Source organism: Musa acuminata, chromosome BXJ1-11, assembly GCF_036884655.1.
Source record: "Musa acuminata AAA Group cultivar baxijiao chromosome BXJ1-11, Cavendish_Baxijiao_AAA, whole genome shotgun sequence".
NCBI lineage: Eukaryota > Viridiplantae > Streptophyta > Magnoliopsida > Zingiberales > Musaceae > Musa > Musa acuminata.
The window spans coordinates 19988739-20060827 of NC_088337.1; the positions used below are offsets into that span (position 1 = coordinate 19988739).

Genomic DNA, 72089 nt, shown 5'->3' on the forward strand with positions numbered 1-72089 from the left:
GTTCGAGAGTTCGACGGAAGTTCGAAGGTTCGTCGGGAATGCTGCCGGAACTAGCCGAGAATGAATAGGGAGCTTGCCGAAGGGTTTTTCGGAAGCTCGCCGGAAGGTTCGTTGGAAGTTCACGAAGCTCGTCGAGAAAGATCGAAGCTTACCGAAGAAGCTCATTGGAACTCGCCAAGATCGAATCGTTAAGTCTAGGAGCTTGCCGGGAGTCCGTAGAATGGTTTCCGAGAGTTCGTCGGAAGACCGTCGGAAGTTTGCCGGAAGCTCGTCGGAATAAGTCTTGACTTACGGACTTTGTAATAGCTTAGAAAATGTCTTTAAATTCGTAGTTAGCATGTTAATTAGGATTAGGATTAGGTATTAATCCTATAACCCAAGTAGGGGCCAATTGGGCCCGAGTTCGGATTGGTTTGGGCCAAGTTTGGAGCCCAACCAGTGAGCTGAATTGGCCTAGGCGGTGGCACCGCCTGGGCTGGGCGGTAGCACCGCCCAGCACCCGAGAGCTGGGCGGTGACACCTCATGGGCTGGGCGGTTGCACCGCCCAGCACCCGAGCGCTGGGCGGTGGCACCGCCAGCATCGGGAACATAAGAGAATTCAAATTTTTGGAGCCCAAATTTGAATCCTCTTGAGGCCTATAAATATCCCTCAAGTCTCAACTGAGAATACAACCTTTTGAGAAGCTAGAAGTTGAGAAAAGCTTTAGGAAAAGTCTTGTTTTCAATAGCTTGAGTGTTCACCTCCCTTCTTTTCATTGAAATATTTGTAAAAGGGTGAATCATTTGTAAGAGGTCGTAAGAGGGGTGTAAGAAGGAGGTTGATCTTCGCCTACTAAAGAAAGATCATTAGTGGATGCCGGTGGCCTCGACGGAAGAGGAATCGGAGGAGTGGATATAGGTCATGATTGACCGAACCACTACAAACTACCGTCTTCTCTGGTTTGCATTTTATTCTTGCCATTTATATACTGCAAACTACTTTACTTAGTCACTACGCTTCCATACGCTTCTAAGTTATTAAGCTTTTCAAGTTCGATTTTTTATCGTATGAAAGATTTTTCTAAAACCGAAGTTTTAATCCGCTGCACTAATTCACCCCCCCCTCTTAGTGCCGCTCCGATCCTAACAATTGGTATCAGAGCCACGTTTTTCTACCTTGGTTTAACACCCAAATAGAAATGGCTCTTTACGGCTTTCAAGAGGGTCACTCTCTCATTTGTCCTCCCTTTTTCAATGGGACGGACTACACTTATTGGAAAACTCGAATGAGAGTTTTCTTACTTTCTTTGGATTTGAATTTATGGCACATAGTCGAAAATGGATTTGAAATGTCTTCTCTTCCAATGAACCAATGGAATGATTTGGAGAAGAAGATGTTTTCTTTAAACGCAAAGGCTATGAATGTCTTATTTTGCGCTTTGGACAAAAATGAGTTCAATCGGGTTTCTTTATGCGAAACGACTTTCGACATATGGCACACTCTTGAAATCACACACGAAGGCACTTCTAGAGTTAAAGATTCGAAAATCAACATTTTAATGCATGATTTCGAGCTTTTTCAAATGAAGTCGAGCGAAACCATTGTTGACATGTACACCCGTTTCACGGATCTCGTCAATGGTTTACAAGCTCTTGGCAAATGTTTCTCGAATTTTGAACTTGTTAGTAAAGTTTTACGATCACTTTCTAAAGCTTGGGAATCAAAAGTAACGGCAATACAAGAAACAAAATATTTAAATATTTTTCCACTTGAAGAACTTATCGGCTTATTGATGACATATGAAATGGTGCGCAATGCACATGATGAACACAATGAACACTTGAACCACCTTCCAAAAGATAGGAAGGATTTGGAACTCCGGACAAATGAATACCACTTGAGTGATGAGGACAATGATGAACTTGAACTTCGAACACTAACTCTTAATAAGTTCATTAAACAAAAATCTAAAATAAACAATGAACTTGAACGGAGGAAGAGGCCAAAGAAAAGGAAGGCACCCAAGGATGAATCAAGAACTTCCAAAAATGAAACGACGAATTGGGCTTTAACGGGCTTCGACTACAAGGTAAGTAACTCAACTCTCTTGAATTATTTTGAAATTACTTGAAGTGTTTCATGAGTGCTTAATTTAGAATAGGAAATAAAAAATTGTTTTTCAAAAATTATATCATGTTTTTCTTTAGCATCTTTGAAAAATTAAAAAATTTGATCATGAAAAGTATATTGCTAAGGTTTCATGCATGTTATGTTTTTGAAATATTGAATGATGTATGCAACATTATGGATGATAGTTATATGATATGTGATAATGCTTAGGATTAATCCATGCATGTGTATTTTGATGATTTTATGTCATGCATGAGTTTTTGAAGTAAATGTTGATTTGATACTCTCATTTTGGATTAACATGTTTTTGGTTTAATTATGTTTATGACGAATTAAGATGACATTCTCATGACATATTAAGATGACATAGTGCATGTACATATATGTATGAATTTCTTGATAGTCTTTTGATGATAGATGTGATATCATGATGTTTTATTTTTGATGTGTTTGGTCTTGACGGCTTTATGACGATATTTATGTTTTGAAACTTTATGTAAACCAAGAATGTTCATGATTCTCTCTTTGAATATTTAAAGAGGAGAATTTTCTAGATGAATCATGATTTTGATGATTGAATATTTGATGTGTATGAATTGAGATCTTGCTCTCCTATTATTCTTTTTGCTATTCACCAAAAGGAAGACTAATTCTAATAAACCATGATATTCTATATGAATTTTATTGTATTCATGAAGTAATATATCATCACTAATTTTTGTTTATATTCCTTCATGTGATGATATGAATGTATGAAATACTTATGATATAGTTTTTTATACAATTTCATGTATTCGTGAAATATTTATCTTATCACCCAATTAATTCCTCTTGATTCTCCTAATGTGATGAAGTGAAATTATGCATGAAATACAAATGAGAAGTCAATGATCATGCATGATAGGATATAATGAATTTTGACATTTAGATACCATCATTTGAATAGCTATGATCATGTTGCCAAAATAATATATCATGAATGCTTGAATATCATGTTTAATATGCTCATAATGATGATTTGGTATCGTGCATAAAAAAAAAAAAAGAAATATAATGTTAATGAATTTGTGCATTGAAACTATAATGATGCACAAAGAAGAATGATTACTTACCTTTGTCATGATTTAAAAATTGATGTAAAGGGTTTTTCCCTTCTTTTTGACAATGATAAAGGGGGAGATAGATTGCTAGCACAATTCAAAAAAAGCAAAAATTGCACTTCTCAAAAGAGAAGAAATTGCTATCTTGAACATCACCAAGAATTTCTAGCGTGGACATCATGAAAAGAGGCAAACTAACTAGCTTACACAATTCAAGATGAAAGCAAAAAATTGCACTTCTCAAAAGAGAAGATGCAAATGTAACATTTGCCAAATTGTTTGCTTGCCTCATGTAAAACATTATCTCTTGCTAGTTTGGCATTCTTGCTAGCTTGTATGTTGCAAAACTTGATCACTTTTTCAAACATTTTGCTAGCTTACACTTTGCAAAGAAAGCAAAAATGGCACTTCTAGAAGAAAGAGCTTGTTATTTTGAACATCACAAGCTTGCCTATCTTAAAAAACAAAAATTGCAAAAGTGCTATCTTGCCTATCTCAAGAAGCAAAACTTGCAACTTGCACATTGCAATAGGAAGCAAGAATTATGAGCTTACACAAGAAAGCTATCTTGCATTTGCTTTCGAAATTTTTGCTAGCTTGTATATTGTGAAACTTACATATCGTAAAAATTGCTAGCTTGTAGTCTAAAGAGAAGCAAAAAGTTGCTATCTCAAAAGAAGCAAATGTGCTATCTTGCCTATCTTAAGAGGCAAAAATGCTAACTTGCACATCTAGCAAAACTTGACAAATTTGCATATTTCAAGAAGCAAGAGTTGCTTTCTTGAACATCTCAATATTGCTAGCTTGCATGATGTAGAACTTGCTATCTTGAATATTACCAAAAGTGCTATCTTGTATGCTGTAAAACTTGCATATCTAAAACTTGATAGCTTGAATGTCCTAAGCATGATGTAATACTTGCTAAGTTTTCTAGCTTCAAAACTGCATGATGATAAAACTTAATATTACGTTTTTCATGCAATGAGTTGAACCCATATAACAAACACTTGATTGTAGTACTTCTTTTTGTTGATGACAAAGGGGGAGAAGTATGTTGATGACATGACATGTGATGCATAAGTTTATGCATATGTTCATGATGATGTGTTGCAAGTATTCATGATGAATATTGCAATGACTTGAATTCTGTTTGAATTCAAGGTTCTATCAATATGGCATATTGATAGGGGGAGTTTATTTAAACTCCGGGAGTTAAGGTTAACTCCGTCATCAAGTGGTTGTCATCATAAAAAAGGGGGAGATTGTTGAATCTCGTATTTTGATGATGAAACCACTTGATATGTGTTTATAATTTAAACTGCATTTTGAGTTATGCAGGTCTACTCGATCAGGATTAGACAGTTAACGCAAGAGGAATTGACGTTGCGCCGGAGGAGATCACGTTAGGATATTGGATGACAGAAGGCTTCGGACGTCGGGCATCGGGCCAAGAGCGAAATTGCGCCAAGGATATCGGGGTTGCGGAGGTCAACCGTCGATTGGGCAACAAGCCGCAAGAGAGGACGATGCACCGAAGAATCGGACGAAGCGCCAACCAATGACGTGCCGGGCAACAGAATGTCAATTCACGTTGTAATAATTGTCTAGATCGGAGTTGAGTTTTGGTTTGTGTGTGCAGGATTAACTACAATAACGATGAAGACATAAAGCGAAACAAAGTGCCGGAGTCAAGCGCGAAGGATTCGTTGGGAGTTCGAGAGTTCGACGGAAGTTCGAAGGTTCGTTGGGAATGTTGCCGGAACTAGCCGAGAATGAATAGGGAGCTTGCCAAAGGGTTTTTCGGAAGCTCGCCGGAAGGTTCGTTGGAAGTTCGCGAAGCTCGTCGAGAAAGATCGAAGCTTGCCGAAGAAGCTCATTGGAACTCGCCAAGATCGAATCGTTAAGTCTAGGAGCTTGCCGGGAGTCCGTAGAATGGTTTCCGAGAGTTCGTCGGAAGACCGTCGGAAGTTTGCCGGAAGCTCGTCGGAAGAAGTCTTGACTTACGGACTTTGTAATAGCTTAGAAAATATCTTTAAATTCGTAGTTAGCATGTTAATTAGGATTAGGATTAGGTATTAATCCTATAACCCAAGTAGGGGCCAATTGGGCCCGAGTTCGGACTGGTTTGGGCCAAGTTTGGAGCCCAACCAGTGAGCTAAATTGGCCTAGGCGGTGGCACCGCCACCGCCCAGCACCCGAGCGCTGGGCGGTGGCACCGCTAGCATCGGGAACATAAGAGAATTCAAATTTTTGGAGCCCAAATTTGAATCCTCTTGAGGCCTATAAATATCCCTCAAGTCTTAACTGAGAATACAACCTTTTGAGAAGCTAGAAGTTGAGAAAAGCTTTAGGAAAAGTCTTGTTTTCAATAGCTTGAGTGTTCACCTCCCTTCTTTTCATTGAAATCTTTGTAAAATGGTGAATCACTTGTAAGAGGTTGTAAGAGGGGTGTAAGAAGGAGGTTGATCTTCGCCTAGTAAAGGAAGATCATTAGTGGATGCCAGTGGCCTCGACGGAAGAGGAATCAGAGGAGTGGATGTAGGTCACGATTGACCGAACCACTATAAACTACCGTCTTCTCTGGTTTGCATTTTATTCTTGCCATTTACATACTGCAAACTACTTTACTTAGTCACTACGCTTCCAAACGCTTCTAAGTTATTAAGCTTTTCAAGTTCGGTTTTTTATCGTATGAAAGATTTTTCTAAAACCGAAGTTTTAATCCGCTGCACTAATTCACCTTAGTGCCGCTCTGATCCTAACAAAAACTTTCATATGTGATATGCTCAAAAAAATTTTGTGATGCTTTTAAGGAATATAACACATATAAGACATTTTTCATTACATTATACAGTATATAAGCTATTGCAATACGATACATATAAGTCATGCTAATTTCATATTTGCACAAGTTATCAATTTTTTTGTACATTCTTCTCCCCCTTTGTCATCAACATAAAGGAGATGAGTTTTCAAGCATAAAACTCATGATCATTGAAGCCATTCATAAAATCATCTCATAAGAAAAAAAATCTTGAAAAGGAGATGTCAAAATTGACAAAGCTTCAACTTGGCATTAAGATCGATCATTCAAAGAAGACATAACATGAAGGTGCCATCAAAATGTTGATAAAATTTTGGAAAGAAACATCCAACATCATATACTAGGATAATGTCAAACGCATGTCAAGGTAGCATAGAGGTTTACAATAATAAGAAAGGTTTAACACAATGATTATTCCTTAGGAGGAATTCGAGAGTTCCTATACATGACATCTATCTTCTGGTTCATTTGTCGTAGTTCCCTTAAAATTTTAACTTGCTGTAATCGGATTTTCTCTTGCTGTGATTTGAGTTGCTCTTATTGTGATTTGATTTGATTTAATTCTGCCATGATGAGATCTTCAGAAGATAAAGCATGAGCTAGTCCTAAAAGTGCTGCACCAAAGGGACTAGGAGGAGGAGATTCATTTCCCTTAAAATTGGGTGTTTCAGGGTATTCTACTGGTGGGGGAACTGGATCAGTCTTTCTAGGTTGCCTAATTCATATACCATTGCCAAAAGTGCACCTAAGTCTCTTGAGTAGGTTTTTGTTGATAGTGTTAAATCGATCGACCTGAATTATTTCTTCATCGGGTGAGACACAAATATTATAAACATGCATTAATCGAGTGACTAACCCCCTATACGGTAACATTGAGTCTTTAGCTATTATTTCTTGTATATATTGCTGGATTAAGTATCCAAAACAATTATTTTGGCCGGTCATAATCTAATACATAGTACTTAACTCTATTTGACTAATCTCATCATGATGAAATTGTTTAGGAAGTAGGATGCTTATCATGATGTGATGAAGATATTTAGAGTTAAAGGGCAACAAGTGCTTGCAACTTTTGAGAATTATGCGTAGGTTCAGATTTGCAAAAATATTTTCTAAGGCTTCGGAGTAAGTTGCTCCGATTGCATTGATATCCCATTTACTTCTAAAATAACAACTCCTATCCTTTTCGACAATTCCAATTGACTCACATATAGTGCTATCAAAGATTCGAATTTGTGTTCCTAAGAGGTAGGTAGTTAAGCTATCATTGCCCATACTTAAGTTTGTGTAAAATAACCTAACCAACCTAGGGTAAATTGGTTCATCTATTTGTAGGATAGATAAGACATCTAAATTTGTAAACCATCTAATGGCTTCTAGGTTTCCAAGTTCATCAAGATCAACATGTTTGCCCTTATGTATTATTCTTGTTTCGAAATTTGAATACCTAAGGGCTACTTCATTAGATCCAAAGAGGATTTGATCATAGGAATCTCCTTCCACCCTTTTCCCTTTGGTTCTTGATGATCTCTTAGGAGCCATATCTAATCATGATGATAGCTTAAGAGAGAACTTTAAAGAATAGGCCATATCTTACCTTATATAAGTTTCCTTGGGAGGTAGAGATCTTGATCCAAGAAGAACCCCTCTCTTAAGCTTCTAGAGGCTTAGAATGAGGTTGAGGAGGTTTAAAGGGCTTTGTGAGAGTGCTAGGGAGGGTTCTCTCAAGTTGGGGGTGGTTCCACTGTCGACCCTAACCCCCCCCCCCCTCTCTTTATAAGGCGGTTCTCGGTGCCATCGCCAACTGAGTGGTGCCACCGCTTGGGGACCGAGCGCCCAGGCGGTGCTACCGTCGGTTCTAGCGGTGCCACCGCTAGCACGTTAAAAAATAAATTTTTTTTTTCAGAAGTTTTAATGTGTTTGATTTAAGATAGGATAGTGTCTTGGATCACTCTTTAAGATGTCATTCAAAATCGAAAAGAAAGAAGTCAAATCCACGAAAACCGAAAATAGGATGAAAAATTTTCGAAAAATATATACAATCAAGCTCATTCACAAGGACAATTCAACATGCCTAATTCCCTTCTAATAAAGTCAAATTGATCTTCATTTAAGGCTTTTGTAAAAATATCCGCTAATTGATGCTTTGTATCAAGAAATTCTAGAATGACATTATTATTATTGACATGATCTCGTATAAAGTGATGCCTAATGTCAATATGCTTAGTTCTAAAGTGTTGAATTAGATTTTTGGTTAGACAAATAGCACTTGTATTATCACATTTTATGGGAATGTTCTTTAAGTAAATTCTATAGTCTTCCAATGTATTTTTCATCTAAACAACTTGTGCACAACATGTACTTGCAGCTACGTATTCGGCTTCTGCCGTAGATAGTGTAACCAAATTTTGTTTCTTGGAAGTCTAAGAAACAAGTGCATGTCCTAAAAATTGACATGTTCCGGATGTGCTTTTTCTATCTATCCTACATCCGCCAAAATCGACATCTGCATAAGCTATTAAATCAAAATTATCGGATTTTGGATACCATAATCCTAAATTAGGAGTTCCTTTAAGATATCTAAGGATTCTTTTAACACTTTTAAGATGAGACAATTTAGGATTAACTTGAAACCTAGCGCAAAGTCCTACACTAAACATATCCGATCTAGTTGCGGTGAGGTAAAGTAAACTACCAATCATTCTCCTATATGTGTTTTGATCAAAGCTTTCACCACTTTCATCCATGTCTAACTTAGTGGAAGTACTCATAGGAGTGTTTATAACTTTTGAACCATCCATGTTAAATCGTTTTAACAATTCTAATATATATTTAGATTGATTAAGAAATATACCATTACTAAGTTGTTTAATTTGTAATCCTAAAAAGAAGGTTAATTCTCCCATTAGGCTCATTTTAAATTTATGACTCATACACTTGGCAAATGATTCACATAGTGATTTATCCGAAAAATCAAAAAATAATATCATCAATATAAATTTGAATAATAAGAAAATTATTTTTAAAATGTTTGATAAACAATGTAGTATCAACCTTGCCTTTTGTAAAATTATTTAAAATAAGAAAGGAATTAAGCCTTTCATACCAAGCTCTAGGAGCTTGTTTTAAGTCATAGAGAGCCTTAGTCAATTTAAATACATGATTAGGAAGAAGAGAATTTTCAAATCCAGGAGGTTGTTCAACATACACTTCTTCGGAAATAAAACCATTCAAGAAAGCACTTTTGACATCCATTTGAAATAGTTTAAATTCATTACTACTAGCATAGGCAAGGAGCATCCTAATAGCTTCTAATCTTGTCACAGGAGCGAAGGTCTCTTCGTAGTCGATACCTTCTTGGTTGAAACCTTTGGCCACTAGTCTAGCCTTGTTTCTAACCATAATATCGCATTCATCTTGCTTGTTTCTAAAGATCCATTTAGTACCAATGACTAAATGGTCACTAGGTCTAGGAACAAGCTTCCATATCTCATCCCTCTCAAATTGGTTCAATTCCTCTTGCATTGCAATAACCCATGAATCATCTTTCAAGGCTTCGTCAATGCATTTAGGTTTAATTTGAGAAAGAAAGGCAGCGTTAGCACAAAAAATTTTGAAGGAAGAACGAGTTTGAACCCCTTTTGATATATCTCCTATAATTAGCTCATTTGGATGAGCATCTACATACTTCTATTCCTTGGGTAAGGAAATTTCGGAAGAAGATACATCCAAGTTGCTATTTTGAGGAGGGGCTTCATTTAAATTCAAATTATCAAAACCAAGATCATCATCAAAATTATTTTTCTTTAACTCAAAAATTTTATTAAAAACTACATGAATAGACTCTTCTATAACTAAGGTTATTTTGTTAAAAACACGAAAAGCCTTAGAAATAGAAGAGTAACTAAGAAAGATGCCTTCATCGGATTTAGCATCAAATTTTCCTAAGGCATCCTTTTCATTCAAAATAAAGCATTTACAACCAAAAACTTTAAAATAAGAAACATTTAGTTTTTTATTATTCCATAATTCATAAGGAGTTTTTGATAGAGATTATCTTATTAGAACTCTATTCATGACATAGCAAGCTATATTAATGGCTTTGACCTAAAAATACTTAGATAGACTGTGTTCATTTAACATGGTTCTTGTAATTTCTTGTAAATTTCTATTTTTTCTTTTAACTACCCCATTTTGTTGAGGATTTTTCGGAGTGGAGAAGTTATGGTTATATCCATTGGATTCACAAAAACTTTGGAAGTCACAGTTTTGAAATTCGCCACCGTGATCACTCCAAATTGATGAAATCATGAAGCCTTTTTCGTTTTGAGTAAGTTTACAAATTTAGAGAAACATTTGAAACAATCACTTTTGTGAGCCAAGAAATAGGTCCAAGTGTATTTACTATAGTAATCTATAATTACGAAGGCATATTTGCTTTCTCCTAGACTCGTTGTGTCAATTGGTCCAAATAAGTACAAATGGATCAATTGCAATAGTATAGTGGTGCTAATTTGATTTTTTGGTTTGAAACTAGTTTTTATTTGTTTTCTTAGTTGACAAGTATCACACACTTTGTCCTTAATAAACTTCATATTGGGAATCCCTCATGCTAACTCTCTAGATAAAATCTTAGATATTAGTTTAATACTTACATGACCTAATCTCCTATGCCAAAGTCAAGCATCATCATTTAAAGCGGAAAAGCATATTTCATTACTAAGTTCATCAAGGTTGATGGTGTAGACATTATTTTGTTTTAAGGTAATCATTGATATGTTTTTGTTTAGTTTTTCAATAATGTACACATTAGATTCAAATCTAACGATGTAACCTTTATCGCATAATTGACTAATGCTTAAGAGATTATATTTTAATCCATCAACTAGCAACACATCATCAATTGAAAAACTTGATTTATTACCTATGGTTCCCTTGCCAATGATTTTACCTTTGTTGTTGTCTCCGAATGTGACATACCCTTCTTCTTTGCTAGTGAGTATAGACAAATGAGATGGATCTCTGGTCATGTGCCTTGGTCTCTGGTAAATAACTTGTTCGGATTTACAACAAAAGTTATATTTCAAATGAGGTGAAACATGTAATGTGGGTCCTTTAATGAAGGTGGTAGGATTTTGGTGATAACCTCTCACAAAACCAATTCCACTTCTATTTGCGATGTGACCCTTATTTGCAAGGATCCTATCCAAGCCTTTGCTACCGACCTTAAACTTGTTTAAGGTCCCCCTAAGTAGCAAATTATCATTTTTTATTGCTTCTAAGTGTTCACACTTAGAGCATGGAGGAGTTTGAAGACTATCAAGCTTATTTTGTAGTAAGGCATGCTCTTTCTTTAATAGATTGAACTTCTTACTAATAGTTTTACACTCATCAAATAATTTATGAAAAGTGATAGAAAGTTCATCGAAAGATAAATCTTCACTAATTAAATCACATACCTCTCCTCCTAAAGCCATTAGCGCGAAGTTTGCTTCCTCTTTGTTGCTAGCTTCTTCATTCTCGGAATCACTTGAGTCGTCCCAAGTCGCTTTTAAAGCTTTCTTCTTCTTCGATTGCTTCTTCTTGGCTTGGGGGCATTCATTTTTTAAGTGCCCCGACTTCTTGCATTCGTAGCATATTACTTGGTCCTTTTTATATTTAAGTTTGTTTTTGGTGTCATTTTTAAATTTGTTCTTTCTTATAAATTTTTAAAATTTTTGAGTTAAAAGTGTAATGTCATCGTCACTGTCCTCATCACTTGATATTCCTTTCAAGTGGTCTTCTTGTGTTCTAAGTGTCATATCCTTCCTGTTCTTTGGAAGGGGGTTCTCGAGCTCTTCATGAGCATGACACATCATTTCGTAGGTCATTAGAGACCCAATAAGTTCTTCAAGAGAAATTGTTTTAAGGTCCTTGGCCTCTTGAATGACCATAACTTTTGGATCCCAACTCTTTGGAAGGGATCTTAAAATTTTAGTTACTAGTTCAAAGTTAGAAAAACCTTTACCAAGAGCTTTGAGTCCATTGATGACATCCGTGAAATAAGTGTACATGTCTCCGATGGACTCACTTAGTTTCATCCAGAAAAGTTTGTAAGAATGCACAAGAATGTTGATTTTGGACTCTTTCACTCGGCTAGTGCCTTCATGAGTGACCTCACTCCAAATATCAAAGGCCGAATCATAAATTGAAACGCGATTAAATTCATTTTTGTCAAGTGCACAAAATAAGACATTCATAGCCTTTGCGTTTAAAGCAAAAACCTTCTTCTCCGATTTATCCCATTCGCTCATTGGAAGAGAAGATTTTTGAAATCCATTTTTGACAATATTCCAAAGCTCAAAATCCATGGAAATAAGAAAGATCCTCATATAAGTCTTCCAATATGTGTAATCCGACCCATTAAACATAGGCGACATGTAATAGAGTGACCCTCTTGCATGCCGGAGTAAGCAATCTCTCTTGGGTATTAAACCAAATATGAGAGTGAGCCTTGCTCTGATACAAATTGTTAGGATCGGAGCGGCACTGGGGAGGAGGGGGGTTTGAATTAGTGCAACGGATTAAAACTCATAAGTTTGAAATCGATTTCATAAATATGTAAAGATTTTGATTCGACGAAGGATGACTTAGCTAAAATAACTCGAGTAAATGTAGTAGTCAAGAGTAGGGAGATGAAAACCGAATGATTTGTAGCTAAGTAGAGAAATGGTTCAGAAAATTAAACACTCACACATTCAAGGAATACCACGATGTATAGTGGTTCGGTCAAATGACCTATATCCACTTTCGAAGCCTTCTTCGATGAGGCTCCCAACTTCCACTAGCAAATCACTTTGAAGGGGAAGGACTAAATACCCCTCTTATAACCTTCTTACAAGTGGTTCACACTCTTACAGATTTTTTTCAAAGAGAAAGAGGGAGGTGAACACTTAAGCTATTGAAAATAAGACTTTGCTAGAGCTTTTTCTCACTTTCTAACTTCTCAAAAAGGTGTAATCTTTACTAAGAATTAATGGGTATTTATAGGCCCCAAGAGGATTCAAATTTGGGCTCCAAATTTGAATTACTTTTGGGTTTTCCGGTGCTGGCGGTGCCACCGCCTGTCAATGTCTGACACTAATAGTGTACTAGCGATGCCACCGCCAGACCTCTCAGGTTCTGGGAGGTGCCACCGCCCAGTCCGGCGGTGCCACTACTTGGACTGTTCCAACTCACTAGTTGGGCTCCAAACTTGGCCCAAACCAGTCCAAACTCGGGCCCAATTGGCCCCTAACCGGGCTATAGGATTAACCGTTAATCCTAACCCAAATTATATGCAAACTATAAAATTAAGACATAGCCCTAAACAAATGTTTAATCGGCAATGTCAAGTTTCCTTCCGGCCAGCTTTCCGGCAAACTTCCAGCGGACTTCCGATACACCCTTAGATTTCTTCTGGTGGACTCCCAGCAGGCTCCCGGTCTTGTGGCGAGTTCAACGAGTCTTTGGCAAGTATCCGAACCTTCTCGGTGATCTCCGCAAACCTCCAACGATCTTTTCGGCTGTCACAGACAAACTTCTAAGCAGGATGTTTGATGTAATGCTTATGTATGTCCGTGTCTTTTGGTATGTTCATTCTTTGCCTAGCATGTAGAGGAACAACCAAAGGCTTAATAGTCACATTTTAGTTGGGTTTGATGACCGCTTTAGGCTTGTAAATAAAGGTTGTATCATGTAGACATTTATGAGAGATTTTCGATCTGTAATAGATCATTTTGACCCTTTGTTGTGCAACTGTTCAGGGCTTGTAAAGTCTGTTTGTAATTTGCATTGCCTATGAAGTGTTTTCGGAGATTTTTGCTTGTGGATCCCGAGTGAGGCATTTTCTCTATCCCCTTTTCTCTTTTGTAGGTCCTAAGGGACTATGGGAGGCTTCGGGGAGGCTGACCTTTGCGGACGGACACGCAAGGGTGCCGCACGACTTAGGCAAAACTAGCTAAGTCCGTGACAGATGGTATCAGAGTGGGACAAGCACTCATAGAAACACTTGGCATGTAAACATGGGGGACCTAGCAGGGCTGCGTTGAGGGCAGTCGGCACACGACAATCGTTTATGGGAAAAACGAGCATGGAGATGTAGAGAAAAGGAGTCGCTCAGAGGAGCGGACATCTAAGATTGGCATTTAGAGGAATGACCAACCCTTCACGCGAGAGGCACCATAAGAACAAGTAAGCTTGGAAGAATACAGAGCGCACAAAGGTTGGGATGGCTGAGTTTGAGCTACGGCTCAACGTTGACAACTATACTTGATGGTGCTCAAGGCAAGCGAGGCGCTTGGTAAAGAATGAGACCATGCAATGTGGAAGTAGTTGTTCAGCGACCAAAAGAGTTGTGCAAAGCTCACAGAGGTGAGGGGAATTGCTAACTCGAAGAATTCAGTACTCATGCATGGGCTTGGATACGGACGATGAATGTTTACAACCATCCCAAGGCGACCGAAACTCGGTGCCATGGAGCATTGAAACATTCTCTTTGGCATATGAAGGATACGTATGTAGGAGACTGAAGTGTGCAACGAGTTCAGCATGTTGCTAGGCCTTGAGTGGTGCAGCGGGGGCTGTATTGACATGGGATCGCAATCTAGCAAGTACGTTTGTAGGAGGCAGAATAATGCACAATTTGTTCAGCAAATCGGAGTAGTCCAAGGGGATGGTGGTCTCCGAAACAAAGAGAGATATTGTTCCAATGGGACAGTTATCCAGGAGGGATAAGTCCCGGCTCTCCAGAGGGAGAATTATGTGGGACGGACCGTACATGTTGAGGAGGAGTACCTCAACAAACAGCAACTCCACGAAGCTCAATGGACCGAGCAAGTAGCGAGGAGTCGTCGCATGATCTTGCTTGAGAGAATGTATTGGTGGATGCATTGTGAGATCAAGTGGGGGAGCGACCCAAAGCAACACAAATGTAGGCATACTTGGAGTTGATATGGAGATTGTACTTAAGGGAGGGCTGACCCATGGAATGTGGGCACAAGGGCACCATCAACTCAATGCAAAATGAGGAGCGGAGCAACTTAGGTGTAACTTAGCGAAGTACCCAAGCCGCATGAAGGGAGCCAACATAGAAGATGGAACATAGAGCGGAGGCACAGTGCTTTCCTTGGACAAAGGTCAAGGACATGAACTCTTGTAGAGGTAAGAGCAAGATCATGTTGTTCCATGGGTCCTTTATTCTAACGAAGCAGACTCATCTTGCATGGTGCCAAAGACGAAGGGAGCTTCTAGGCACATGTACCTTATCTCGGAGAAGCATTTGATGGAGGAACTAAGGTGACTCAACTTGCGGAGGCGAAGTTGGGTTCAGAAGGCCTTGGCATGGGGCAAGAGGACACGGAGGTGGGTACTCTTGAAGAATATGCCATAGTGTTGCCAGTCAAGTTGTTAGGTAGGAAGTGGTGTGCAGCGGAGATTGTGCTGGTAGGGGCAGAGGCCCAAGATCCAGACAATGGTGCACCATTTTCAGTGAAGTCGGTGGACTTCGAGAGCTACTAGGCGACGGACTATCCTAGAGCGGTGCTTCATCTAGGTGTGACCCAAGAGTGGGTGGATGAAGGTCGATTACCAAAAGAGTGAATTAAATCGAAGGTGGAAGAGACCCTGTGATGTATTGGCAGAGGCCACACATGGAGGGATCACAATTCAAGTTCATCCCATAAGGATCAAAATGTAATAGAGATGTCACTAGGAGGCGGCATGGTGCAGCGGATCGTGGTGGAATAATTTGTGGCAATGTGATACATATGACATAGTCCCTTGAGGGACTAGATCATACAGAGGTATGATCGGGAGCTATTGGAAGCTTCACTTCGGTGAACAACATGACGGCAAGAAGGGCTATGGATTCAAGGAGTGAAGACCATGGTACCGCAGAGGTGGGTCTTCTGTGTGTGTATCGAATTTTGCATCGAATGAAAGCCTTGGTCATCAACATATGGGGGCTGTGTTCCACCAAGGAAAAAGTTTGAATGCATGTACCAGTAAGTCCCATGGGAGGGACTTGATCATGCAAAGGTATGATCGAAGCAACTGGAGAGTTGGACTACTCCATAGCTCATATTTGCTTAAGGGAGCTCGGCAAGTCAGAGGACAAGATTGAGTAAGCGAAGGTTGCTACCAAGGAAGCTAAGGAGAACAGAATCGGTGCAAATCCTACAACGTGATGGCAGAGGCCATGAATGGGAGTTGCAGTCTATCTTTCTATCGACCAAAGGGAGTTGCTTGGAGAATATAGAGGTGTTGAAGCAGGGGGTCGAAAGGGGCGAGGAAGCGACAACGAGTCCAGAGGGATTTAGCTACCCAAAATCAAGCATCAGTTAGAATGGAGGTGGACTCGAAGGAGTGCCATAGAGACATATCTACTGATCATGAAGAAAAGGGATGCAGATGCGAGGCGACGGATAGTAGGGCTATGGGCATGGCAGCGCCATAGACTTAGGTGCACCTTTAGCAATGGTCTTTAGGTTAGGCAACCTAGAAGGACTGATCCAGTTCCCCCACCAGTCGAATACCCCGAAACACTAATTTTTAGGGAAAATGAATCTCCTCCTCCTAGTCCCTTTGGTGCAACACCTTTAGAATCTACTCCTGCTTCATCCTCTGAAGATCTCATTATGACAGAATTGCATCAGATCAAATCACAACAAGAGCAAATTCAATCTCAGCAAGTTGAAATTTTGAGGGAACTACGACAAATGAATCAAAAGATAGATGTCATGTATAAGAACTATGGATTTCCTCCTAAGGATTAATCGATATGCCTTCTTATTCTGTTGCCTTGACATGCGATCCTTGTATACTTACTCTTAATGCCAAGTTAAAGCTTTGCCATCTTTGTTCTTTTTGTATGAAAGCCATATTGATTCTTTTTGAGATGAATTTTGGATGAATGCTGATTTTCTTTCGAATAATATGAATTTTGGATGAATGCTGAACTTGTTATTATAAGATGAATTTTGTATAATCTTATGAATGCTGAATGATCGATCTTTATGCTAAACTCCTTTTCTAATGATTTTATGATCATAAATTGTACGCTTAAAGTCTCATCTCCTTTTTGTTGATAACAAAGGGGGAGAAGAATGAGCAAAAGATTGATGACTTGTGCCAATGCGATAGCATGACTTATATGAATTGTAAAAGCTTGTGTAATGCAAATGTCTTATATGCATCGCAAATGTGATAGCATGACTTGTATGAATTGCAAAAGCTAATATATTGTGTAATGCAAATATCTTATATGCATCGCAAAAATATCTTATATGCATCGTAAAACTTTTTAAGAACATCGCAATATGAAAGTTTTTTAGATTAGCTGTCGTTTCATCTCATGATCATATGAAATCATGCCTTATATTTATATCATGAGATTTATATTGACAGTTCATATCTCTTGTCGAAATCATAATTGTCATTTATCATTCGACTTGAAAATAATTTTCATAGCTTGAAATTATGAGAAATACGAAGTTTCGTATTTGCTCATGCTTATTGAGAATAACAATAAGTTCAACGTGTTGAATCTCAGATTTTGATGATGAAACTAATTGATTGTGTTTAGATGTTTAACTGCATTTTGAGTGATGTAGGTCTACTCGATCAGGATTAGACAGTTGACGCAGGAGGAATTGACGTTGCGCCGGAGGAGATCACGTCAGGGTATTGACGACAGAAGGCTTCGGACGTCGGGCATCGGGCCAAAGAGAGCGGAATTGCGCCAAGGATATCGGGGTTGCAGAGGTAAACTGCCGATTGGGCAACAAGCCGCAAGAGAGGACAATGCGCTGAAGAATCGGACGAAGCGCCAACCAATGACGTGCCGGGCAACAGAATGTTAATTTGCGTTGTAATAATTGTCTAGATTGGAGTAGATTTTTTGCTTGTGTGTGCTGGATTAACTACGATAATGATGCATACATAAAGCAAACCAAAGTGTCGGAGTCAAGCACGAAGGATTCGTTGCGATTTCGAGAGTTTGACGGAAGTCCGAAGGTTCGTCGAGAATGCTGCCGGAACTAGCCAAGAATAAGTAGGGAGCTTGCCGAAGGGTTTTTCGGAAGCTCACCGGAAGGTTCGTTGGAAGTTCGCGGAGCTCGCTGAGAAAGATCGGAGCTGGCCGAAGAAGCTCGTTGGAACTCACCAAGATCAAATCGTGAAGTCTAGGAGCTTGCCGGGAGTCCGCAGAATGGTTTCCGAGAGTTTATCGGAAGACCATCGGAAGTTCGCCGGAAGCTCGCCGGAAGAAGTCTTGACTTACAGACTTTGTAATAGCTTAGAAAATGTCTTTAAATTCGTAGTTAGCATATTAATTAGGGTTAGGATTAAGTGTTAATCCTATAACCCAAGTATGGGCCAATTGGGCCCGAGTTCGGACTGGTTTGGGCCAAGTTTGGAGCCCAACCAGTGAGCTGATTTGGCCTAGGCGGTGGCACCGCCCAGCACCCGAGACCTGGGCGGTGGCACCGCTTGACTAGGCGGTGACACCGCAAGTCCACTGTCAGTGTCAGACACTGACAAGCGGTGGCACCGCCGGCCTCGGAAACCCAAGAGAATTCAAAATTTGGAGCCCAAATTTGAATTCTCTTGGGGCCTATAAATACCCCTCATTTTTCAGCAGAGAATACAACCTTTTGAGAAGATAGAAGTTGAGAAAAGCTTTAGGAAAAGTCTTGTTTTCAATAGCTTGAGTGTTCACCTCATTTCTTTTCATTGAAATCTTTGTAAAAGGGTGAACCACTTGTAAGAGGTTGTAAGAGGGGTGTAAGAAGGAGGTTGATCTTCGCCTAGTAAAGGAAGATCATTAGTGGATGCCGGTGGCCTCGACGGAAGAGGAATCGGAGGAGTGGATGTAGGTCACGATTGACCGAACCACTATAAACTACCGTCTTCTCTGGTTTGCATTTTATTCTTGCCATTTACATACTGCAAACTACTTTACTTAGTCACTACACTTCCATACGCTTCTAAGTTATTACGCTTCCAGAATCGGTTTTCATCGAAAGTGTTTAAATCATCGAAAGTTTATCATACTTTACCGTTGCACTAATTCACCCTCCCCTCTTAGTGCCACTCCAGTCCTAACAATTGGTATTAGAGCCCGATATTTCTCATTTCGGATTTACACCCGAGAGAAATGGCTCTTCATGGCTTTCAAGAGGGCTTTTCAGTTTTTCGTCCACCATTGTTTAACGGATTGGACTACACTTATTGGAAAACTCGAATGAGAGTTTTCTTGATTTCTATGAATTTGGATTTATGGAATATCGTTGAAAACGGTTTTCAACTTCCCTCTAAACCGATGAACGAATGGTCGGATTTGGAGAAGAAGTATTTTTCTTTAAACGCAAAGGCTATGAATGCCTTATTTTGCGCTTTGGACAAAAATGAGTTCAATCGGATTTCAACGTGCGAAACGGCTTGATATTTGGCGAACACTTGAAATCATGCACGAGGGAACTAGTAGAGTCAAAGACTCGAAAGTTAACATTTTATTGCATGATTTTGAGCTTTTTCAAATGCAACCAAGCGAGACTATAGGCGACATGTATACCCGTTTCACAGATGTCGTCAATAATCTAAGAGTTCTTGGTAAATCTTTTTCGAATTTTGATCTCATAAGCAAGATCTTAAGATCCCTTCCAAAAAGGTGGGATCCTAAAATAACCGCAATACAAGAAACAAAAGATTTAAATATTTTTTCACTTGAAGAACTAATTGGTTGGTTGATGACATATGAAATGGTGTACAAAACACATGATGAACATGATGAACAAAATCACCTTCCAAAAAATTGGAAGGATTTGGAACACTGGACAAATGAATACCACTTGAGCGATGACTCAAGTGATGAGGACAATGATGAACTTGAATTTCGAACACTAAATCTTAATAAGTTTATTAAACAAAAATCTAAAATAAACAATGAACTTGAACGGAGGAAGAGGCCAAAGAAGAGGAAGGCAACCAAGGATGAATCAAGAACTTCCAAAGGTGAAACGACGAATTGGGCTTTGATAGGCTTCGACTACAAGGTAAGTAACTCAACTCTCTTGAATTATTTTGAAATTACTTGAAGTTTTTCATGAAGTGCTTAATTTAGATAATAGGAATAGGAAATAAAAAATTATTTTTCAAAAATCATATTATGTTTTTCTTTGTAGCATCTTTGAAAAATTTAAAATTTGATCATAAAAAGTATATTGCAAAAGTTTCATGCATGTTATGTTTTGAAATGTTGAATGATACAATATAGGGATGATAATATGATAATGCTTAGGATTAATCCATACATATGTATGTTGATGATTTTATGTCATGCATGAGTTTTTGAAGTAAATGTTGATTTGAAACTCTCATTTTGGATTAACATGTTTTTGGTTGAATCATTTTTATGACGAATTAAGATGACATTCTTATGACATATTAAGATGACATAGTACATGTACATCTATGTATGAATTTCTTGATAGTCTTTTGATGATAGATGTGATATCATGATGTTTTATTTTTGATGTGTCTGGTCTTGACGGCTTTATGACGAAACTTATGTTTTGATTTTAAATGATGATACATGTTTTCACAAAAAAACTTGAACACCCTCACATGAAATCAATTGTATGAAATTGAAATAAATTTTATATCCTATTGAGATTAATGAATTTATTTTATCATTCTTGTGAATCTCATGAAAATAAACATGATGAATATTTTGAAAATAAATGAGTGTCATGCATATTGATCATGCTTAATAAATTTCGAAATTATGCATGATGAATCTTGTGATTTATGGATTATTGATTTTTACTATAATGAAAGTGCCTTATTAATCTTTGTTGTAATAAATCTTACACTTTCGGTTTTAAACATGATACATGTTTTTATTTGGTATAAGTGAAATAAAATCATATGAATTGAAACAACTAAAAAGAGGAAAATATTTTTTCCTTGAAAAATTATTTTTCTCTATCCTATTGATCTTGATGTTTATTATGATAAATCTATGTATACCATTTTGAATCTCTTGAAAGTAATGTTGAGATTTTGATGAATTTGATGATTTGAATTTAAATGAGATTGTATTCAAATTATGATCTTGATTTCTTGGATTTACTACTTGAGATTTTTTTAATCACAATCTCTTCTTTGTACACCTACAATTTTTGTTATTTATAAAAAGAAGTGATTTGATAAAATGAATCATGTCTTTTGTAATTCAAGAGGTCTTATCTTTCATGACACGATGCCATTGGATTTATGGCTTGTATGCCTTGAAATAATTGAAATATTATGCACTATTTTGTTCTTCCCTTATTCTTTCTTGTTTTCAATGATAAAATGGGAAAAAGTTATGATCATGCATGATAGGATGCAATTTGACAGATTAATACCATGATGATTTGAAATGTTTATGATTTGCAATGATGCATACAATACTTGTGCTTTCTAATTATGATGTGATGTATTACATATGATGTAAATCATGATTTAAAATACTATGAGTTATTGCTAAAATGATGTATTATAAATATTGATTTAATGTTTTATATCATGAATACTCTAAATGATGAATGTTTGGTATCATGATCAAAATGTTGATAAATAGTTAAAAATTTTAGTATCATGTATGATATCCTCATAATGTTGATCGATTTATTCAATATTGTGCATGATGAGTTATAGTGATGATTGAAACAATGATTGAAATGATATGAATGATGATTTGGAATCATGTATATAATGATGAGTTTATATGTTTTGAAAATATATATGATGATTTGGTATTATGCATGCAATAATGATGCACACAATGATGAAATATTCATGATAAAATTATTATTTTGATATTCATGACTTGAATCTTCCTTTCTTTTTGCCAATGACAAAGAGAGAGAAAGAGTTGCTAATGTGCTATCTTGAATTAATGTAAAGTGTAATCTCAAAGATAAATTAGCTACCTTGCACAAGTCAAGAAAATGCAAAAATTTATTTACTTTCTTGCACATCTAAAGAAAAGATACAAATGTAACACTTGCCAAATTGTTTGCTTGCCTCATGTAAAACATGGTCCCTTGCTAGTTTGGTATTTTGCTAAGGAAGCAAAAATGACACTTCTCAAAAAAGAAGAAAGAGCATACTTTCTTGAACATCTTTAATATGCTAGCTAGCATGATGTACAATTTGCTATCTTGAACATTACAAAGAAATACTATCATGCACATTGCAAAGAAAAGAAAATATGCCAACTTGCACATCTTTAAATTTGCTAGCTTGTATGTAGTAAAACTTGCATATCGTAAAAGTTGCTAGCTTATAGAGAAGCAAAGAATTGCTATCTCGAAAGAAGCAAAAAATGTAAAACTTAGAAAACTTGCAATATAATTGCTCTTGCCATGATTTGTATCAAAAATAGGTTGATATCCTTAAAAGCATTGCATTAAATTTTTTAGTATTGCAATGTATCACATGTATTCAAATTGAAAATTTTGAGACTATTATCATATCAAGTTTAACAATTGATGTCTTGCATGACATGATTTCTTTGCATTTTTGTCTTGTATGTATCATGTGATGACTGAAATATTGATTGATGCAAATTCATAATTTATGTAAAAGTCTAAATCATTGGTTCCTCTCCTTCTTTTCGGCAATGACATAGGGGGAGAAAGATTGCTAGCTCAAGGCAAATGTTGGCTAGCTTGTACTCTTCCCTTCTTTTCGACAAAAACAAAGGGGAGAAAGCTTTTGCTAGTGAGAACATGCAAAGAAAAGCAAAGTGCAATCTTGCACAAGAAGCAAGTGTTGAATTGCCATGATTGAACTTAAGAATCTTGCTATGCTTTTGTGCTTATATGTTGTGATGAAAATCTAGCTTTATGTTGCAAAAACTTGCATATCTTTTAAAATAGCTAGAGCTACTTCTCTTTGTTGTTGATGACATAGGGGGAGAAGTATATTGATGATTTCATGCATCGAATTGAATATTTTATATATTTGCATGATGGTTTAAATGTTTTTCATAACATGTGATGAATGTTACTTGGATTTGGGATAATCCAAGTATTCTATCAATGACATATTGATAGGGGGAGTTTGGTTAAACTCCGGGGAGTTAAGGTTAACTCCGTTAGTCATCAATTAGTTGTCATCATCAAAAAGGGGGAGATTGTTGAATCTCAGATTTTGATGATGAAACTAATTGATTGTGTTTAGATGTTTAACTGCATTTTGAGTGATGCAGGTCTACTCGATCAGGATTAGACAGTTGACGCAGGAGGAATTGACGTTGCGCCGGAGGAGATCATGTTAGGGTATTGGATGGCAGAAGGCTTCGGACGTCGGGCATCGGGTCAAAGAGAGCGGAATTGTGCCAAGGATATCGGGGTTGCGGAGGTCAACCGCCGATTGGGCAACAAGCTGCAAGAGAGGACAATGCGCTGAAGAATCAGACGAAGCGCCAACCAATGACGTGTCGGGCAACAGAATGTCAATTTGCGTTGTAATAATTGTCTAGATCGGAGTAGATTTTTTGCTTGTGTGTGTAGGATTAACTACGATAATGACGAAGACATAAAGCAAAACAAAGCGTCGGAGTCAAGCACAAAGGATTCGTTGTGAGTTTGAGAGTTCGACAGAAGTCCGAAGGTTCATCGGGAATGCTGCCGGAACAAGCCAAGAATAAGTAGGGAGCTTGCCGAAGGGTTTTTCGGAAGCTCACCGGAAGGTTCGTTGGAAGTTTGCGGAGCTCGTCGAGAAAGATCGGAGCTAGCCGAAGAAGCTCGTTGGAACTCGCTAAGATCAAATCGTGAAGTCTAGGAGCTTGCCGGGAGTCCGCAGAATGGTTTCCGAGAATTTATCGGAAGATCGTCGGAAGTTCACCGGAAGCTCGCCGGAAGAAGTCTTGACTTACGGACTTTGTAATAGCTTAGAAAATGTCTTTAAATCCGTAGTTAGCATATTAATTAGGGTTAGGATTAAGTGTTAATCCTATAACCCAAGTATGGGCCAATTGGGCCCGAGTTCGGACTGGTTTGGGCCAAGTTTGGAGCCCAACCAGTGAACTGATTTGGCCTAGGCGGTGGCACCGCCCAGCACCCGAGACCTGGGCGGTGGCACCGCTTGACTAGGCGGTGGCACCGCCAGTCCACTGTTAGTGTCAGACACTGACAGGCGGTGGCACCGCCAACCTCGGAAACCCAAGAGAATTCAAAATTTGGAGCCCAAATTTGAATCCTCTTGGGGCTTATAAATACCCCTAATTTCTCAGCAGAGAATACAACCTTTTAAGAAGCTAAAAGTTGAGAAAAGCTTTAGGAAAAGTCTTGTTTTCAATAGCTTGAGTGTTCACCTCCTTTCTTTTCATTGAAATATTGGTAAAAGGGTGAACCGCTTGTAAGAGGTTGTAAGAGGGGTGTAAGAAGGAGGTTGATCTTTGCCTAGTAAAGGAAGATCATTAGTGGATGCTGGTGGCCTCGACGGAAGAGGAATCGAAGGAGTGGATGTAGGTCACGATTGACCGAACCACTATAAACTACCGTCTTCTCTGGTTTGCATTTTATTCTTGCCATTTACATACTGCAAACTACTTTACTTAGTCACTACGCTTCCATATGCTTCTAAGTTATTAAGCTTCCAAAATCGGTTTTCATCGAAAGTGTTTAAATCGTCGAAAGTTTATCATACTTTACCATTGCACTAATTCACCCCCCCCTCTTAGTGCCGCTCCGGTCCTAACACAACGGATAGAACTTATCGATTTAGGCTTGAATTCAAAGAGATTGAATTCAAATATTTTTATATTCTCATTATATGGCATTTAGATAGGGGTAGTTATGTTTAACTTCATCATCAATTGATTGTCATCATCAAAAGGGGGAGATTGTTGAATCTCAGATTTTGATGATGAAATCAATTGATGGGTTAATTGATCTAATCCATATTATTGAGTTAAGTGTGCAGGATTAACTACGATAGCTTGAAGACATAAAGTAAGTCTACCGGAGTCAAGTTTGATGGGTGTTCAAGAGTCCGCCGAGAGTCCGAAGATTCGTCGGAAGTGCTGCCGGAACCAACAGAGAAGAAATCGGGGACTTGCCGAAGTTTTCAGAAGTCCACCAGAGAGATCGTCGGAGATTCGCAGAGATCACCGAGAAGGTTCAGCTATTTGCCAAAGACTTGCTAAACTCGCCACAAGACCGGGAGCCTGCTGGGAGTTTGTTGGAAGAAATCCGAGGGTGTATCGGAAATCCGTCGGAAATTCGTCGAAAAGCTCACCGGAAGGAAACTCGACGTTGCCGGTTAAAAACTTGCTTAGGACTATGTCTTAATTTTATAATTTTCATATACTTAGGGTTAGAATTAAGGGTTAATCCTATAACCCGGTTAGGGGCCAATTGGGCCCAAGTTCGGACTGGTTTGGGCCAAGTTTGGAGCCCAACCAGTGAGCTGAAATAGTTTAGGCGGTGGCACCGCCCAGAACCCGAGAGTTCCGACGATGGCACCGCCAGCAAACTGCTGGACTAGGCGGTGGCACCATCCAGAACCCGAGAGGTCTGGTGGTGGCACCGCTAGTATACTGTCAGTGTCAGACACTAACAGGCGATGTCACCACCAACACCGGGAAACCCAAAAGCAATTCAAATTTGGAGCCCAAATTTGAATCCTCTTGGGGTCTATAAATACCCCTCAATTCTCAGCAGAGAATACAACCTTTGAGAAGTTAGAGGTTGAGAAAAAGTTTTAGGAAAGTCTTTAGCAAGTCTTGTTTTTAATAGCTTAAGTGTTCACCTCCCTATTTCTCTTTGAAAAATTTGTAAGAGTGTGAACCACTTATAAAAGGTTGTAAGAGGGGTATTTGTCCTTCCCCTTCAAAGTGATTTGCTAGTGGAAGTTGGGAGCCTCATCAAAGAAGGCTTTGCAAGTGGATGTAGGTCATTTGACCGAACCGCTTTAAATTGGTGTGTTCCTTAAATGTGTGAGTGTTTACCTTTCTGAAACCTTTATTTACATAGCAGCAAGCTTTTGGTTTTCATCTCCTTACTTTACTCGAGCTACTTTTACCAAATCATTCTTTGTCGAATCGAAATCTCTACGTATTTACGAAATCGTTTTCAAACTTATGAGTTTTAATCCACTACACTAATTCACCCCCCCTCCCCCTCTTAGTGCCGCTCTGATCCTAACATTAATATGCCGGACGAGGTCCCTTTGGACGATAGCCTGGAGGGTTCCCCGAACTTAGGGATGTAACTTTTCTTTTTGTCTTGGTCGGGTCAAATTTTGGGTTTGTATTGGCCGGACCGCAACATGTACACTCCTTTCAATTAATGAAAATTGGTCTTTTGAAATCTTGACTTTTGTTATGGGTAGAATCTTCTCAAGTTTGATGCATTCCAAGTCCTCGGTAGGGGACTTCCCTCCATGGTTTCGAGGCGGTAAGTTCCTTCTCGGATCACGTTATAGACCCGATAGGGGCCTTCCCAGTTCGGCGCGAGCTTCCCTCTTGCTCGGGTTGGGTCGCTCACTTCAGTCTTTTGAAGGATGAGGTCTCTGACCTTGATTGGCCATGGGCGGACCCTACGATTGTAGAGCCGGGCTGTAGCTTTTTTGTATGCCAGGGTGCGTAAGTGTGCCTCGGCCCTTCTTTCTTTGAGGCGGTCCAGGTTAGCCCTGAGGCCCTCCTCAAAGTTGTCTTGCTCGAAGGTGGCGGTGCGCAAGGTCGGGAATACCATCTCGGGTGGAAGGACTGCTTCGGTTCCAAACGCCAGGCTGAATGGGGATTCCCCCGAGGTGGACTTGGGAGTCGTTCGTTTTGCCCACAGGATGCTAGGGAGTTCGTCCACCAAGGCCTCAAGTGCACCCGAGACCCTCTTCTTGAGGCCTTCCAGGATTGCTCGATTCATCACCTTGGCCTGGCCGTTAGTTTGGGGGTGTGTGACCAAGATGAATTTTAATTGTATCCCAAACGACTGGCAGTAGGCCTTGAACTTAGCATTGTTGAACTGAGTTCCATTGTCGGTGATGATGACCCTCGAGATCCCAAACCGGGTAATGATGTTCCTCCATGTGAAGCCCTGAACTTGTTTCTCCATAATGGATGCTAGGGGTTCAGCTTCGACCCACTTCATGAAATTGTCAACCCTGACTATGAGGAAGCGTTGCTGCCCTGAAGCTGGAGGAAAGGGCCCGAGGAGGTCAAGACCCCATTGGGCAAAGGGCTAGGGCACCTCCATTAGGGTGAGAGGGACCGCTGGCTGGTGATGGAACCGGGCATGCTTTTGGCACTACTGGCACTACTACACGTGTGATTGGGTGTCTTGGTGCATGGTCGGCCAATAGCATCCCTGTTTGAGGATCTTGAAGGCCAATGTCCGGCCGCCGATGTGCTCCACACAGATTCCCTCGTGGAGCTCAGCGAGAACCATCTCGGCCTCGGGCGACGTGAGGTAGCGTAGGAGGGGTTGAGAGAAAGCTCTTCGGTACAACTTTTCACCAATCTCACAGTACCAAGCCTGGGTTCGCCTCAATCGCCGCGCTGCCCTCGGGTCATCGGGTTGTGTCCCATCCCTTTTGAAGTGGAGGATTTCCTCCATCCAGCTCGGCGAGACCTCGGTCTTGACGAGGTCGTGGGTCGGCACTGTCGGGGCCATGAGGAATTTGATTGCCGGGGCTCCTTCTAGGTTGCGAGCAGAGGCCAGTCTGGCTAAGGCATCGGCTCACACATTTTGCGCATGAGGTATCCTTGCAACCAAGAGACGGTCAAAGTGACGAGCGAGTTGTCTTACCTTCGCCAGGTACATCGCCATGGTTGGGTCTCGGGCTTCGTAGCTTCTGTTGACATGTCTTGCCACTAGCTGAGAGTTGCTGAAAGCCTCGAAGTCATCCACATGCATTTCCAGGGCGAGGCGCAATCCGTGGAGTAACACCTCGTACTCGACTTCGTTGTTGGCAACCCTGAATCGTAGCTGAAGTGACCGTTCATAGGTTGTTGGCAACAAAAATAAAGATTTTTGGGTTTTGAACACCATATGCAGAAAAGCTTGATAAGTTCTAAAGTTCATGTAAGAACTTAAAAACAAAACACTTACTGGTGTTGAAGGTTGAATACACTTTTGAATTGTCTTCCTTACAAAGGGAGTCAGCTTTGTTTATATAGTATAAAGACCAAGTACAAAGGGAATGAATACCTTAAATACATTAAATGACATTTATATTTCTAATGCATGAATATAGATTATTATGAATCTGCCTTGAATTGATTTGAATGATTATTCATGAATAAGCCCATAATTGAATGACCTTTATTCTTCAAAATGGGCTAAAAAGTCATCCTTCTCTCAAGGCTGAACTTTCTCTTTATGATGTGGACTTATTTGAATCCATTGACCATTTTAGGCTTTTCTTGTATCCATAGAACCTTGACCAAGTTTTGACCAGCTTGCTCCTTCCAAATTGTTGAATCTCGGATTTTGATAATGAAGTCAATTGTCATTTGTTTATCTAATATATATATATATTGAGATAAGTGTGCAGGATTAACTACGATGGTAGTAAGACATGCAATAGGTGTTGAGCTGGAGTCAAGACCAAGATCACACTGGGGGTTCGAGAGTTCGTCGGAAGTCCGGACGTTTAATCGGAGGTTCTGTGGGAATAATCCAAGAAGTCCAGGAGCTTGCCAAAGAAGCTCGTCGGAACTTGCCAAGAAGATCATTGCAAAATTCAGGAATTTGCTGGGAGTCTGCCGGAGCATCACCGAGGGTTCGTCGGATGTTCGTCGGAAGTTCGCCGGAAGCTCACCAGAAGAAGCGATTGACGCACCAGAACACAATTTGCAGTATTGATGTCTTAATTATCATAGTTAGTATATAGATTTAGTTAGGATTGGGAGGTGATTCCATTAACTTAATCAGGGGCCAATTGGGCCCTTAACAGACCTAAATTGGGCCGAATGGAACAGCCCATTCAAACCCAGAATTCTTGACCGACGGTGGCACCGCCTAGGAGACTCGATCTCCTAGGAATTCTGGGTGGTAGTACCGCCCCTGTCAAGGGGTGGTACTACTGGTAGTTATTACTGCTAGCGGTGGTATCGCCCCTGTCAGGTGGTGGTACTACCTGAGCTCAGTCTTCGAGCGCTGTCAGGCGGTAGTACCGCCCAGACTGAGCGATAGTACCACTTAGTGACAGATGACAGGTGGTAGTACCGCCCATTTATGGCGGTGGTACCGCTAGGACCCCGAAATCCAAGAATGGACACTTTTGAGCTCCAATTTTAAACTAATTGGGGCCTATATAAACCCCACCCTTTCCTACATGAAAAGGCACCGAAAGCTTGCTTTAATTCTGAGTATTTGAGGGCTTAAAATTGTTGTAAAAGCTAGAGTTCTTCTTCCTCTTTCTTTCTAAGTGTTGATCATTCAAGAGAGGAGTGAAAACTTGTAAGGGTTGTCTCCTAAGCCCGTTAAAAGGAGAAAAGTTGTAAAAGGGTGGTTAGCCTTCGCCTATTGAAGGAAGGCCTCTAGTGAACGTCGGTGACCTCGTCGGAGGAGGAAGCCAAAAGTGAATGTAGGTCAAGATTGACCGAACCACTCTAAATCTCGGTTTGTATTTACTTTTTGCTATTTATCTTAACTGCAAACTGCCTCCATTGCTTTACATCAACTACACTTCAGTATGCTTTCAATTTAAAGATCTTTCCAAAACGGTTTTCGACGAAATCAGATTTTAACCGACGAAAGTTTTTTGTTGCACTAATTCACCCCCCCCCCCCTCTTAGTGTGCTCTTGATCCTAACAATTGGTATCGGAGCGAGGTTCACTCTCAGTTGGATTAAAACCCAAGAGAGATGGCATTTGCCGGTAACCAAGAGGGTCACTCTATTACACGTCCGCCTATGTTCAATGGGACATATTACACCTATTGGAAGACTCAAATGAGGATCTTCCTTATTTCCAAGGATTTTATGCTTTGGAATATTATAGAAAATGAATTTCAAAAGTCTTCTCTTCCAATGATCGATTGGAATGAATTGGAGAAGAAGACTTTCGCTCTAAATGCAAAGGCTATTAATGCCTTATTTTGTGCACTAGATAAAAACAAGTTCAATCGTGTTTCGATTTGTGAAACTGTATTTGATATTTGGCATACACTCGAAGTGACTCACGAAGGCACGAGTCAAGTGAAAGAGTCAAAAATCAATCTTTTAGTACATTCTTATGAATTTTTTCGAATGAAACCGAGTGAGACCATAGGAGACATATACACCCATTTTACGAATGTCATCAATGGTCTAAAAGGTCTCGGTAAAAGTTTTTCGGATTTCGAGCTCATTAATATAAGATCCCTTCCAAAGAGTTGGGACCCTAAAGTCACGGCCATTCAAGAGGCTAAAGATTTAAACAACTTCCTTCTTGAAGAATTAATCGGGTCACTAATGACCTACGAAATGACTTGCAAAGCTCATGAAGAGCATGAGGACACTCTTCCAAAGAACAGGAAGGATATGACACTTAGAACTCAAGAAGACCACTTGAGAGAAAACTCAAGTGATGAGGACTTTGATGATGACTTGGCACTTTTAACAAGGAAATTCAAAAAATTCATTAAAAGAAATAAATTTAAAAATGACACTAAAAATAAATTTGAACCCAAAAAGGACCAAGTAATTTGCTACGAATGCAAGAAGTCGGGACACTATAAAAGTGAATGTCCCCAAGCCAAGAAAAGAACACCAAAGAATAAGGCACTCAAAGCAACATGGGATGACTCAAGCGCATCCGAAGAAGAGGAGTCCAACACCGACCAAGTTGCTCATTATACACTCATGGCCATTGGAGAGGAGGTAACAAATTTAATTGATGCAAATTTATCATTTGATGAATTATTAAATTCTTTCCATGATTTATTTGATGAATACAAAATAATTAGTAGAAAATATAAACTGTTAAAAAAGGAGCATGATATTCTTCTTAATAATTTTGATAAATTAAAAATTAAGCATAATGATAGTTTAGCTCCATGTATGAAATGTCATGACTTAGAAATACTCCAAAAGAAAAACTTGCTACTCAATGACACATTGAAGAAATTTGAGGTTGGCAGCAAGTCCTTGAACATAATCCTTACAAATAAGGGTCACGTTCATAAAAGAAGTGGAATTGGATTTGTGAGAAGCCCTCACCAAAATCCAACCACCTTCATTAAAGGGCTTATCTTGCATATTTCACATCAAAACAAATGCAACTTTTTTTGTAAACATGGACATAGAACTTATCATTGTCCATTCAAGAAAGTTAGTCCAAACAAATTGATTTGGGTTCCTAAAGGAACCATAAAAAATTTCATGCAACATGATAAGCAATTTAGATCAGTTTTTGAGGCACCAAAGATCAAGTAAGTACCTAAAAATCATCCTTCTTTTTAGAAATGTATATCATCACAAGCTAGGAGCAAAAAATGATATCTTGTTTTTCGGGTGCTCAAGGTTTTTTATCAGAGATCCAAAATGACTCATACCGCTCTCTAGCTAAAATGATAGAAAGAGGATCAATAGAATCAATTACAAAAAGATACTTATATTCCATACATTAATGATAAACACTTAAGTTTGATCCCTCAAATTTTAAAACTTGTAAACTCTTATGCATGAATTCCCCTTCACACATCCTTCGGATTTTCCGAATTCATCGGATACATTCCTTCCTCAATTTTTTTTGATTCAACTATATCTTACAAGATCATGAACTTACATCTTGCAAGCCAAGTTTGCATACGAATTCTGGTATGATATAAATCATGAACTAGCAAGGCTTACAAGCTTGCATGATGAGTCATGAATATATTGAATATGACATTTGAGTAGAGTATGCATTTCACAAGATCTATCATGAACGTACAAAATTTCTCATCTTGTGATGAAATTTTTTACATAATTATGTAATTAAGGTTGGTTGCTCCACAAATAAAAAACTTTCTTCAAACTGAAAACACCCACATCAGCCCACACAGCCCTGAAATCAGTGCTCACTGCCTGTAGGCGGTGGCACCGCCCAGCTGGCGGTAGCACCGCCAGCTGTCACGGGTGGCAGGCGGTTGCACCGCTCAACCAGCAGTGCCACCGCCCATAACTTGCCCCCTTTTTTAAAACTGAGCTAGGGTCGACGGTAGAACCGACCCCAACTCATTTTCCTCTCTTCCTTGCAGCTCTAAACTCTCCTCCAATTCCATTCTTCCCCTTTAGCTGCCCAAAACTTCCTATTTCCTGCAAGTTCAAGAATCAATCCTACATCCTCTTGAAGATCTCAACTAAGGTATTCTCTAAAAGGCTTTGATTTCTCTTTTGTATGATCTACTCTTGCTCATCATTTATCTTCATAATAGTAGTATTTATGGGTTCTAGAAGATCCTCTAGGGACAAAGGGAAGAGGAGATTAGAAAAAAAACTATGATTCCACACTTTTTGATTCAAATCTAAATGCCCAAAAATTTGCTTCCATAGAATTTAGAAATGTTCATAAGGGAAAGTATGTTGATTTAGATGAACTAAGTGATTTAGAACCAATTCAATGATTTGCAAATCTAGATCTTCTCCCAATCCTACAAATAAGTGAACCCATCTACCCTAGGCTTGTTAGGTTGTTTTATAATAATCTACATATAGATGAAGAAGAAAGGGTGTCTACCTATCTTTTAGGACATCATATATCCATTACGGATAGATCCCTTTGCGACATCATAGGCATCCCTGTAAAAGATAGAGGCTGTTATTTTAGAGGACAATAGGATGATGAAACAGTTGAGACCACGTATGTTGATGCCTTAGGAACAATTTTCGGCAATCCCGACTTAATGGTACTTCTAAAAAGCTGTGAACATCTATTACCATTAAGCACCAAAATACTTCATCACATCTTAATAAGTATCATTCTCCCTAAACAATACCATCATGATGAAGTCAAATGGAACTAGGAACCATGTATTGGATCATGAAGGGATACAATAATTGTTTTGGTTACCTTATCCAACAAAATATGATAGAGATATATAAAAAGGACATGATGCTTCCATATGGTGGCATAATCACTAGAATTCTCCATGCTTACGATATTGCAATACTACCCGACGAAGAGATTATAAAGCTAGATAGATTTAGCGTCATAAATAAAAATCTACTTCGACAGATAAGATGTATATTTAGAAATGATATGTGGGTTAGAATGCCTAGAAGAACCGATCACCCTCAACTTGAACCAAAACCAGAAACACCAATCTTTAGGGGTAATCAATCTCCTCCAACTGGTCCCTTTGAGGAATCACATTTATTTGAGCAAGCTCCTTCATCATCTATCGAAGACATAGGGATTCGGATGGATCCCTTTAAACAAAGACAAGATCAACTTGAACATCGCCAAGATCAAATCCTATCTGAGCTGCAGCAGATTCATCGATAGTTTGACACTTTATTTAGACATTTTAACTTTCCACCACATGAATGAGCATATGTATGTATTTAGAAAAGGTGGACACAATTCTTTCTTATAATGTTGTAAAACTATGTTGTTGTAAACCTTTTTATGCTACTCACTTTGATTGCAATGCCACTTAATTTGATGATCGCAAGTCCTTGATATGTTTAACTATTGGTATCTACGACTTGATGTATTATTTGGTGAGCATTTACAGAGTTAGGAATATTAATGTTGATTGAATTTTATTTTTGAATTTTCCTTATTCTTTGATCACTTAAATTCCGTGCTGAAAATTTTATACGAATTTAACATGATTGAATGCTTCAATAACATGTTTACTTTAAAGTTCAAAATTTTGTGCCTTGGTGCTATAAGTTTCCATGATGAGCATATTATATTCTCATTGTGATTTGAGAAGGTTCATTCATACATCGGATTCTTAATCTTTGAGTACTATAAAATACTAATAATTTTGCTTCATAATTATGATTGAAAAACTACGGCAAAACATTGTCCGAATGCATGAATTTATTAAATTTCATTTTCGGACTTTCTTGACTCTTTGATCAATCACTTAAAAACTCAATGCTGAAAATATTATGATACCAATTTTATATGATTGTATGATTCAAAAGTTTCCATGATAATGAGCATGTTTTACCTTTATAATTATGATTAAAGAACCATAACAAAACTTTATCCGAATACATGATTTTTGTATTTCTCTTCCGGACTTAATATATTTCTTGAATGGAGCTTTCATGAGCCTATGTCATATCAAGTTTGTTTCATATCAATGCTCCATGATTTTTGACATATGGAATTAATTAACAAATGCATCTCTTATGGATTTACCTTATGAAAAATAATTTTTAATCAAGAAATGGATTTGATGTAATGATTTTTTCACATGAATTCCTTCTTGATTAAGATTTCTTTTTTATGAACATTTGCAAGGATTTAATTTTACATATATATCTTGATCCTTGTGAAAATGAAACATGATTTAATATCTTATTGTTTTTAACTTCATTCCAAGTTAGTTCTCGATGGCTTTCCTCCTTCACGCAAAACATTAATAAAAAGGGAAGAAGTAATGAAAGCTATCTCCTTAATAAACTTTTCAATGATACCATGTCATGATTGCTTGAAAAATAATTTGTATGAATAGTATCTTACCACTTATTGTTGAAAAATGATATGAATTTTTACCATACTTATTACTATGCTTGAAATACGCTTGAATCGTTCTCCTTTTTGTTGATGACAAAGGGGGAGAAATATGTGGTAAATTGATGATAAAATGAATTGCTATACACTTAAAATATTTTCATTTATGTTAAGATATCTAGAGCTTGCATTGTAATTTTACAATGTTGATATCTTAAGATATGATGAATTGCTATGATTGCTATCCTTCATGTTTGAAATATAAGACTTGAAAATGGATGTCATGCATTGACATCATTTTCAGAAAGATACATCATGATAGGAATTATGATGGGGGTATTGATAAGTTTAAATGAACTTAACTTATCAATATGTCTCTTGAATTCAAAGGCTTTGAATTCAAGAATGACTTATCTCAAGGATGGCATATAGATAGGAGTTAAGGTTAACTCCGTCATCAATTGATTGTCATCATCAAAAAGGGGGAGATTGTTGAATCTCAAATTTTGATGATGAAGTCAATTGTCATTTGTTTATCTAATTTATATGTGGAGATTAGTGTGCAGGATTAACTATGATGACAATAAGACATGCAGCAGGTGTTGAGCTGGAGTCAAGACCAAGATCACATTGGGGGTTCGAGAGTTCGTTAGAAGTCCGAACGTTCGTCGGAGGTTCTGCGGGAACAATCCGAGAAGTCCAGGAGCTTGCCAAAGAAGCTCGTCGGAACTCGCCAAGAAGATCGTCGCAAAATCTAGGAGTTTGCCTGGAGTCCATCGGAGCATCACTAAGGGTTCGTCAGATGTTTGCCAGAAGTTCGCCAGAAGAAGCGATTGACGCACCATGATTTACAGTATTAATGTCCTAATTGTCATAGTTAGTATGTAGATTAAGTTACGATTGGGAGGTGATCCCATTAACTTAATCAGGGGCCAACTGGGCCCTTAACAAACCCAAATTGGACCGAATAGAACAGCCCATTCGGACCCAAAATTCCTAACCAGCGGTGGCACTGCCTAGGAGACTCGATCTCCTAGGAGTTCTAGGCGGTAGTACCGCCAGCAGTTATTACTGTTGAATCTCGTATTTTGATGATGAAACCACTTGATATATGTTTATGATTTAATCTGCGTTTTGAGTAACGCAGGATGCTTCGATCAGGATGAGACAATTAAAGCAGGAAAATCATGTTGTGCCGGAGGAACATGTCAGAAGATTGGACGTCGAGCCGGTGGATCGGTCGACGTATCGACAGAAGGCTTTGGGCCATGGACTCGGGCATCAAGCCAAGAAGAGCGGGTATTGTGCCAAGGATATCAGAGTTGCGGAGTCAACTGGCCGATTGGGCAATAGGCTGCAGGAGAGGACGATGCGCCGAAGAATCGGACGAAGCGTCGAGGGACCAATGACATGCCGGACAACTGGGTTAATTGCTTAGGATTAATTGTCTCGATCGAAGTTTTGTTTTAAGTGTGCAGGATTAACTACGATGGAAGAAAGACATGCAGCAGGAGTTGCGTCGGAGTCAAGACAATGATCACGTTGGGAGTTCGAGAGTTCGACGGAAGTTCGGACAGTCGTCGGAGGTTCTACGGGAACAAATCCGAGAAGTCCATGAGCTTGCCAAATAAGCTCATCGGAACTCGCCAAGTGGATCATCGCAAGTCCAGGAGTTTGCTGGAAGTCCGCAGTAGCATCACCGAGGGTTCATCGGATGATCGACGGAAGTTCGCCGGAAGCTCGCCGGAAGAAGCGATTGATGCACCGGAGCAAGTTACAGTAAATGTCTTAGGAAAAATCTTAGTTAGCACAATGATTAAGTTGGAAATGGGAGGTGATCCCATTAACTTAATCTTGGGGCAATTGGGCCCCTGAAAAACCCAAATTGGGCCGAATGGATCAACCCATTCGGACCCTGATTTCTGGCGGGAGGTGCAACCGCCCAAGCCAAGAGGTAGCACTGCCTGGGCTAAGTCTCCGAGCGAGACTGGGCGGTGCAACCACCCCAGCCAGGAGGTGGCACCGCCTGGGCTCAGTCTCCGAGCGAGACTGGGCAGTGCAACCTCCCCTGACAGGAGGTGGCACCGCCTGAGCTCAGTCTTCGAGCTCTGCCAGGCGGTGCAACCGCCTCAGTCAGGAGGTGCAACCGCCTTAGTCAGGAGGTGCAACCGCCTGAGCTCGGTCTTCGAGCTCTGGCAGGAGGTGCAACCGCCCATGATAGGAGGTAGCACCGCCCAGAGGCTCAGTCTTCAAGCTCTGCCAGGCGGTGCAACCGCTCCAGTCAGGAGGTGCAACCGCCTGATCCCGGAATTCCGGGAATTGACAGTTTTTAGCTCCAAATTTGAACTGGGTTGGGGCCTATAAATACCCCACCCATTCAGCACTGAAAGGCAACAGACATACACCGAAATCTTGATCCTTTTCTGTGATTCTTAGAGCTCAAAATTGTTGTAAAGGCCAAAAGTTCTTCTCCCTCTGTTCTTCCAAGTTCTGAGTTGTAAAGAGAGGAGAGAAAATTCTGTAAGGGTTGTCTCCTAAGCCCGTCAAAAGGAGTGAAACTGTAAAAGGGTGGTTGGCCTTCGCCTATTGAAGGAAGGCCTCTAATTGACGTCGGTGACCTCGTCGGTTGAGGAAGCCAAAAGTGGAGTAGGTCAAGATTGACCGAACCACTCTAAATCTCAGTTTGCATTTACTTTGAGCATATTATCTTTACTGCAAACCTCCTCTGAAGCTTGCTGCTTTCTACGCATATACGATCGGGTTTCAAGCTTTGCACTTTTCGAATCAGCGTTTAGACGTAAATCAGTTTCTTCGTATGAACGTCGTATTTCAGTTTGCGCTTATATTCTGGTTTTCATCATACTGCAAACTGCCTTCATAGATTGACTTTAACATCATCTTGCTTGATCTTAAGTTAACATAATCTTAGAATCGGCTTTCACACAGAAATCGTTTTTATCATTCGAACGTAGTTTCGTTTTAATCGCAGAAAGATTTCCGCTGCGCTAATTCACCCCCCCCCCCCCTCTTAGTGCTCTTGATCCTAACAATTGGTATCAGAGCCCGGTATTTCTCATTTCGGATTTACACCCGAGAGAAATGGCTCTTCATGGCCTTCAAGAGGGCTTATCAGTCTTTCGTCCACCGTTGTTTAACGGATTGGACTACACTTATTGGAAAACTCGAATGAGAGTTTTCTTGATTTCTACGAATTTGGATTTATGGAATATTGTTGAAAACGGTTTTCAACTTCCCTCTAAACCGATGAACGAATGGTCAGATTTGGAGAAGAAGTATTTTTCTTTAAACGCAAAGGCTATGAATGCCTTATTTTGCGCTTTGGACAAAAATGAGTTCAATCGGATTTCTACGTGCGAAACGACTTTTGACATTTGGCGAACACTTGAAATCACGCATGTGGGAACTAGTAGAGTCAAAGACTCGAAAGTTAACATTTTATTGCATAATTTTGAGCTTTTTCGAATGCAACCAAGTGAGACTATAGGCGACATGTACACCCGTTTCACGGATGTCGTCAATAGTTTAAGAGCTCTTGGAAAATATTTTTCGGATTTTGAACTCGTAAACAAGATTTTGCGTTCTCTTTCTAAGAAGTGGGATTCAAAAGTAACTGCAATACAAGAAGCTAAAAACCTAAACAACTTACCACTTGAAGAACTAATTGGTTCGTTGATAACATATGAAATGGTGCACAATGCACATGATGAACGTGATGGACAAAATCACCTTCCAAAGAATAGGAAGGATTTGGAACTCCGGACAAATGAATACCACTTGAGCGATAACTCAAGTGATGAGGACAATGATGAACTTGAACTTCGAATACTAAATCTTAATAAGTTTATTAAACAAAAATCTAAAATAGACAATGAACTTGAAAGAAGGAAGAGCCAAAGAAGAAGAAAGGCAAGATGGCAAACTACGCCTTAATCGCTTTCAATGATAAGGTAATCGAAATCCCCCTAATTTATTTTGAAATTACTTGATGCTTTCATGATGTATTTTCTCTTTTAGTTTAGAATTAATTTTATTAAAAATTACATGTTAAAAAAAAATTATGATCATGCTAAGAAATTTTGAAAATGATAATATTACATATTTTATGATAAACAAATAAAATGATCTTATGAAATCATGGTTAAAAAGTAATAATGTGTATTACATTGATTTCCATTGTTATTTCTCGATTCCGATTAAAAATCATGTTTGATTTGAAGAAATGCATAATGATGAAATTAAATATTTTGATTAACAATTTTATGCATGAGATTTTAAGCTGATGATAAGCATGTGTTATTTTCATGAGTGTATTTGAAAACTATGGCAAAAATGTGCTCGAATGCATGAACTTGTTAAGATTATTTTTCGGACTTTCTTGATTCAATGTTCAAATCACTTAATTGCCATGATGATTTTACACTATTACATGCCTTAATAATATGTTGGAAATTATATGTTTTGGATACATAAATTTTTATCATCATGAGCATGTTTTATCTTCATGATTGAACTTGAAAATCTATAGCAAAATCTTGTCCGAATGCATGAAAGTGTTAATTTCGGATTCGCTTAACAATTGGTATCCTAACAATCGGATTTTCTCATACACTTATTATATGAAAAATATTTTTCTGAAATGGATTTGATGAAATGATTCCTACTTATAAATTCCATCTTGAAATATGAATGATAGTGTTTTTGCTTGCAAAGATTTGTTTCACATACATATCTCCTATGATTCATGTGCAGAAAAAGAATTTATAAATCATAATACAATGAGATTTCTTATGCAAAAATAAAGTAATTTTGTGATTCTTTGCTAAAGAAAATAATTATTAAAATCATGATCTTGATAATTATAACATGAAGCTCTTTATAAATCAAGATCGTTCATTATGCTCCCTACATTTATCAAAAAGGAGTTCTTTAACTGAAATGTAACTTGTCTTTTGATTTCTCAGAATTCAATGAAGTGTCATATTGATATCTTGATACTTGGAATATTTTAAAATGTGATCTTGATAAGAATGTTTCAAGTTGCTCTTTGTACTATATCTTTTCAAATGAATCATGAGCCTTGATATCAAATATTTCATAATATAGAAATAACAAGACTTCTTTGCCTTGTATGTCTTGTGTGATGATTGTACATCAATTTGCTTTATTAAGAATTATATGAATCTTGATCATGAACTTGTTAAGAAGAATTTTAATGAACCATGAATCATATCTTTGGTATTCACGAATTGATCCTCATTGATATCTTTCATTGATATGATAAATTATCATCTCATGATATATCACATAATTATATCATGCTTTGCGATTGTGTCATGTGATCTTTGCTGAATTTTCACATTGATATTCTTCATGACATGATTTCTTTGCATTGTTGTCTTGTATGCTTCATGTGATAATATGAATACATAAAACACTTATGATATGATTTTTATGCAATTCCTTGTATTCATGAAATGTTTATCTCATCACCTAATAATTCTTCTTGATATTCCTTATGTGATGAGAAGAATACATGAAATATTCATTAATTTGTTTTGATGTATACAAATAAGAAGTTTCGATCATGTATGGTAGGATGTAATTTGACAAATTTGGTACCATCATGTTGCAAAATAAATGATGATTAGGAATCATGCATTAATGATGATTGTATATTTTATGATTTGGCAAGATGCATGCAATGATGAAATATTCATGAATTTGAAATGATGCATGCAATACTTATGACAATGATGTACATGATGTATTGCATATGATATGTATCATGAATGCTTTAAATAATGAATGTTTGGTATCATGATCAACATGTTGATAAATGCTTAAAAATTTTAATGTTTGAGTATCATGTATGATATACCCGTTAATGATGATTGATTTATTTTTCGGTATTGTGCATGAAAAATAAGGCTTTTAAAATTATGTATGTTTTAATTTGAATATATAATGATGCACAAATAAAATTGATACTTACCTTTGTCATAATCTGAAAATTGAAAAAAGGGTCTCCCCTTCTTTTTGACAATGATAAAGGGAGAGCAAGAATTTCTAGTGTGGACATCATGAAAAGAGGCAAACTAGCTAGCTTACACAATTCAAGAAGAAAGCAAAAATGACACTTCTCAAAAGAGAAGAAAGAGCTTGTTATCTTGAACATCACAAGCTTGCCAAACAAAAATTGCAAAAGTGCTATCTTGCCTATCTCAAGAAGCAAATCTTGCATATCGTAAAAATTTCTAGCTTGCAACTTGCATATTTCAAGAAGCAAGAGTTGCCTTCTTGAACATCTCTAAATTGCTAGCTTGCAAGTTTTAAAATGTTGTAACATTGCTAGCTTGCATGTTCTAAAAGTGCTATCTTGTATGCTGTAAAACTTGCATATCTAAAACTTGATAGCTTAAATGTTCTAAGCATGATGTAACATTTGCTAAATTTTCTGGCTTCAAAACTACATGATGATAAAACTTGATATTATGTTTTTCATGCAATGAGTTGAACCAATATCACAAACACTTGATTGTGGTACTTCTCCTTTTTGTTGATGACAAAGGGGGAGAAGTATGTTGATGACAATGTTGAATCTCGTATTTTGATGATGAAACTACTTGATATATGTTTATGACTTGATCTGCTTTTTGAGTGACGCAGGATGCTTCGACCAGGTTGAGACAATTAAAGCAGGAAAATCATGTTGTGCCGGAGGAACATGTCAGAAGATTGGACGTCGGGCCGGTGGATCGGTCGACGTATCGACAGAAGGCTTCGGGCCGTGGACTTGGGCATCGGGCCAAGAAGAGCGGGTATTGTGCCAAGGATATCGGAGTTGCGGAGTCAACTGGCCGATTGGGCAATAGGCTGCAGGAGAGGACGATGCGCCGAAGAATCGGACGAATCGTCGAGGGACCAATGACATGTCGGACAACTTGGTTAATTGCTTAGGATTAATTGTCTCGATCAAAGTTTTGTTTTACATGTGCAGGATTAACTACGATCGAAGTAAGACATGCAGCAGGAGTTGCGCCGGAATCAAGATAACGATCACGTTGGGAGTTCGAGAGTTCGACGAAAGTTCCGACGGTCGTCGGAGGTTCTGTGGGAACAAATCCGAGAAGTCCATTAGCTTGCCAAAGAAGCTCGTCGAAACTCGCCAAGTGGATCGTCGCAAGTCCAGGAGTTTGCCGGAAGTCCGTAGGAGCATTACCGAGGGTTCATCGGATGATCGACGGAAGTTCGCCGGAAACTCGCCGGAAGAAGCGATTGACGCACCGGAGCAAGCTGCAGAAATTGTCTTAGGATTTATCGTAGTTAGCACAATGATTAAGTTGGAAATGGGAGGTGATCCAATTAGCTTAATCTTGGGGCAATTGGGCCCCTGAAAAATCCAAATTGGGCCGAATGGATCTACCCATTCGGACCCTGATTGTTGTGGGAGGTGCAACCGCCCAAGCCAGGAGGTAGCACCGCCTGGGCTAAGTCTCCTAGGGAGACTGGGCGGTGCAACCACCCCAGCCAGGAGGTGGCACCGCTTGGGCTCAGTCTCCAAGCGAGACTGGGCGGTGCAACCTCTCCTGACAAGAGGTTGCACCGCCCAGTCTTAGTTTTCGAGCTCTGCCAGGCGGTGCAACCGCCCCAGTCAGGAGGTGCAACCGCCTGAGCTCGGTCTTTGAGCTCTGGTAGAGAGGTGCAACCGCCCCTGACAAAGGTGGCACCGCCTAGAGGCTCAGTCTTCGAGCTCTGCCAGGCGGTGCAACCGCCCCAATCAGGAGGTGCAACCGCCTGATCCCGGAATTCCGGGAATTGACAATTTTAAGCTCCAAATTTGAACTGGGTTGGGGCCTATAAATACCCCACCCATTCAGCACTGAAAGGGCACAGACATGCACCAAAATCTTGATCCTTTTCTGTGATTCTTAGAGCTCAAAATTGTTGTAAAGGCCAAAAGTTCTCCTCCCTCCGTTCTTCAAAGTTTTGAGTTGTAAAGAGAGGAGAGAAAATTTCTGTAAGGGTTGTCTCCTAAGCCCGTCAAAAGGAGTGAAACTGTAAAAGGGTGGTTGGCCTTCGCCTATTGAAGGAAGGCCTCTAGTTGACGTCGGTGACCTCGTCGGTGGAGGAAGCCAAAAGTGGAGTAGGTCAAGATTGACCGAACCACTCTAAATCTCGGTTTACATTTACTTTGAGCATTTTATCTTTACTGCAAACCTCCTAAATAGCTACTGCCTTCTGCGCTTTTACGAACGAGTTTCTAAGTTCAGAGCCTTCCGAATCTTCGTTTAGACGTAAATCGGCTTTTTCGTACGATCATTACATTTCAGTTTACGTTTACGTTTTGATTTCAATCATAACTGCAAACTGCCTTCTGCACATTTATAAAACATATCTCAAAGTTCAGTATCTTTAAAATTGGCATTTAGACATAAACCGGTTTTATCGTACGAACATCGCATTTCAGTTTGCGCTTGCATTCTGATTTTCATCATAAACTGCAAACTGCCTTAGTTGATTTACTTTAACGTCATCTCGCTTAATCTTAAGTTAAAGTAATCTTAGAATCGGCTTTTACATCGAAATCGTTTTTATCAAACGAACGCAGCTTTCAATTTTAATAGTGAAAGATTTCCGCTGCACTAATTCACCCCCCCCCCCCCCCCCCCTCTTAGTGCTCTTGATCCTAACAATTGGTATCAGAGCGGGGTATTTCTCATTTCGGATTTACACCCGAGAGAAATGGCTCTTCATGGCTTTCAAGAGGGCTTATCGGTTTTTCGTCCACCGTTGTTTAACGGATTGGACTACACTTATTGGAAAACTCGAATGAGAGTTTTCTTGACTTCTATGAATTTGGATTTATGGAATATCGTTGAAAACAATTTTCAACTTCCCTCTAAACCGATGAACGAATGGTCGGATTTGGAGAAGAAGTATTTTTCTTTAAATGCAAAGGCTATGAATGCCTTATTTTGCGCTTTGGACAAAAATGAGTCCAATCGGATTTCTACGTGCGAAACGACTTTTGACATTTGGCGAACACTTGAAATCACACACGAGGGAACTAGTAGAGTCAAAGACTCAAAAGTTAACATTTTATTGCATGATTTTGAGCTTTTTCGAATGCAATCAAGCGAGACTATAGGCGACATGTACACCCGTTTCACGGATGTCGTCAATAGTTTAAGAGCTCTTGGAAAATGTTTTTCGGATTTTGAACTCGTAAACAAGATTTTGCGTTCTCTTTCTAAGAAGTGGGATCCAAAAGTAACTGCAATACAAGAAGCTAAAAACCTAAACAACTTACCACTTGAAGAACTAATTGGTTCGTTGATGACATATGAAATGGTGCACAATGCACAAGATGAACAAAATCACCTTCCAAAGAATAAGAAGGATTTGGAACTCCGGACAAATGAATACCACTTGAGCGATGACTCAAGTGATGAGGATAATGATGAACTTGAACTTCGAACACTAAATCTTAATAAGTTTATTAAATAAAAATCTAAAATAAACAATAAACTTGAACGAAGGAAGAGGCCAAAGAAGAAGAACACAAAGTGGGATGAATCGAGCTCCTCCGAAGACGAGAAGAAAATCAACAAAGGCGACGTAGCAAACAACGCCTTAACCACTTTCAATGATGAGGTAATCGAAATCCCCCTAATTTATTTTGAAATTACTTGATGCTTTCATGATGTATTTTCTTTTTTAGTTTAAAATTAATATTTAAATATATATATATATATATATATATATATATATATTATGATCATGCTAGTAATTTCGAAAATGATAATATTGCATATTTTATGATAAACAAACAAAATGATTTTGATTGAAGATATGAAATCATGGTTAAGAAGTAATAATGTGTGTCATGTTGATGTCCATTATTATTTCTCGATTTTAAGTATATTAAATCATGTTTAATTTGAAGTTATGAGGATATATTTTTGAAATTATGTATGATGATTCTTGATGGATTATCGATTTTCATGATAATAACAGTGGCTTTAAAAATTGATGCATGTTTTTATTTGACATAAATGAAAAGGCATGCTAACATGAAATCGATCACTTAAGATGAAACACTTAAAAAAGGGGAGAAATATATGAATTGATGCTATAAACAATATGCTTCATGTGATAATATGAATACATGAAACACTTATGATATGATTTTTATACAATTCCGTGTATTCATAAAATATTTATCTCATCATCCAATAACTCTTCTTGATATTCCTTATGAGATGAAATGAAATAATGCATGAAATACAAATGAGGAGTTAATGATCATGCATAATAGGATGTAATGAATTCTGACATTTAGATACCATCGTTTGAATATCTATAATCATGTTGTCAAAATGATATATCATGAATGCTTGAATATCATGTTTGATATGCTCATGATGATGATTGATTTTTCGGTATCGTGCATAAAAAAAAAATGAAATGTAATGTTAATGAATTTGTGCATTGAAACTATAATGATGCACAAATAAGAATGATTACTTACCTTTGTCATGATTTAGAAATTGATGTAAAAGGTTTTTCCCTTCTTTTTGACAATGACAAAGGGGGAGATAGATTGCTAGCACAATTTAAGAAAAAGGTAAAAAAATTACACTTCTCAAAAGAGAAGAAATTGCTATCTTGAACATCACCGATAATTGCTAGCTTGAAATGTCAAGAAAATGTAAAAACTTGTTTACCTTCTTGCACATCTAAAGAGAAGATGCAAATGTAACACTTGCCAAATTATTGGCTTGCTTCATGTAAAACATTATCTCTTGCTAGTTTGGCATTTTGCTAGCTTGCACTTTGCAAAGAAAGCAAAAATGACACTTCTCAAAAGAGAAGAAAGAGCTTGTTATCTTGAACATCACACGCTTGCCAAACAAAAATTGCAAAAGTGCTATCTTGCCTATCTCAAGAAGCAAAACTTGCAACTTGCACATTGCAATAGGAAGCAAGAATCATAAGCTTACACAAGAAAGCTATCTTGCATTTGCTTTCGAAATTTTTGCTAGCTTGTATGTAGTAAAATTTGCATATCTTAAAATTTGCTAGCTTTTAGTATAAAGAGAAGCAAATAGTTGCTATCTCAAGAAAATTAAACATGCTAAACTTACACCTTGCAATGGAAGCAAAATTGCAAGCTCAAACATTGCAAAGGAAGCAAAAATTTGCTAGCTTGCAACTTGCATATTTCAAGAAGCGAGAGTTACCTTCTTGAACATCTCTAAATTGCTAGCCTGCAAGTTCTAAAATGTTGTAACATTGCTTGCTTGCATGTTCTAAAAGTGCAATCTTGTATGTTGTAAAACTTGCATATCTAAAACTTGATAGCTTGAATGTTCTAAGCATGATGTAACACATTGCTAAATTTTCTGGCTTCAAAACTGCATGATGATAAAACTTGATATTATGTTTTTCATGCAATGAGTTGAACCAAAATCACAAACACTTGATTGTGGTACTTCTCCTTTTTGTTGATGACAAAGGGGGAGAAGTATGTTGATGACATGTTATGCATAAGTTTATGCATAAGTTCATGATGACGTGTTGCAAGTATTCATGATGAATATTGCAATGACTTAAATTCAGTTTGAATTCAAGATTCTATCAATATGGCATATTGATAGGGGGAGTTTATTTAAACTCCGGGAGTTAAGGTTAACTCCGTCATCAAGTAGTTGTCATCATCAAAAAGGGGGAGATTGTTGAATCTCGTATTTTGATGATGAAACTACTTGATATATGTTTATGACTTGATCTGCGTTTTGAGTGACGTAGGATGCTTCGATTAGGTTGAGACAATTAAAGTAGGAAAATCATGTTGTGCCGGAGGAACATGTCAGAAGATTGGACGTCGGGCCGGTGGATCGGTCGACATATCGACAGAAGGCTTTGGGCCGTGGACTCGGGCATCGGGCCAAGAAGAGCGGGTATTGTGCCAAGGATATCGGAGTTGCGGAGTCAACTGGCCGATTGGGCAATAGGCTGCAGGAGAGGACGATGCGCCGAAAAATCGGACGAAGCATCGAGGGACCAATGACATGTCAGACAACTTGGTTAATTGCTTAGGATTAATTGTCTCGATCGAAGTTTTGTTTTACATGTGCAGGATTAACAACGATGGAAGTAAGACATGCAGCAGGAGTTGCGCCGGAATCAAGATAACGATCACGTTGGGAGTTCGAGAGTTCGACGGAAGTTCAGACGGTCGTCGGAGGTTCTGCGGGAACAAATCCGAGAAGTCCATTAGCTTGCCAAAGAAGCTCGTCGGAACTCGCCAAGTGGATCGTCGCAAGTCCAGGAGTTTGCCGGAAGTCCGTAGGAGAATCACCGAGGGTTAATCGGATGATCAACGGAAGTTCGCCGGAAACTCGCCGGAAGAAGCGATTGACGCACCAGAGCAAGCTGCAGAAATTGTCTTAGGATTTATCATAGTTAGCACAATGATTAAGTTGGAAATGGGAAGTGATCCCATTAGCTTAATCTTGGGGCAATTGGGCCCCTAAAAAACCCAAATTGGGTCGAATGGATCTACCCATTCGGACCCTGATTGCTGTGGGAGGTGCAACCGCCCAAGCCAGGAGGTAGCACCGCCTGGGCTAAGTCTCCCAGGGAGACTGGGCGGTGCAACCGCCCCAGCCAGGAGGTGGCACCGCCTAGGCTCAGTCTCCAAGCGAGACTGGGCGGTGCAACCTCTCCTAACAGGAGGTGGCACCGCGTGAGCTCAGTTTTTGAGCTCTGCCAGGCGGTGCAACCGCCCTAGTCAGGAGGTGCAACCGCCTGAGCTCGGTCTTCGAGCTCTGGCAGAGAGGTGCAACCGCCCCTGACAGAGGTGGCACCGCCCAGAGGCTCAGTCTTCGAGCTCTGCTAGGCGGTGCAACCGCCCCAGTCAGGAGGTGCAACCGCTTGATCCCGGAATTCCGGGAATTGACAGTTTTGAGCTCCAAATTTGAACTCGGTTGGGGCTTATAAATACCCCACCCATTCAGCACTGAAAGGGCACAGACATACACCGAAATCTTGATCCTTTTCTGTGATTCTTAGAGCTCAAAATTGTTGTAAAGGCCAAAAGTTCTCCTCCCTCTGTTCTTCAAAGTTTTGAGTTGTAAAGAGAGGAGAGAAAATTTCTGTAAGGGTTGTCTCCTAAGCCCATCAAAAGGAGTGAAACTATAAAAGGGTGGTTGGCCTTCGCCTATTGAAGGAAGGCCTCTAGTTGACGTCGGTGACCTCGTCGGTGGAGGAAGCCAAAAGTGGAGTAGGTCAAGATTGATCGAACCACTCTAAATCTCGGTTTGTATTTACTTTGAGCATTTTATCTTTACTGCAAACCTCCTAAATAGCTACTGCCTTCTGCGCTTTTACGAACGAGTTTCTAAGTTCAGAGCCTTCCGAATCTACGTTTAGACGTAAATCGGCTTTTTCGTACGATCATTACATTTCAGTTTACGTTTACGTTTTGATTTCAATCATAACTGCAAACTGCCTTCTGCGCATTTATAAAACATATCTCAAAGTTCAGTATCTTCAAAATTGGCATTTAGACGTAAACCGGTTTTATCGTACGAACGTCGCATTTAAGTTTGCGCTTGCATTCTGATTTTCATCATAAACTGCAAACTACCTTCGTAGATTTACTTTAATGTCATCTCGCTTAATCTTAAGTTAAAGTAATCTTAGAATCAGCTTTTACATCGAAATCGTTTTTATCAAACGAACGCAGCTTTCGATTTTAATAGTGAAAGATTTCCGCTGCACTAATTCACCCCCCCCCTCTTAGTGATCTTGATCCTAACAGACATGACATGTTATGCATAAGTTTATGCATAAGTTCATGATGACGTGTTGCAAGTATTCATGATGAATATTGCAATGACTTGAATTCAGTTTGAATTCAAGATTCTATCAATATGGCATATTGAAAGGGGGAGTTTGTTTAAACTCCGTCATCAAGTAGTTGTCATCATCAAAAAGGGGGAGATTGTTGAATCTCGTTTTTTGATAATGAAACCACTTGATATATGTTTATGATTTAATCTGCGTTTTGAGTGACGCAGGATCCTTCGATCAGGATGAGACAATTAAAGCAGGAAAATCATGTTGTGCCAGAGGAACATGTCAGAAGATTGGACGTCGGGCCGGTGGATCGGTCGACGTATCGACAGAAGGCTTCGGGCCATGGACTCGGGCATCGAGCCAAGAAGAGCGGGTATTGTGCCAAGGATATCGGAGTTGCGGAGTCAACTGGCCGATTGGGCAATAGGCTGCAGGAGAGGACGATGCGCCGAAGAATCGGACGAAGCGTCGAGGGACCAATGACATGCCGGACAACTTGGTTAATTGCTTAGGATTAATTGTCTCGATCGAAGTTTTGTTTTAAGTGTGCAGGATTAACTACGATGGAAGAAAGACATGCAGCAGGAGTTGCACCGGAGTCAAGACAATGATCACGTTGGGAGTTCGAGAGTTCGACGGAAGTTCGGACAGTCGTCGGAGGTTCTACGGGAACAAATCCGAGAAGTCCATGAGCTTGCCAAAGAAGCTCGTCAGAACTCGCCAAGTGGATCGTCGCAAGTCCAGGAGTTTGCCGGAAGTCCGCAGTAGCATCACCGAGGGTTCATCGGATGATCGACGGAAGTTCGCCGGAAGCTCGCCGGAAGAAGTGATTGACGCACCGGAGCAAGTTGCAGTAAATGTCTTAGGAAAAATCGTAGTTAGCACAATGATTAAGTTGGAAATGGCAGGTGATCCCATTAACTTAATCTTGGGGTAATTGGGCCCCTGAAAAACCCAAATTGGGCCGAATGGATCAACCCATTCGGACCCTGATTTCTGGCGGGAGGTGCAACCGCCCAAGCCAGGAGGTAGCACCGCCTAGGCTAAGTCTCCAAGCGAGACTAGGCGGTGCAACCGCTCCAGTCAGGAGGTGCAACCGCCTGATCCCGGAATTCCGGGAATTGACAGTTTTTAGCTCCAAATTTGAACTGGGTTGGGGCCTATAAATACCCCACCCATTCAGCACTGAAAGGCAACAGACATACACCGAAATCTTGATCCTTTTCTGTGATTCTTAGAGCTCAAAATTGTTGTAAAGGCCAAAAGTTCTTCTCCCTCTGTTCTTCCAAGTTCTGAGTTGTAAAGAGAGGAGAGAAAATTCTGTAAGGGTTGTCTCCTAAGCCCGTCAAAAGGAGTGAAACTGTAAATGGGTGGTTGGCCTTTGCCTATTGAAGGAAGGCCTCTAGTTGACGTCTCGGTGGAGGAAGCCAAAAGTGGAGTAGGTCAAGATTGACCGAACCACTCTAAATCTCGGTTTGCTTTTACTTTGAGCATATTATCTTTACTGCAAACCTCCTCTGAAGCTTACTGCTTTCTGCGCATATACGATCGGGTTTCAAGCTTTGCACTTTCCGAATCAGCGTTTAGACGTAAATCAGTTTCTTCGTACGAACGCCATATTTCAGTTTGCGCTTATATTCTGGTTTCATCATAACTGCAAACTGCCTTCATAGATTGACTTTAACATCATCTTGCTTGATCTTAAGTTAAAGTAATCTTAGAATCGGCTTTCACACAGAAATCGTTTTTATCGTTCGAACGTAATTTCGTTTTAATCGCAGAAAGATTTCCGCTGCACTAATTCACCCCCCCCCCCCCTCTTAGTGCTCTTGATCCTAACAATTACTACCGGCGGTGGTACCGCTTGAGCTCAGTCTTCGAGCGCTGTCAGGCGATAGTACCGCTCAGACTGAGCGGTAATACTGCTCAGTGACAAATGATAGGCGGTAGTACTGCTCATTTATGGCGGTAGTACCGTTAGGACCCCGAAAATCCGGGAATGAACACATTTGAGCTCTAATTTCAAACTGATTTGGGCCTATATAGACCCCACCCTTTCCTACATGAAAGGGCACCAAAAGCTTACTTTAATTCTGAGTATTTGAGAGCTTAAAATTGTTGTAAATGCTAGAGTCCTTCTCCCTCTTTCTTTCTAAGTGTTGATCATTCAAGAGAGGAATAAAAACTTGTAAGGGTTGTCTCCTAAGCCCGTCAAAAGGAGAAAAGTTGTAAAAGGGTAGTTGGCCTTCTCCTATTAAAGGAAGGCCTCTAGTGGACATCGGTGATCTCATAGGAGGAGGAAGCCAAAAGTGGATGTAGGTCAAGATTGACCAAACCACTCTAAATCTTGGTTTGTATTTACTTTATGCTATTTATCTTAACTGCAAACTGCCTCCATTGCTTTACATCAACTACACTTCCGTATGATTACAATTTAAAGATCTTTCTAAAATGATTTTCGACGAAATCATATTTTAATTGACGAAAGTTTTTCGCTGCACTAATTCAAACCATCCCCCCCCCCCCCTTAGTGTGCTCTTGATCCTAACACAAATGCCTTCCAATAAACAAGTTAAGGCTTCTTTCATCCTTTTAACTTTAGCTCTTGTCATTGGTCCTCCATGAATAGTTAAAGGGTCTTTGGTAGAATTATAATCAACTTGCTCATTCATATCATTCCCTCTTTCCTCAAAAGGATTCGTCCTCGAATCAACACCTTCATCACCTCCGTTTGTTCATCTGTTTGTGGATGACAAGTAGTTGAATATAACAGCCTTGTACCCAACTTGCTCTAAAGTGTTTTCTAAAATTCGCTAAGGAACTTCACATTTCTATCACTCACAATTGTCTTTGGAATGCCATGTAGTCTTACAATTTCTTTGAAGAATAGCTCTGCAACATGTGTTGCATCATCTGTTTTGTGGCAAGGAATGAAATGTGCCATCTTGCTAAACCTATCAACAACAACAAAAATAGAATCTCTCCCTCCTTTTGACCTAGGTAAACCCAAGACAAAGTCCATGGATATATCGACCCAAGGTTCACTAGTTATAGGAAGAGGAGTATATAATCCATGAGACATTACTTTAGATTTAGCTTGTTTGCAAGTAAAGCATTTCTCACTCAATCTCTCAACATCTCTTTTCATGTGCGGCCAAAAGAAATGATCACTTAACACATCTAAAGTTTTTCTAACCCCAAAATACACCATTAAACCTCCACTATGTGCCTCTCTGACAAGTAATTCTCTCATTGAACATTGAGAAACACAACTTATTTTCTTTGAAAAGAAAGCCATAATGCCTGAAGAATTTGTCAAAATCCCCTTTCTCACATGGCCCATAAACATTAGCAAAATCATAATCAGAATTGTATAAATTTTTAATGTACTCAAAACCTAATAATTTTGTATCAAGTTGAGAAATTAGAGCATACATTCTAGAAAGAGTATCGGCAACCACATTTTCCTTACCTTGTTTATTCTTGATGATGTATGGAAAGGATTCAATAAACTCCACCCATTTTGCATGCCTACGGTTTAGTTTTCCTTGTCCTTTGAGATATTTCAAGGACTCATGATCGGTGTGTATAATGAATTCCTTGTACCAAAGATAGTGCTGCCATGTCTCTAACACTCTTACCAAAGAGTAAAACTCCTTGTCATATGTTGGGTAGTTAAGACTTGCTCCACTTAGCTTCTCACTAAAGAATATAATGGGTCTACCTTCTTGCATTAAGACTCCTCCAATTCCTATTCCACTCGCATCACACTCAATCTCAAAAGTTTTAGCAAAGTTTAGTAAAGCAAGCAAAGGTGCTGAACTGAGTTTGTCTTTAAGCAAGTTAAAAGCATCATCTTGTTTTTCACCCCATCTAAATCTCATATTCTTTTTTATGCATTCAGTTAATGGTGCAGCAATTATAAAAAAATCCTTAATGAATCTTCTACAAAAGTTAGCAAGACCATAAAAACTTCTAACATCACTAACACTAGTAGGTTTTGGCCACTCCCTAATTACTTTCGCTTTTTCTTGATCAACATGTATTCCTTTATCATTAACAACATATCCAAGAAAAGTAATTTCATTAGTACAAAAAGTGTATTTTTTTATATTAGCATATAACTTTTCTTTTCTAAGCACGTCAAAAATAGCTTTTAAATGTGTTACATGCTCATCTAAACTTTTGCTATACATAAGTGTATCATCAAAATAAACTACTACAAACTTTCCAATGTAAGTACGTAAAATATGATTCATCAATCTCATGAAAGTACTAGGTGCGTTAGTTAGGCCAAAAGGCATAACTAACCATTAATATAAACCATGTTTAGTTTTGAAAATGGTTTTTCATTCATCACCCTCATGCATTCTTATTTGATGATATTCAGATTTTAATTCATTTTTTGAAAGCACACAAGAACCATGCAATTCATCCAACATATCATCTAGCCTAGGAATAGGATGTCTATATTTTACCATGATTTTGTTGATGGCTCGGCAATCAACACATATTCTCCAAGATCCATCATTTTTAGGCACCAACAGAACAGGAACTGCACATGGACTCATGCTTTCTCGCACATACCCCTTTTTCATAAGCTCACTTACTTGCTTTTGGATTTCCTTGGTCTCTTTGGGGTTGCGTCTATATGCTGCCTTATTTGGTATGTTTGCACCTAGAATGAAATCAATTTGATGCTCAATTCCTCGAATTGGTGGCAAACCATTAGGAACTTCTTTGGGAAAGAGATCCTCATTTTCTTGCAAAAGATCAATAATAACACTAGGCAAACTCTTGTCAATTTTGTTAGAAGCAATCAAAACATCCTTGTACATAAGTACAAGTAAGGGCTATCTCATGGTTAAAGCTTTCTTCACATCACTCATTTTGGCATAAACACTCATTTTTCTTTTACTCAAGCTTTCCTTATTTTCTCTCCCCTTGTGTTTCCCAATACTCTTATTTTTACTACTCAACTCACCATTTTTTTTTCTCTCTTTCTTGTTTCCTCCCCAAACTTCTAGTTAATGAAGACTCAATCTCCTCATATTGTTGTTTTATGCACATTTGGTCTTTAAAAATTATCTTTGGAGGTAAAGATCCAAGCTGATATTTCTGTCCATCCATGGTCAAAGAATAATGATTCTTGAACCCATCATGTATTACCCTTCGATCATATTGCTAAGGTCTCCCCAACAACATATGACTAGCATACATAGGTACCACATCACACCAAACTTCATCCTTATATCTACCAATTAAAAAAGAAACTAACACTTGCTGATTTACCTTTACTACACCACTATCATTCAACCATTGTAACTTGTAAAGTTTTGGATGCTTGATAGTAGGTAATTTCAGTTTCTCCATGAGCAAGGTGCTTGCCACATTTGTACAACTTCCACTATCAATAATCACATTACACAACTTGTTAGCAATCAAACAATGAGTATGAAATAGATTTTCACGTTGTTCACCATGTTCAGCATTTTTATTTTGCAAATTAAGTGTGAGTTGAACAACTAAATTTTCACCTTTAGCATACTCTACGTCACTAGCATCCTCTAGAATGTCATCATCATCCTTTCTCTCATTTTCAGATTCCACAATTCCATCCCTCATGATCATAACTCTCTTATTAGGACATTCACGTGCCACATGTCCATGCCCAAGGCACTTAAAACACTTAATACCTCTAGTTTGATTAGGTAGATTCTCACCTTTACCCTTGCTGCCTGATTCATTTCTGCCTTTAGTTTCATCAATTTTAGGCCTAATAATGGGTTTATCATCCTTTTTACTCCAATTCGGTTTCCAAGAAGAAGAAGAACTCAAATAAGGTTTTGAATCATATCTTGTGCCTTTTCTTTTGAGTTGCCTCTCAATCTTCATGGCCACATTCACCATGTCCTCAATCTCCACATAATGTTGCAACTCTACAAGATTAGCAATGTTCATATTTAATCCACTCAGGAATCGAGCCATGGTGGCCTTATAGTCTTTCTCCGCATTAGCCCTTATCATAATTATCTCTATCTCCTTGTGATACTCATCAACACTCATGGAACCTTATGTCAAGGTTTGCAACCGTTAATGCAAATCCCTATAGTAATAGCTAGGGACAAATCTCCTCATGATTTTTTCATCTCCAACCAAGTCTCCATGGGCCTTTCACTATTTCTATGTCCGTCTTTACATAATTGATCCCACCAAATAATAGCATAATCAAAAAAATTAAACAGCGACTAATTTTACCTTTTTCTCTTCGGAGTAGTTTTGATATTCAAATATCATCTCCACTTTTCGTTCCCACTCCAAATAAGCATATGGATTATTCTTCCCTTGAAAAGAAGAAATTTTCATTTTGATGCTGCCTATGTTTCTATCCACACCATCAAAATGTCCTCTCCTAGTTTGTCTCTTAGGATTAACATCTTGACCAATTAGAGTAACTTGGTCATCATCCACGTCATCGCCACCATCATATTCATCATTGATAAAGGTTGGTTGTCTCTCACGCCGTGGTTCACCTTGTAATCTATTAATTGCATCATCATGCCTTTCTAGATGATCTCTTACATCTCCCATCACTTTGAACACACGTTCAAATTGTTACTGCATTGCTTGAATTAAAAAATCATTTGATGAAGAACTCGCTTCTTTATCTTTAGACATGTATACAAGTTAGAACAACCTCATCAACACTCCCTCACGTGTTTCACTCTAGATTTGATTCACTCCACTCGTGTTTCACATAATTTTTGGCTTTTCTCGATACTAATCTCACCACTCTTGCCTTTTACCTCTCTTGTTTTGTTATTTGAGTTCTTAGATCAACTAAGGTACCTAAAAAAGTAATTCAGATTATGACAATTCAAAACTAGTGAAATTGGACAGGTTTAAAAGTAAACAAAAGATAGGCCAATTTAAAGGTGTATGTAATACACTTTAATCATAAGCAAAGACTAGAATTCAAATATCAATTGAACAAAGATTTTTTTTTTTGTTTTTTAGAATGAAGAAAGATTTCCAAACCGAAACAGGACTTCAAATGAACAAAGATAGAATTATGTAATTTGCAAGAAATCCTTGAATCCGCAAAAAAAAATTAATTTAATTCTGATCTCTTTTTTTTTTACCTTTGATTTTTCCTCTTTTTTTTACCTTTGATTTTCACTCTTTTTTTTTTTACTTCTTGATCTTTATTTTTTATACTATAAAGTATGAAATTATAAAGAAGAATAGTAATAACACAAGAAGCACAACAATGAAGATGAAGGAAGAACAATGATTATAGATATTGTGCAAAAAGAAGAAGAAGAGAAAAGAAAAATCTAAAAGATAGCAAATAAATGGATATGCAAACATCAAACTTAAACCGAGCTCTGATACCAAATGATGGAAATCATCAACTTAGCAACCATACATCCCGATAGCTAAAGAGCTATGATATATATGGAATGCAAATTGATCCCCTCCAATGAATTGAAATAAGATGGATCGTTCAAGATTAAAGTTAGGGAAACTATTTTAATCACTTTATCAATGAAAATAAGATTCCCTTAAAATGCCACAAACTAATAAGCTTGATAAGTTGAAAGGAAAAACAAGGATTTTTAGGTTTTGAACGCCATAAGCAGAAAAGCTTGATAAGTTCCAAAGTTCATGCAAAAACTTAAAAACAAAACACTCACCGGTGTTGAAGTTTGAATACACTTCTGAATTGTCTTCCTTTCAAAGGGAGTCAGCCTTGTTTATATAGTATAAAGGCCAAGTACAAAAGGAATGAATCCCTTAAATACATTAAATGACATTCTTATTCCTAATGCATGAATATAGATTATTATGAATATGTCTTGAATTAATTTGAATGATTATTCATGAATAAACTCACAATTCCTAATATGATCTAATATAGCTGAATGACTTTTATTCTTCAAAATGGGCTAAAAATTCATCATTCTTAGGCTGGACTTTCTCTTCATGATGTGGACTTATTTGAATCCGGTTGGCCATTTTAGGCTTTTCTTGTATCCATAGAACCTTGACCAAGTTTTGACCAGCTTGCTCCTTCCAAATGCCTTCCAATAAACAAGTTAAGGCTTCTTTCATCCTTTTAGCTTTAGCTCTTGTCATTGGTCCTCCATAAATAGTTAAAGGGTCTTTGGTATAATTATAATCAACTTGCTCATTCATATCACCGGCCCCTACTCCCTCGGCGGTTGCTAATCCATCCACATGCAAGGCCCACGTATGGTCGCCGGGTCCCTGCCCAACGACATGATACTCGGGGGTTAGTTCGGAGATGAAGTCGGCCAATACCTGGGCTTTTATGGCCGTCCTGGGGTGTATTGGATGTCGAACTCGCTTAGCTCGACTGACCATCATAGCATCCGACTTGATGCATCAAACTTCGAGAGGATTTGCCGCAGGGGTTGGTCGGTTATCACCTTGATTGTGTGGTCTTGGAAGTATGGTCACAGCATTCAGGGCGTCTTTATTAGTGCGAGGATCAACCTCTCGATCGGGGGGTAACGTACCTCAGGTCTGACGAGAACGTGGCTAACATAATGGATAGGTTGTGCCAATGACGCCTCTCAGGTTAACACCGAGCTAACCGCCCATTCCGAGGTCGCCAGGTAGAGATCGAGGACTTCGCCCGATTCGGGTGATGCAAGTCGGGGGAGTTGAATGAGATGCACCTTGAGTTTTTGGAAGGCCTCCTCGCATTCCTAGTTCCATGTGAAGGTATCGGTTTGTCGGAGCACTCGAAAGAAGGGGAGGTACTTGTCTCCTGATCATGATACGAATCTACTAAGTGCTATCAGCCTCTCGGTGAGGTGTTGTACTTCCTTGATAGAGCGTGGAGGCTGCATCTCAATTATGGCCTGAACCTTTTCTGGATTTGCGTCTATTCCTCTCTGGTGGCTGACGAATCTGAAGAATTTTCCCGAACGGACCCTGAAGACACACTTCGATGGGTTTAGGCGCATGTCGAACTGCTTGAGGGTCCGAAAGGTCTCTACTAGATCAGCCATGTGTGTGCTTGCTGACTTGCTTTTTACGATCATGTCGTCGACGTACACCTCCATGTTTCTCCTGAGTTGTTGTTTGAACAACTCATTGACCATTCTTTGATATGTTCCCCCGACGTTCTTCAGACTGAAGGGCATTACTTTGTAGCAATATACTCCCATGTCGGTAATAAAGGCGGTGTGCTCCTGGTCTTGCAGTGCCATTCGGATCTGGTTATATCCCGAGAACGAGTCCATGAATGTTAGAAGTTCGTACCCTGCTGTGGCATCCACCAGCTGATTTACTCCCGGGAGTGGATAGCAATCTTTGGGGCATGCTCGGTTGAGATCGGTGTAGTCAACACACATCCTCCAGCTCTCATTGTGTTTCTTAACAAGGACTATATTTGACAACCACCGAGGGTATTTCACCTCGGTTATGATTTCAGCCTCTCTAAGGCAATCTACCTCATTGCTGATTACCTTCTATCAGTCAGGGGCAAACTTCCTCGGCTTTTGCTTCACCGATCGAGCCTCAGGGTGGATGTTGAGGTGGTGCTTAGTTACTCCCGGGTCGATCCTTGGCATGTCTTTTGAGGACCATGCGAACACATCAGCATTCCTCCTCAAGAAGTCGATGAGCTGGAGCTGGTTTGCTTCGGGGATTGTCATCCTGATGTTAGGACTCTAGCTTGGAGAGTCCTAATTGAGAGGGACATTCATGTAAAACTGTTAGGACTCTAGCTAGGAGAGTCCTAATTGAGAGGGACATTATGTTAGGACTCTAGCTAGGAGAGTCCTAATTGAGAGGGGCATTCATGTAGGAGGTTTTTTCTTAGAGAAGAATTAGGAGTTGTAAGGGAATAGGAGTCTTGAGTAGGAGTCCTATTAGGAGTTGGTTAGAAGTAAGAGTCTTAAGTAGGAGTCCTATTAGGAGTTAGGGTTTAGAAGCCCTATAAATAGCCATGTATTCCTTCTCTTTTCTTAAGTAATAGATGAATCTTTTCTGCAGCCTTTGAGCAGCAACTTGAAGGGAGGAACCCCTAAAGAGTTCCAAGGAGGCCGATCCCCTAAAGAGATCAACCCCAAGTTTAGAATCTACAAGGGTTCTAACACCTGGTATCAGAGCAGCATTTTTGGCATCTCGCTGCCCTTCCACAGCCATCCATCAACCCTCCACAACCGCCCAAAGCAATTCCCACAATTGCTTAAAAGATCGTCGCCAAATTCCATCGTCATCTCCACCACCGCGGATCATTCTTTGATCTCTCCGTGAATTGCAACAGGTTCTGGTTTTCTACCTTACTGCTGCTGCAATTTAGTTATCCTTATTCAAAAATCCTAAAAAAATTATTCCTATATTGCTGCATAAACTTTTCGTCACAAATTTTTCATCTCTACGACGAAAGATACATTGCAGAATTCTAACCGCATAGCACTATCTATTTGATCTTGCTACTGTGTTTTTTTTATCCAAATTTCTACGAAATTTTTATGACATCTTTGACACTTCCTAACAGCAGATTTCCCTTTAGTTTTGTCAAAAAATTCTCAATATAAATCATTGATCTTTTACGTCTAATCTGCTACACTTAAAAATCTGCATTGTAAAATTTCAGCCACATAGCACTATCTATTTGATCTTGATACTATGTTGTTTCTATCCAAATCTCTACGAAATTTTTATGATAGCTTTGACACTTCATAACAGTGGAATTCCCTTTAATTTCATCAAAAAATTCTTAATATAAACCACTGATCTTTTACGTCCAATCTGTTATACTTAAAATTCTGTGCTGCAGAAAATTTCAGCCACATATTGTTGTCTTAACCCATCTATTTGTAATCTTTTTTTAATGAAATTTCTTATACACTTCATAGATCATCTTGGCTTCCATCTAAGATTGATATATAAAGAAATTCATCTAAAAAAAATGATTTTGTGTTGCTGCAAATTTTCGTCGTAACCCGCTGAAATTTCTCGACGAGAATTCTGCAATCGCAACTTGCACCAATTTCCTTACTGTTATTCTGCCAAAATTTTCTTAATTAAATTAGACATCCTTACTGTCATATAAACTGTGATTTTGCTATCAATTCCCTCCTCAATTCTCTCAAGTTTTTGATGAAAATTACATCGAGAAATCGTTGTTTCTTTGACGATAATTCTACTCTTACAAGACAGCACATACTTGCTGCAACTTTCACGGATTTCTGTCAAACCTTTGCTACCATCTACCACAGATCCAAAACATTCATCCACAGCCCTAAAACTACACCAAACCACACCCTCAAACTGCACCCAAAATAGCCACAAAACAATCCTAAACCGTAGCCTACATCCACCAATCCACCAACCCTTTTGACCATCACCTCTCTCAACCAATATATGCCTTTAACCCGATAACAAAAGAGAGATCTTAACATTACAAATTTGGTGGCATATACTATGACATCTGAGGAAGTAATCAATGCTAAATTTGAAGCCTTCGAGGTGCGAATGAAGGATAAGATTCGGATGCTCTTTACCGAACTTAGATTGGGCCGACCACTAAGCCCGAAGAAATCACATCAAGAAGAGAGCTTTGCCCAATCACACCAAGCCCGAAGATATGACTTCCAAGAGAGGGGAAGCTCTATGACCAACCCCAACTATCCATGCATGAGAGTGGACTTCCCTAGATGGAAAGAAGGAGACCCAATTGGTTGGATCTCGTGCGCGGAGCGATATTTTCGATACCATAAAACCGCGGATGCATCTATGGTGGAAAATTACAGTTATACATCTTGAAGGGGATGTTATACAGTGGTTTGACTGGTTTGAACATACTTATGGAGTCCTTTTATGGCGACAATTCAAAGAAGGACTGCTGATCCGCTTCAGACCAACCGATTACGAGAATATTGACGGACAACTAGCAAAGATCCAACAAACCTCTACCATTCAAGAGTACCAAACCAGGTTTGAAAGGTTATCTAATCAAACTCATGATTGGTCTCAAAAACAGCTATTGAGGACCTTCATTGAGGGCTTGAAGCCGGAGATCCGAGGAGAAGTTAAAGCGCGACAACCGTATACGCTTATGGCAGCCATCTCTTTCGCACGACATCAAGAGGAGCAATTGAACCATGAAGCTCGGAGGACTAGGGTCACTCCCCAACCAGTAATATTGAAGCCCTTAGCCCCCCCTACTGTCGACCAAGTCCCTACACCAAAGAGGTTAATAAGAGAAGAGCTTCGGGAGCGATATGCGAAGGGGTTATGTTGGCATTGTGACGAGCCGTGGAGCCGTGAGCATTGCTGTAGTAAAGGGGGACTTCTTATGATTGAACCGATAGAAGAAGAGGTCATTGAACATCCAAAAGAGAGCTTTGAACATAAAGAAGAAGATGCAGAAGAAGAGCCACAACCGACCGAAGTTATGGTACATACACTAGCTGGCTACTCAAACCCGCAAACGATGAAAGTTGGAGGCCTTCTCAAACAACAACCGATCACTGTTCTCATCGACACGAGCAGCACTAATAACTTCCTAAACAGTAAGGTTGCTGTCCATATGAACTTACCTATTGAGAATTACAGCAGGTTTGTCATTAAGGTCGCCAACGGACGGATTTTGAAGTGTGATCATAGGTGCCCGCAGGTGAAACTGTTGTTGCAGGACCAAGAGATAATTGCAGATTTCTTCCTCCTCCCTCTTGATGATCATGAGGCCATGATCAGAATTAAATGGTTGATGACATTAGGTGATATTTCCTGAAATTTTATGAAACTAATGATGAAATTTTACAGTAAGGAGAAACAGGTGACATTGCACGAGAAACGTGGGGGCGACATAACAATGATTTGCACACAACAAATAGAGAAGGTTTTGCATAAAGCATGCAATGGCTTTTTGGTACAACTTGAGCAGCAAACTAAGGGAGAGCCAACAAAATTTGAAGATCCAAATCTGCTTCCTTTGCTTGCTGAATTTTTAGATATATTTGACGAACCGCATAACCTACCTCTTACCCATCGGCGTGATCATTGTATAACGATTCTTCCAAGCAAATCTCCAGCAAATGCTCAGCCATATCAGTATCCACATCTCCAGAAGGATGAAATAGAAGGGATTATAAAAGAGATGCTCAAAACAGTAGTTATTCGGCCATGTTGCAGCCCCTACTCTTCACCGGTGCTCCTCATACGAAAGAAGGATGGAATATGGCGATTATGTGTTGATTACCGAGCTCTCAATGGCATAACTATCAAGGATAAATACCCTATTCCAGTAGTAGATGAGTTGTTAGATGAAAGGGAGCACAAATCTTCACAAAGCTAGACCTTCGATCCGGGTATCATCAAATACGAGTATGCGAAGAAGACATACCGAAAACCACCTTTTGAACACACAACAACCACTATGAATTTTTGCTTTCTTCAAAAGAAGGTGGAATATCTTGGGCATATCATATCAGAGGAAGGTGTGACAGTAGACCCCTTCAAAATTGGAGCAATGCAAAATTGGCTGACCCCGAAGAACATAAAATTGCTACATGGCTTTCTGGGTTTAACAGGCTTCTACTGCAAGTTCGTGAAAAACTATGGAGAGATCAGTGCACCACTTACTTCCTTACTGAAAAAAGATGTCTTCCAATGGTTGGATAGAGCCTCCACTGCCTTTGACAAACTTAAAGCAGCCATGACGACGACGCCGGTGCTAACACTATCAGATTTCAACCGACCCTTCATTATTGAGGCCGACGCACCTGGAGTCGGAATTGGAGCCATTCTCATGCAAGATGGTCGACCACTCACATACACTAGCAAGGCATTATCTCCCTTCCATCAAAATAAGTCAACATATGATAAGGAGATGCTCACCATTGTGCGCGCAGCAACGAGGTGGAGACCCTACTTGATTGGTCGACGATTTCAAATTAAAACCGACCATAAAAGCCTCAAGTACTTTTTGGGGCGAAAGATATCTTCCCCCGAGCAGCAAAAATGGGTAACAAAACTTCTTGGATTTGATTATGAAATAACTTACAAAAAGGGGAAAGAGAATGTTCTTGCAGATGCGCTTTTGCAACTACCCGAGCAAGCTGAAGTTTCGATCGTTTCACTTCCGACCAGCAACTTCCTTGAGGATATTAAGATGGAATGGCAGGAAGATTCAGAGACTAGTAAGATTATAAAAAAATTGGAGGAAGCACCAAGCTCCGTGGCTCATTACAATTGGGACTCAAAAGAATTACACTATAAGGGACGCATTGTGCTTATGATAAATTCTACTTGCATCTTCATGAGTAGATTTTGGACCAAGTTATTCTATATGCAGGGTACTAAATTGAAAAGGAGTATGGCATATCACCCACAAATCGACGGTGAGACAGTTGTAAATAGGTGCTTGGAGACAACCGAAAGCCACCCGCCAAATATGACTATCCAAGGAGAACTCCAGACCTAGCCAAGTACCTTTATTGATCGACGGATGACTCGATGACGACGACCCACTAATGAAGTGCTAATACAATGAGCGAACCTACCAATAGAAGATGCCACTTGGGAGAACTACGATGACTTGAAGATCAAATTCCCAAAATTCATGAATCATCAGCCTCGAGGACAAGGCTGATTTGAAGAGGGCGGGTCTATTAGGACTCTAGCTTGGACAGTCCTAATTGAGAGGGACATTCATGTAAAACTGTTAGGACTCTAGCTAGGAGAGTCCTAATTAAGAGGGACATTCTGTTAGGACTCTAGCTAGGAGAGTCCTAATTGAGAGGGGCATTCATGTTGGAGGTTTTTTCTTAGAGAAGAATTAGGAGTTGTAAGGGAATAGGAGTCTTGAGTAGGAGTCCTATTTGGAGTTGGTTAGAAGTAAGAGTCTTAAGTAGGAGTCCTATTAGGAGTTAGGGTTTAGAAGCCCTATAAATAGCCATGTATTCCTTCTCTTTTCTTAAGCAATAGATGAATTTTTTCTGCAGCCTTTGAGCTGCAACTTGGAGGGAGGAACCCCTATAGAGTTCCAAGGAGGCCGATCTCCTAAAGAGATCAACCCCAAGTTTAGAATCTGCAAGGGTTCTAACACCTGACCTTTACAGTCATGTCGTGTCGATCCCTCTTCAAGGGTACCTCGACGAGTTGTTTAGGGGGCTCCAGATGCGTCGGTGTCCTGGCTTCCTCACGGGGATCAAGGGCTTGACGGGGCCATGACTTCTCCGGAAGAGTGACCGCTATAAGGTAGCACCGCCTTGATTCTCCCGGATCACTTCGGGATTCCTCGACCCCTGCCGAAGTCAAAAAATTTATGGCCTGGTAGTAAGTGGAAACCACCGCTTTCAATTTGTTAAGTGTCGGGCGGTTGATAATGACATTGTAGGCCAAGGGCAGGTTGACTACCATGAAGGTAGTCATCGTCGTCTTGGCTCTTGGTTCTTCCCCAATGGTAACGGGCAGGATGGTAGTCCCGAGTGGGGAGATGGAATCCTCGGTGAATTTGGTGAGCCCCGACACCATGGGAATGAGATCCTCATTAGTTAGGTTGAGCTTCTTGAAGGCATCGTGGTATAGCACGTCGGTAGAGCTCCCGGTGTCGACCAGCACTCTCTTGACCCAAGTGTTGGCGATCCGGATGGAGATTACCAAAGTGTCGTCATGGTGGGAGCGTTCGACCTCCTCGGTTCTGAAAGTGATTTCGGGCTTGGACTCGGGTCTGGGGTGTTTTTCCACCATACCACGGACGTAGGCCTTCCTTGTCGTTGAGCTACTACTACCAGCCACCGGTCCACCGGTAATGACATCCATTTGTTTCTCGACTAGGCCCCTGGGGTGCGGAGATGCTTCTCTTGGTTCCTTGAGGTAGTGCCCGAGGTGACCTCTCTGGATCAATTCTTCAATCTGATTTCGGAGGTAGTGGCAGTCTTCCGTATCATGGTCGTAATCTCGATGGAACCTATAATATTTAGATCAGTCTTTGTGAGTATCATTCAAGGGGTTGGGTTATCGCAAGAGGCCCTTCTCCTTGATCTAGAGGAAGATCTCGGTACGAGATGTGTTCAGGGGGAGAGGCGGGGGCCTCGGGAGTAGCTGCTCGGGTCAGTCGGGCCTTCTGTGAGGTTCCACTGGTGCTGCCGAAGTTGTTCCTCGAGCCTGCTCCATCCTTGGCCTCTTGTTATCCTTGCGCCTCCCGCCATTAGGGCTTCAGCGACGATGTACTGGTTGGCGTGTTGGAACATCTCAGGGATGGTCACGGGCGGCTTCTCAATCATCAACTAGAAGAACCTCGAGGGTCTCAAGCCCATCAGAAATGCCTGCATGATCACAAAAGGATGAGCGTCCGGGAATCCTCAGATTTCAACAACAAAGTGTGCCACAAATTGGGAGAGCGGTTCGTCTTTGCGTTGGGATAACGCGAGCAAGGTGGACATGGAAGGCCTGGGTCACACGCTGGCCAGGAAGTTTTGCTCAAACTCCCTCGCGAGCTGGTCAAAGGATGAGATCGAGGATGGGCGCAATCGGCTGAACCATGCTCATGCCGGTCCTCTAAAGGTAGTCAGGAATGCTCGACACATCAAGGTGTCGGAGGTGCTGTAAAGGGCCATCTGTGCCCGAAATACGGCGACATGTTCCGTGGGGTCGGAACCGTCGTCGTACGTTTCTAATCTCGATAGCTTGAAGTTGAGCAGCACAGGCTTGTCCTGTATTTCCTGAGTGAATGGGAATCCACTCGAGCTACCTTCGCTTGTCTCACCGTGCGACTTTTGGAATTCACGTTGGAACTCGTCTAGGCGTCGGTTGACTACGAATAGTTGGACCCTGAATGAGTCATCTGCCTAGTCCGATGATAAGGTGTCGGGCTCGAGGTGGGGTGGAGCGACTCGGTAAGGTGCGGGCACGCTCTGCTTGGGGAGGCTTCTCGGGTTTGCTGTATGCTCTCAAGCTTCTCTCATCCCGACTAGTTCCCTGCCTAGCCTTTGCTATGTTGGGCCGGTTGGGGGAGTTGCTAGTTGCACGATCGACGGAATGACCAGGACGATCGTCTGCATCATTCCTGCCAAGGTTTGTACTTGCTTAGCCAGGCCGAGGAACGCCTCAGGCGAAACCGCCGAGTGTCCTGTAGTATATTCGGGGCGAGAGAGCCCTGGATCATTGAACAGACGCTAGTAACAATCCGACATCGGGGTCGGGATGGCCCCATCCTTGAGGACGGGGAGGGGTTGATCACCGAGTCCGAGAGGGGGGTGATCACCTGGTAGTTCTCCCTCGGGTGAGCTCCTACGACATCGGCCCTCCTTCTAGTGCCAAAAATATTAGTGAACTGATGCATCGTGGCCGATGAGTCAGCACAACTTGGTTCACGGGTCAATGTCGGGAGTTCGCGATCGATTGGCAGAAGTGCCAAAGTTGACTATGTTAGGAAGTCGGGATGCGGTGGTGTCGTCTGAGGGATGGCGTCTCTCGGTCGAGGCACCGACTCCATCTTCCGGGAAGGCGTCTCTCGATTGGGATGCTGGCTCCATCTTCCGAAAGGGCATCTCTCGGTCGGAGCGACCACGCTTCTCGGCGTGGTTGAGCTCCTGCACAGAAGGCCCTTGTCGAATAAGTTAGTGGTTGATTCTTCTTTTTTTTTCTCTCCTCTAGCCAGATGCCGGCCAGGAACTTTTATACTATTATGTGAGGACCGGCTATATGCGGGTTTGGCGCGATGATCGATTTCCGAGGGACGAGATGATACCTTTATGTGACCGTCGTTCCGAAATACGTAAAACAACGCTAGGCGATCGTCTCGAGCATTCCGAGACAGGACGTACCAAGGGGTGCCTCGGCCGGTGTCGTAACTGCCTCGTCTGAAGAAGGGAGACATGACGTTGGCACTTAATTGCAACAGGGAGAGAGAGAGAGAGAGAGAGATGCATCGGGTCTCCTTCAGACGTGATGACTTGTGGTTGCATGAGGTAGACAAGCGTGCATGGGATGCCTCCAGCTCGTGGCATGTTCCGGATTTCCCATGGCCCCTCTCTCTCTCTCTCTCTCTCTCTCTCTCTCTCTCAACCCTTCTTTACCTCATTTGACAGACCGAAGAAGACGATCCCAATCGCACCTTAATTAAGGTGACCTTCTCGATCAATAGTCTGCACGATCAATAGCCTGTACCTTAACCGGAAAATAGATAAATTGATTTTTCTATAATAATTTTGACAATAATGTTAGGGTTAATTTTAAAGAAAATTATTAAAAATAATTTTTAATGGTTGGTATGAAAAAATATGTCCCTTTGACAATAAATACTGTAATTTTTAAGCTCTATAAATATATTCCTAACATCTCTTTTTTTTATTGTTATTCATTTAGAAGTAACTAAACAATTCCTCCTCCTCTATCTTGTTCTAGATAATACCAATTGATTCCTAAGATGGAAGTCTTGATTAATCTATTATATTTCTCTTTAAGATAACATCATGCTTTTTTATTATAGATTTTCTATTATATTCATCTTTTATTATTATTATATGAATGTCATCTCTATCGGCACCAAAGGGATAAGAAAATTCATTCTATCGGGATATAGATGGAATATAATGACTTGAAATTCGTCTGTCGATACCGTCAATTTGGTGCCCGAACTCCATGTTTTGATTTTGATAGTAACTCCTCCGTCAACTCAAAGATTTATTTGGTTTCTAAGTTCATAACTTTAAATGACTTAGGCTTTTCTCCGTATTCAATTTTAGTCATCTTACTTTGTTATCAACGATGAAATTATGGGTAGTTCTCTATGGCATGGATTGTTCAATCATTGAACTTAATATTCATGTACATAAGCTCGTTAGTCCTTGTGTTAAGTTATTTTATTTTTGTTTGCTTTCCCATTTGATCTTACAGTACATTTAATAATTGTATTGTTTCCATCCAAAGGTCTTTGAGACTTTTTAATTTTGTTTTTGTTTGATTTTGATAATTAAATTAAATTTGTTAGAGCATTGAGTATTTGCCTTTAGACATTCTCTTACCATATGCAACCCTCGTTAAATAATAGAGTTTTGCCTTTCAAACTTATCCCCTGAGACAAACTCTTCCTCTTATATTCAACAGTAGTCTTTTTTTTTTTTCCTCTTATATTCAGTTTCCCAAATATTATTTCTTCTTCCTCAGATAATTGGAAGAAATAAAGTCGATAAACCTTTCTATTAAAAATTTAAAATAGTAAACAAATATAAAGAATCTTGTAGTCTATTCCAAATATGAATTTAACAAAAATATCGTCGTCTAATATGAAGAGAAATTTTGAATAAAGTTATTTAAATTTATGGTGATTTTAGGAGTTAGTTATTTTTAGAAATTATTAGGCTTCAAGTGTCTTTGAAGCATTTGTCGAACAAGTGGAGGGAGACCGAACTTAGTGTCCCAACGGAGGAGGAGATGGATGGAAACTGAGAGAGAAAAAGGATTAAGAAAGAAGGGGAAAACAAAAAAGAAAAAAAGAAATGGGAGAAGATAGAGATGGGACCCAACAGTTATGATCTAATTTGATTTGGCTTTCTTTCTCCTTCGGTTTGGGCAGATTTCCGCTTGAATATCACTAAATAGATAATAATAAATCCAAAAGATAAAATGATATATCTTTCCATTTATGAAAAAAAAATCCCTAATAATTTTTTGAATAGAAGACATTATTCAATAAAAAAAATTAGTAACGAAGTTTTAACCAAACAAAAAAAGGAGAAAGAAACTCCAACAACAATAACAACATTATAGAACTTTAAAAAAAAGCCCTATACCATTTCTCAAATACTAATTCATACATTATTTAAGCATTGATATAAGAGAATATAAAAATACATAATAATTATAATCATATATAATTCGATATTTAAATTTTATAATAATCAAAATTAACTCCTACTAAGATTAAAAAATATTTTAGTAAGAAAAAGAATCTCGGTGATATTTTTAGTATATATATATATATATATATATATATATATTTATTTATAATTATCATTTCTACCAATTTATTTTTTATTTTTCTAAATTTTTCCTCTCCCTTTGCACAATCAATTCAAAGGGAAAGGACGACATACTTTTCTAGTGCATTCAGGGTTTCTCCAACATGTATATCTCACAACATGCACTTTGGTTCACTTGTAAATGTTGTCCTAAAGAACTTAAGCACCTCCAAACCGCACTACTCGCCATATCTTCCAGTAATCAAACAAAAGAACGACTAATATGAATCTTACTAACTTCATCTGCCAGATTTTATTTTAGATATTCATATAGAATTTAGCATTAGATGTCAATAATAATATTATTATTATTAATCTCATGTCTTTTAAATGAATTATTAATTATTAACGTTAGTGGTAGATCGAGGAGGATGGTTGTCTGGCTCGATTTGGTTCAAACTCCCATCCTCCATGTCGGTAACTTTAATCTCACCTAAGAAGTCCTGAGGTCGTTCGAAATAATTAATGCCAGCCTACATAAAAAGACAAGGATGTTGCGATGCAAATGCAGTCCCTCCAACACTCACTCCAATTAGACTCTATCTAAATATGAGTTAGATGATTGAGAGAACCTATTGCTTCATGATGGTCACCTTAGATAGTAGTAGTAGCTGGTCGTCCTTAAGGTTTACTGTGAGAGAAAATACTTTGTATAGTAACTAACATAATAAGGATAATGGATTAAGACTTTTGATGGTAATTGATATATCGTGTCGAACTCTAGATAGAGATGAATATTTCCTAGTATCACGAATATTATGACACTCTAACTCGATCCTAATTCATGAAATCTTTTTTTTTTTTTTATGATGGATCGATGTGGTCGAAACAATCAGTGAGCCTTAATCGGCCTGGCCCGGCCCGGCCCGGCCAATTAAGGGATTATAGTTGTTATTTCTTGTAATATTCCAATATATTTCCAGCCCAATAAATTAGTGATCTTCTTTTTTTTATTTTTTGTTTTTTTATTGATGAAAAAATAAATAAATAAATAATATACAGCTTTTTAGTGACCCTATAAAATTAAAGAGTATATATAAAAAAAAAAAAAAAAAAGTCTCGGGAGGGAAACTCGGATCGCTCAAACGGCCTCTTCCTTCGCTTCTCGACGAACCAAAAAACATAAACAACGAGTCCCCCCTTTTTTGGCCTCCTCCACCGGCGATTCCACACGGAGACGAAGGAAGAAGATAGGGTAATCGTCTGAAGATGGAGGCAGCAATGGATCTGATGCGCAGGATCTCCCCCAAGGAGAGCGAGACGGCGCTGTCCGCCCTGCTCTCCCTCCTTCCCCACCACTCCGCCGATCTCCTCTCCCAAGTCGACCTCCCCCTCCAGGTCCTTCCTTCTCACCTCTCATCCATCTCTGACTCCCGCTGCCGGGTTCCAAGTTGGTATCTTTGCACGTCTCCGTCGCATTTCGCGGTCCGTTTTCTTTCGTATTTGTCGATCTGATCGCTTGTTCTTCTCGTCGATCCGTGCGCCTATCGGTGGGATTTGTTCAAATGCCTCCTTCCTTTGCCTTTCGGTTTCTTCTCCTCGTGAGGTTCTTTCTTTCCTTTCTTCTCGTGCTTAGATTTATCTCTTTGCCGCCTAGGGTTCCATTTGGAGAGCCATATCCATCGGATGTTGCGTCAAAATATGATTTTTTTTTTTGGGAAATCGACCACCAATACCTGATTGTCCGATTATTTTTCGAGGATTTTCCTCCTCCGTTTCGTGATATCTTAACGTTTCTTTTATTATTCTTTCGATTAATCGGCCTCTCTTTTCCTTTCTGTTTTCACGATGTCCTATCCGGTAGCTTTCGAGTTACAAAATCGAGACTTGTTGTATGCCATGTTTGCTAGTCATCATCAATCATGGCAATCATAATGCATGAAGAAAAGACAGGTTGAACTTAACCTTTTTTTTTTAGATGAGAAAGCAACGATTTGACCTTATTTTAGATAATTTGTTTTCCTATGTTTCGGTTTGTTAGGAAGTCAATTTTATGTTCTTACTGAATTATGCAAAATTTAGCTTTTTTGATAGATGTCCCAGTTGAGTATAGGACAGACATCATCGAGGTTAATTTCACATGACGCCAACGTGCTTTTGCTTGCCTCCAAAAATAACCCTTTCTTTTAATCAAGAGAGCAGGTTTGTATGGATCAGCAGCTGATGAAGGAGTTCATATTGTGCGAGTACAACAGGGATGCGGATTCATATAGGTAACCCTTTCTTCATTTGAACTATTCTTAGTGCTCTGGCCTCAATACATTTCAGGATAATGGTGAATTATATCTTGTGTTTGTTTTCTGGCTGGTTCGCTTCGCCTTCTGAAAGTCTCAAGTATTGATTTCCATTGTTTGACATTAATATGCAGATCGCCATGGTCTAACAAGTATTTCCCTCCTCTGGAAGATGGACCTCTTCCCTCGCCGCAACTGAGGAAATTGGAAATTGAAGCAAACGAAGTTTTTACTGTTTATCGTGACCAGTGAGGTCCTTTACTTTCTTGGGTTTAGACGTTTGTCATGATATAATTTGAATGACCATGAATTATGTTCTGTGTGTTTATCTTTCTTTCTTCCCTCTCTATCCAGAAACAAACGTTCTTCTTTAGCTTTTCTAGTCCGGTAGATATAGTAACCACTTTTCTCTACACTCTTGACTCATAGGTATTATGAAGGGGGTGTTTCATCTGTTTACATATGGGAGGATCACAATGAAAGTTTCATTGCATGCTTCTTGATTAAGAAAGGTACTTTCTTTACTTTATTTTTTTTAGGGGGGGAAGGGGGAGGGAAATATCCCTTGAAGAAATGGTACCCTTTTTTAGTGACATGTCAATGTAATTTCAAATGAAGATGGATCAAGAACTGGCCATGGTAGAAGAGGATATTTGCAAGAAGGGTCCTGGGATGCTGTTCATGTTATAGAGGTTTTCTCAAGATGGACCCTCGATTATTAAAGTTGTTTGAGTGCTTTCATACTTTCTGCCTGGCTAAAAGTGCTTTTAGTGGTAATTATTAGACCTTTACCTCTACTAATAGGTTGGACCAGAGGAAGAGGGAACAGCTCATTATCGCTTAACCAGCACCGTCATGCTGTCTTTGACCACAGAAGACAAATCATCGGGAACTTTTAATCTGTCAGGTTCAATCAGAAGACAGGTACCTTATCGGGAAAGAATTTTATTCGCTGGTGGTTATTAGATTTACTTAATGATCTCAGTTTTAAACTTTTGCTGACATTACCTCAGATGATAGGCTTGGGTATATTGCAAGCCAAGTAGAACTGTACAGAAATGGGCTTTTAGAGTGCATGTGGAATCAAATGAAACATCTATTTTGCTAGCATATCCATCATTACCATGCTTTTTATTCCCACCAATTTACTGAAAGGAAACATTATATCTGAAGTTAAGATGTAATGTCTGGCAACACAATTTAATTAGTTATTGGGTGTAAACTTAGGTTGTTCCACGACCCAAG

At 39.4% G+C, this 72089-nt stretch overlaps 1 protein-coding gene and 1 pseudogene across 1 annotated transcript in view; one reads left to right on the forward strand and one right to left on the reverse strand.

Annotated features, from left to right (window-relative positions):
- Positions 1–27787: 27787 nt before the first annotated feature.
- LOC135596438 (uncharacterized) lies at positions 27788–55189 on the reverse strand (annotated as a pseudogene).
- A 14480-nt stretch (positions 55190–69669) lies between these two features.
- LOC103971319 (probable F-actin-capping protein subunit beta) overlaps positions 69670–72089 on the forward strand; it is a 3284-nt gene continuing 864 nt past the window's right edge. The window contains exons 1-6 of the mRNA XM_009385311.3: positions 69670–69948; positions 70753–70823; positions 70979–71092; positions 71274–71356; positions 71463–71536; positions 71649–71768. Coding sequence (XP_009383586.1) covers positions 69820–69948; positions 70753–70823; positions 70979–71092; positions 71274–71356; positions 71463–71536; positions 71649–71768 — 591 coding nt within the window. The 5' untranslated portion in view covers positions 69670–69819. The remainder of the gene's footprint in view (positions 69949–70752; positions 70824–70978; positions 71093–71273; positions 71357–71462; positions 71537–71648; positions 71769–72089) is intronic.